At 41.7% G+C, this 55,335-nt stretch overlaps 1 protein-coding gene and 1 long non-coding RNA gene across 2 annotated transcripts; both read right to left on the bottom strand.

Moving 5' to 3' along the window:
• Positions 1 to 25,863: 25,863 nt before the first annotated feature.
• LOC106698371 (P antigen family member 3-like) lies at positions 25,864 to 31,815 on the bottom strand. The gene is made up of 4 exons (XM_014462087.2): positions 31,729 to 31,815; positions 31,142 to 31,250; positions 29,610 to 29,735; positions 25,864 to 25,958 (listed from the first exon to the last, which is right to left on the bottom strand). Exons 1-4 carry the CDS (start codon positions 31,810 to 31,812, stop codon positions 25,936 to 25,938), a joined length of 342 nt encoding a protein of 113 aa, XP_014317573.1. The 5' UTR covers positions 31,813 to 31,815; the 3' UTR covers positions 25,864 to 25,935.
• Positions 31,816 to 36,178: 4,363 nt separating this feature from the next.
• LOC106698370 lies at positions 36,179 to 43,874 on the bottom strand. The gene is made up of 5 exons (XR_001349694.2): positions 43,755 to 43,874; positions 42,652 to 42,743; positions 42,064 to 42,172; positions 39,972 to 40,097; positions 36,179 to 36,279 (listed from the first exon to the last, which is right to left on the bottom strand). It is a non-coding gene; the product is annotated as an uncharacterized LOC106698370 (long non-coding RNA).
• Between the last annotated feature and the right edge of the window lie 11,461 nt (positions 43,875 to 55,335).

Below are 55,335 nucleotides of genomic sequence, written 5' to 3'. Positions count from 1 at the left end.
CCGATCAGCTGACTGAGGATGGGGTGCCATTTCCCGGTTACTGCCTTCATCTTAGTAAACCTTTATTCCAGTCCACAACAAAACCAAGACAGCTCCAAGTAGATCAGAGCCTGTCCTTAAGAGTATACAACCTAGGGCTGCAGCTTTCAACCCATTTCCTCAAAAGGAGTATCAGCAACAGGGTTTAAGTTGTGAGCTACTCCCAGTGTTCCCCAAAGCATAACAGAAATAACATTCATGTTAGGAAGGCCACAGAGATTTTTAGTCTATAAACACCGTATATTTAATACCCAAAATATCACGAGGCATGTTATTAACAGGAGGAAACAATAAAACCATGCCTTGGGACATTGGGACCACAAGGCTGTTTGAAATAAGTAGCACATGACAAAGCAAGGTCAACTGATTTATGAGAGCCCTAGCAGTACAAACAGAGGAAGGAAACTAATGTAGTGGTAGGCTATGTGCATAAACTACCTCTGAACTAGAATCTTTACGCTATCAGTGAAGCTAGAGAGAGCGTAACTCTCTTGCCCAATATCATAGCACTGCTGGTGAATGCTTACATCTTCAGATTTCCAAGCCCTGGCTTCTGCCATCACACATATCACAACTGCTTCAATTGAACACACATTTGATGGTACAAAGAAGCTTAACATGCAAGGCAGTGCGTCTGCTCCCCCTGGGATAGGAGCAGAAGAGACAGATGTGAGAAAGAACAAGGCGGTGATGCTTACTCACCTTACCAGGTTTTTCATACTCAGTTCTGCCCCTTCTAAACTGTGTCATGTCCAGCATGTCACTTAACTTCTCTAAGCCTCAGTTTTGTCATCTGAAAAATGGGTCTATCGTAGTGGTGTTGTGAAGATCAAATGGAAGTGGCTCGTGCAAGATGGGGTAGGCTGAACAATTCTTCCCAGATCCCAAAGATGTTCACGTCCTATCCCCAGAATTTACAGATGTGATTAATTTAAGGATCTTTAGATGGAGAGAATATCCTGGATTATCTGGGCAGTCCCAACCTAAACACAAGAGTCCTTTTAGGAGGGGGCAATAGAGTTAGAGGTAGTTAAAGATCTAAGAATGGAAGCAGAGATCAAAGAGGAAAGAAGATGCATTACTCCTGGTCTTGTAGATGCAGGAAGAGGCTATGAGCCAAGGGATGTGGGGAGTCTTTAGAAGCTGGAAAAGACAAGACAATGGGTTCTCCCCTAGAGCCTCCAGGATGAATGCAGACCTACAGATGTTTTAGAGTTCTGACCTCCAGAAGTGTAAAATAATAAATGTATTTGCTTTAAGCTGCTAAATTTATGATAATTTGTTGCATCAGCAAAAAGAAACTAATGCACAAGGCATATTTGTGACTCACTAATAAGGAATGCCTAATTGATAAGAGCCATGGCCTGGCTGGTGTGGCTCAGTGGTTGAGTGACTACCCATGAACCAAGAGGTTCCCCCGTCTGATTTCCTGTCAGGGCACATGCCCGGGTTTCAGGCTCGATCCCCAGTAGGGGGCGTGCAGGAGGCGACTGATTGTTGTCTCTCTTTCATCAGTGGTTCTATCTCTCTATCCCTCTCCCTACCCCTCTCTCTAAAATCAATGAAAACTTATTTTTTAAAAGAGCTATGATTATTAAGGTGAATTTCTATTAATGCCATCTTTTCAGTGAAAGTAGTGGGAACAATTGAGGTGGAATATGAGACTGGGCTGGATATCTTGGCAGCAATTCTTGTGAGTGTTGACGCACTGTGTTCTTCCGCGAGGCTGTCTACTAACTCACCTATCCCAGGCACTGTCCTGTCTGTATGCCCACGTTTCCAGACATTGCTCTCACCATTGTCACAGCCACCACCTAGTGGTAAGTGTTGGGAACGGTATAGAGAGGGAAATGCAGGCATCAGTCAGCACTACCCCTGCTGCTGTGTCCTAACTAATCACTTTTCAGTTACTTAGTGGACCCTGTTCTAATTCCAGCAAGCACCTCCCAGGGTGTAGAGCACTCTTGGGCCAGTACCCTATTTGCAACAACCTGTGCACAGATTGTGGGCCACAGCTTACTCAAACAAGTGAGTCTGACCCCATCTGCTGTCAGGACTCCTTACTATTTCTAGTCTACGATGATTCTTCTGAATCATTTCACTGTGCATGTATGGACTTATTTTACAATTTTCAAGAATTAGGGTCTTGCCTGGAAGTCTTCAGCATGTGCACTTTACTGTCATTAAGCAAAAATCATGTGATTACTTTTGAGGTTTGTTTGCTGGTTTTTAGGGTGAAATATTTTTATTGTGAATCAATTTCAAACTTAGGGACAAGAATCAAGATTAATGCTATGAACACCTACATAACCAGTGCCTCTGTGTTACAAACTTAAAATTAAGCCTTACCTCAGTCTAGTTTTTACTTTATAGATATGGTTAAACCTTCTTTTTACCTCTGCCCAGACCCCATGCCACTCTCTCTTCCTCAGTGGGATTTGTTATCAAGAATTCAGTGATTATTATACCCAGGGTGTGTGTGTGTGTGTGTGTGTGTGTGTGTGTGTGTGTGTATTTGCTACCTGTTACTGTGCCCATACACATTATATAAGGTATACTATACACATATATGATCCAGCAACTCCACTTCCGGATACTTACCCAAAGAAATAAAATCAGTAATTCAAAAAGATATATGTTAGTTCTGTTTATAATTTTTTGAATAATCTCCATAGTGTTTTTTTGTTTTTTTTTTTCATAATGGGCTGCCAATATATATTCCCATCAACAGTGCAAAAGCTTCCATTTTCTCCATATCCTTGCCAGCATTTGTTATCTCTTATTTTTTTATGATAGTCTTTCTAACAGGTGTGAGGTGATATTTCATTGTGATTTTCATTTGCATTTCCCTAATAATTAGTGATGTTGAGCACATTTTCATGTACCTCTTGACCTTTTGAATATCTTCATTAGAAAAATGTCGATTCAGGTGCTTTGACCATTTTTAACAGGATTATTTGTTTTTTGCTTTTGAGTTGTATGAATCACATATGTATTTTAGATATTAACTCCTTATCAGATGAGTGGTTTGCGAATATTTTCTCCCATTCTGTACGTTACCTTTTTATTTTGTAGATTATTTCTTACTTTTCAGAAACATTTTAGTTTGATGTAGTCCCACTGACTTTTTTATTTTGTTGCTTGTGCTTTAAGTATCATATCCCCAAAATTATTGCTAAGCCCAGTGTCAAGAAACTTTCCCCTTATGTTTTCTTCTAGAAGTTTTATGGTTTCAGGTCATACATTACAATCTTTAATCCGTTTTGAGTTAATTTTTTGAGAGTGATGCAAAAAAAAGGTGTCTAGTTTCAATCTTTTGCATGTGAATATTCAATTTTCCCAGCACCACTTATAGTAGAGACTCTCTTTTCTCCATTGAGTGTAATTGGACCCTCATGAAATATTAGTTGAGCCGAAACCGGTTTGGCTCAGTGGATAGAGCGTCGGCCTGCGGACTGAAAGGTCCCAGGTTCGATTCCGGTCAAGGGCATGTACCTGGGTTGCGAGCACATCCCCAGTAGGAGATGTGCAGGAGGCAGCTGATCGATGTTTCCCTCTCATTGATGTTTCTAACTCTCTATCTCTCTCCCTTCCTCTCTGTAAAAAATCAATAAAATATATATTAAAAAAAAGAAATATTAGTTGAATATATATATATATATATATACACACACACACACACACACACACACACACACACACACACACAAATGGGTTTATTTCTGGACTCTCAATTCTGCATTAGTGGTCCATGTGTTTTTATGCCAATACCAGACTATTTTCACTTCTATAGCTTTATAATACAGTTTGAAATTAGGAAGTGTTATGCCTCCAGCTTTGTTCTTCTTTCTCAGGATAGCTTCGACTATTCAAGGTCTTTTGTGGTTCCATACAGATTTTAGGGTTGTTGTTTTTTTTCTTCTAAAACGGCATTGAGATCTTGATAAAGTTTACACTGAACTTATAGATGGCTTTGGGTCATATGGACATTTTAACAACATTAATTTTTTTCAATCCAAGAACACGGGATGTCTTTTCATTTATTTGTTTCTTCTTCAACTTCTTTCATCAATGTCTTAAAGTTTTCAGTGTAGAGATCATTCAAATTCTTGGTTAAATTAATTCCTCAATATTTTGTTGTGTTTGATGCTTTGTAAATGGGATTGTTTTCTTAATTACATTTATATGTAATTTTTGTTTGTGTATCGAAACACTACTGATTTTGTATGTTAATTTTGTATGCTACAACTTTACTGAATTCATTGATTTGATCTAACAGGTTTTTTGTGGAGTCATTAGTATTTTCTATGTACTAATAAAATCATGTCAGCTACAAACAGTGACAATTTTACTTCTCCTTTCTAAATCTGATGCTCTTTATTTTGTTTTCCTGCCTGATTGCTCTGGTTAGGAATTACAGTGTTATGTTGAATAGGACTGGCAAGAGTGGGCATCCTTGTCTTGTTCTTGATCTTAGAGAAAGAGTTCTCAAAATTTCACTATTGAAATTGGTGAAATAGCTGTTGACTTGTCATATATGGCTTTATTATGCGGGGGTACATTCTTCTATACCTAATTTGTTCAGAGTTTTCACCATGAATGGATATTAAATTGTGCCAATTACTATTTATGCATCTACTGTTATGATAATATGATTTTTATATTTCATTGTATTAATGTGATGTATCACATTTATTGATTTGTATATGTTGAAACATCCTTGAATCTCAGGGATGAATCCTACTTGATGGTGGCATATGATTCTTTTAATGTGCTGCTGAAATTGGTTTGTTAGTATTTTTAGACAATTTTTGCATGTGTATTTATCAGGGATATTGGTCTGTAGTTTTTTTCTATAGTGTCTTTATCTGGCTTGATATCAAGTTAATGATGGCATTGAAAATTAGTTTTGGAGTGTTTCTCTTTCTTCAGTTTTTCTTGGAAGAGTTTGAGGATTGGCATTAATTCTGTAATTGTCTGGTAAAATTTACCAGTGAAGCAATGTGGTTCTGTTAGTTTTTTTTTTTTTGTGGGGGGAGGGTGGTTTAAATTACTGATTTAATCTCCTTAATCATTATTGATCTATTCAGAGTTTTTACTTCTTCCTGATTCAGTTATGGTAAATTGTTGGTTTCTATAAGCTTATCCATTTCTTCTAGATTGTCCAGTTTGTTAACATATACTAGTAGTTCTTCATAGTAGCCTCTCATGTCCCTTTGTAGTGCTGTGGTAATGTCTCCTCTTTCATTCATAATTATATTAATTTGAGTCTTCTCTCTGGTTTTTTGTTTGTTCTTTTTCTGGTTAGTCTAGCTAAAGGTTTGTCAATTTTGCTAACCTTTTTAAAGAATAAACTCAATTTTGTTATTTTTTTCTATTGTTTTCCTTTATTCTATTTCATTTTATTCTGCTCTAATTTTTATTACTTTCTCCTTTCTGAGGAATTTGAGCTTAGTTTGTTGTTGTTCTTCTAGTTCCTTTAGGTGTGAAGTTAGGTTGTTTATTTAATGTTTCTAATTTCTTAATATATGCATTTACTGCAATAAACATTCCTCTCAGACCTGCTTTTGCTGAATCCCATAAGTTTTGGATGTGTTATATTTTCACATTTGATTGCCTCAAAAACTTTTTTATTTCCCTTTTAATTTCTTTTGTGATCCATTGGTTGTTCAGGAGTGTGTCAATTTCCATATATTTGTGATTTTCCCAGTTTTTCTGTTGTTTATATCATTATAGAAAAAAATACTTGGCCTTTTCTGTCTGACCTTTGTCACTTAGCATTTTTGATGTAGTATCTGATTTAATCCTCACACTATACCTATGATATGAATATAATTATCACACTTAACAGATAAGGGCTAGGAGACACAGAGAGATTAAATGACAGACTATAGGTCAAATTGCTAATAAATCAGTAAACCCAGGATATTAACCCAGGTGTACTTGACACCACAGATTTTACTAGTATTTTTACCACTAAACTGTAAAGCTCTCTGACATCTGGCATTCTGACTTTTTTTAAAAAAAGAAAATACAAGGAAAGAAAGTCAAAAGTGGGAAGATGAAATTATGTTTGGGGACTAGTATATTCCCTTGCTAAGAGGCTCAGCTACATTTTACTGAGGACAAAATGCGTAGACAGTACAAAGAGAAAGTAGCTGGATGATGAGTAGGATTGCTAAGCAACAGTTTATGAAATCCAGGGAAACCATGGCAACGGAACACTGTGGTCCCAGCCATGAACTTACTTAACATTCAAGAGTAAAGGCACAGCTAATGGGAACATCTGGTAAAATAAATTAGGAGTGCTTTGGAAATATAAAGCATCATCATTAATTTTGTTACTATCACCACTGCACATGAAGCAAATTACCCAAGCAATCAGTGCATATCAAAAAATAATTGCTCACAGACTTTTAGAATTAAAAATTGTCACATATACAAACTGTAGGATTTTCTCTACCGTCACATCCTCTGAGTATTTTTATATATGAAAGGCATTGACATCTGCAAGTTTATTTTATATGCTTCTTACCTAATGAGTTCCATAATTTTCTGAGTAAGTTTAATAACTAATTCTCTGGGGCAGAGTGCCTTAATCTTGGAACTATTGACATTTGAGTCAGGTAATTATTTTCTGTGGGGGTTGGGGAGCTGTCCTGTGAATTATTGGATGTTAGCAGCTTCCATTCACTAGCTTTTAGAAGTAACCTACACTCCCCAGCTGTGACAATGGAAAAATGTCTGCAGATATTGCTAAATATTCCCTGTTGGAAGGGAGGTCCCCTCCACCTCTCATTGAAGACCTTTCTGGAAATCACTGTGGACTCAGGCAACGCTTTGAGTGTCACCTTTGAATGATTCTCACTGAATTAGTTATATCATGTCCACTGCTAAGCAAGTGTTGACTTTACATCTGAGCCAGTGCCTACAACATATTCCCAGGAAAACGATCCTCATACCTAACTTACAGGGTGAGGCCCCATTCTTTGAGGTGGTAAGGTGGACATTTTCTGGCAGGCCAGGAACCATAGTAGATTTGGGGGGATTTGAAGAGAGAAAACCCTCTGAAATTTACAGGGGCTTCAAGTGAAATATGACAAAGTTAATTTCTTGGGCTTGGTTTTCTATTCTTAGGGTAGAAGAATAAATAATAGAAGACACTTTAAAAGATCTAATCCAAGATTCATTATGACAACTTCCTGGCAGATTTCATCATTAGGGATTAGGAATTGCTCAACATTTTATTACTGTAGATTTGAAAAGCAAACTTACTGATCTCTATATTATTAATAAATACTGTTATACTAGCTAAAAGTAATGTATATATTACTTATGCAAATAATTATTCCAGATCAAATGAGACCAGGCATTTTGTGAAATTATTTTTACCCACAATGGAGGAGATCTTGAAAATTTATCCAAAATTTGGGTGTTCTTTTAGTGCAGTGCTGAATATTATAGTATTGATTGACTTTCTTTTAAAAAATATATTTTATTTATTTTTTACAGAGAGGAAGGGAGAGGGATAGAGAGTTAGAAACGTCAATGAGAGAGAAACATTGATCAGCTGCCTCCTGCACACCTACCACTGGGGATGTGCCCGCAACCAAGGTACATGTCCTTGACTGGAATCGAACCCTGGACCCTTCAGTCCACAGGCCAATGCTCTATCCACTGAGCCAAACCGGTCAGGGCAATATTGATTGAGTTTCCATTGGCTGGGCTCTTTTATAATTCTGTAGATGTAGAGGTTACTTTGAAGAAAACTGGTGGAAATGAAAATAATTCTTGTCTGAGTGAAATACTAATTTTTTTTGTCAATGCAAGTAAAGTTTGTGTGGTATAGAGCACATAGAGGCAATTGATTTACATCAGGTAGAAAAGATAACCCAAAATCCTATAGTTTATGGCTTTTAAGGCTGCTAACCATGTTTGTATCTATTAACAAACTCATTTTAAGTATATATTTATATGAATATATAAATCCCTGTTCATCAATTCTCCTTCCAACCCATGTTAACACCTTATTGATTTCCACATTGGTTAATGAGTTCAATAAACAGTCAACATGTTCTAATCAGTTAAAATTTCAAGTCCTTTAGTTTTATCTGTTCACTAAGGTTCAAACTCTGCTTGATGAACTGGAAAATTATGTCCATATACATACCAGTTTATTAGTCCTATTATAATGGTGACACAGTTTTCTTTCCCCCAAACTGGGTGCCAGAAACTGCATTAGTACTTGGGTTTAAGAGGCAAGCAAAACATACATGGTATTGGAGAACATGGTTATGAAACAATCAATGACGGGGAGAGTGCTCATTAAAATAGAGTTTTCTATGGTCTCTGCTCTGTGCATAGCAGGACAAACCCACCTTAGTTTGAGGGGCCAGAGTAAGTCTCTCAAAGTAATATATGGCCTTAAAGATTTCTGGCTTGGTAAAAAATGATAGAGCGAAATTCACTATGTTAGGCTATACTAGAAGAGTGCACATTTTCAGAGCAGAGGGAAGATGGGTTCAGTGTGGATATGTTGAGTATTAGTTCCCTGTGGGACTAACAGTTGTCCAGAAAGCCTGTAGCTTAGGAGAAAGGCCTGAGCTGAAAATATGGATAGCGATTCATCAGCATATGGCTTTGTCAACAATGACTCCTGGTGTGACTTTGGAGATCATCATTTACCCACATGTGGTTAAGTTTCCTCAGCTGTAAGTAAGAATAATGAAAATTTGGAATAATTACTAATTTCTTCCTTTAGCATATGAGTATATTTACTATTTTCCGTAACCACAAAGGGCTGTTCTGTTATTGATGTCCTCTTGAATAAGAAGGGAATCTCTTCTCTTATACATGCTTCCATTTGGTGAGACATAAAGATGCGCTGGATATTTTTATCTTGTACATGTATTGCCTACGAAAAAAATCATAAGTATTTAAACAATTTCATATTAGCAGGTAATTTTTCTTACATATATGTAATATAATAAATACATATGACTGTAATCAAAATAAACTTATCAGACTGCCACATAGAGAAGCCCATCTCCTTTCAGTCTTTCTATTCCCACCCTCTGGGCCTGGGGCTGGGGAATCTAGGGACCCCTTTCTCTAATGGGACCCTTCTCTGTGAAGTCACCCCCATTGTCCAGAAACTCTTCTTTCCTCCTCAGGATTCACATGTTCCAGCCAATCCCACCTGCTGAAGGAGAGCTGCTCCATTTCTGTTGCCACTTTCACGTGCCCAGATGTTGTATTTCAGGGGCTTGACCCCTTTTCTTCTCAGAGTAGAACTTTATTTTGTTACCCAGAGACACTTATCTCCCCTTCCACACTCACCCTTTGCCCCTCCAGCCTCTTCCACCCCATGCCTGAGGGAGGAAAATTACAGTTCAGTTTTTCAAGCAAGGCCTTAACTAGTGACCTCAAGATCAGTGCCTCCCAACTCCTTTATCCTGCCTGTGTCATTTAAGGAAATCTAGGACTTCCAGAGGAGTGCTTCTCTCTGCTTCTCTCATGCATCTGAACTTCTGATCTCTGGGGTTTGTGGCTCTTAATTTAGCGGATGTGGACAGATCATTTGAAGTAGTCCTTAGAATGAGGATAGCATGGACCTGAGTGAGATAAAGTCAGAGATAGAGATGAATATGGAGAGAGAGAGAGAGAGAGAGAGAGAGAGAGAGAGAGAGAGAGAGAGAGAGAAGAGAGAGAATCTCCTAGAAGCAGGTCAGGCATATGAATTAATGTTTCCAAGATTCCATGATAGAATATATTTCCCTTTTACTAACCTTAAATCACACAATAATACAATTTTGATGCACAACTTGTGTGTTGAATGTTTCTCAAATTGGAAATATTTCTTTTTAGTGGACAAACAAGATCTTTAAATTTTCTATCAGCGATGTCAAGCATAGACACCTATCTGCTAGGAAGATTGTTACAAATTGTTCAAAAATGGTGTGGGGGTGGGTTTTTTTGGCATCATACCACCCAATTTACTCCTAATTCCATGAGAAAAAAAATAAGGTAATGAAGTGTTTCTATGAAAACCATCGATTCACTTATTAAAATTATCAAAAAATCCCTCTTTCTGGAATATGCAGGGTGTGTAGGGCCAATCAGCAGGTAATATGTAATTAGTAAACATTGAAAGTCTTTCAGTTTTTCCTTTATTACTATTCTATAGTCAACTTTTTCAATATTTCCAAGTAATGAGTAGAATTTCCATTTAATTTGCTATAGTGTATCAGAACTATGGTTAAGAATTTGTATTCCTGGGACAATTTCTCTAGGTCAAATACTCCTATTATGAAGTAGAGTTTGGTTGTTGTTGCAAAATCAATTCTTAATGGCCTTGCTTGGATGAACTAGTCATGTACCAGCATTAGAGAGAAAAAATAAGATTTTCACATGGTAATCAGCAGAATATGTATGAATTCTCTTCACACATGGTGCACATAAATGAGAGAAATCAAAAGATTTTCCCCAGCATATTAATAAAATTCCACGTAGTACCATAATTTGAAAGCTTTTTGGAAAAAGTGGTGGTTTTCCAGGTATCATTTGCACACTGATTAGGTTTCAGGTTGTATTCGAATTTGGGTGAGATTGTTTAATACTCAAAATTGTAAAAATATATTTTTCATTAGCCAGGATAAGGGGGCAATATCAATTAAAGATGAACATTGACAAGTTTCCTTTATTGAACAAAAAGGCTTGTTACAAGCCCAACTGAGTGCTAAACTTATATTTAGTAGAATTAAGGAACTAATGGGGAATTCCAGCTTCTGCTTGGGATTTTAAAATCTGGGGGGAAATCATACTCCCATGCTAATGGAAAGAAAATGACACATAATGTACAAAATCACAATTCTTCTTAAACCCACCATAGAACTTAACTTTCAAGGTGGCTCACTAGCCTGAAATCTAAGGGGTGAAAGGCATCTCAAGGGGACTCAAGACAAGAACGCTGACTCACCTAGGCCAGAGATAGGAAGAGTACAGGGACATCATACAAGTGGATGAGTAGACTTCAGTTAACATTTTAACAAGTTGATAAGAGCTCAGTGAGGGCTAGCATGTGAGTATGGAACTCTTGAGAGTCACAGATACCAGGGGTCAGTGCAACTTCCTGCAAGTTCTTCGAATGTACTTTCACTGATTACTCATGAGAAAGATGGGGGAACTTGGAATTAATAACATTATTTGGCAAGGTTTCAGGATAGAGCATCAATATCTAAAAAAATGTACTTTTATATATCAGACCAACGGAATATAAAATTTCAGGAAAAGACACAATTGATGATAACATCGACTATCTAGGAGTAAATTTAACAGTACATGAGCAAGAATTCCTTTGAGACAACTGTCAAACTTTATTGAGAGAACTTAAATAGTCCAATTTCCAAAATTGGAAGGACAGCATGTATGGTGCATGGCTTCTGCTTGTCTTCATTTACAGGTAAGGTTGCCCTTCACCTATAATGTAAACATAACAGTTGGGAACATCACTTAGCAGAGTTTTATTTACATTATAGATATACAAAGGACACTGCAGTTTGGGTTTTATAAGTGGACTAAAACTAGAATTCTAAGGGTGATCCTTTGGCTTACATATACTTAAACCTCTGTAGAGACTTTGGAGGTAGACTTTAAGATATATTGATGATTGCTGAAACCGGTTTGGCTCAGTGGATAGAGCGTCGGCCTGCGGACTGAAAGGTCCCAGGTTCGATTCCAGTCAAGGGCATGTACCTGGGTTGCGGGCACATCCCCAGTAGGTGATGTGCAGGAGGCAGCTGATCGATGTTTCTCTCTCATCGATGTTTCTAACTCTCTATCTCTCTCCCTTCCTCTCTGTAAAAAATAAATAAAAATATATTTAAAAAAGATATATTGATGATATTTTAAAACATACCACTCTTTCTAGTGGTGTAGGACACAAAGACTTCAGAACAAATTAAATCAAAGGAAGCTATTTAAAGTGAGATTTAAGTAGAAAGCAAAAATCCTGTAACTTTAGTAAAAATGCAAGTAAAGTGAACACCTAGCAAACAAAATAAAAATTTTAAAGTATAATTTTAGATGTTTTGACTTGAAATAACACTCTGAGAAAAAAGGATAGGCAAAATAATAATGCCATACTTGGAACTGCTTAGGTAAAGTAAATAGCAAAGCCAGTTCATTTGCTTTCTCTGTATTGTGGGAAAGTGCCAAAATGTTTCTTTGGGCTATTTCAGGCTTTATGTGTTTGTTTTAATTAGTATAATAATTTGTCCTCTTTTCCGCTCATACCCCTGGTTTAATTATAATTAATGCAGCTTTATGCAGTTAAAGGTGTTTTGGTTTACAAAACAAATTATATGGCCACATTAGTTTTAAGCCATATCATTATGGGGACAACAAAATATGAAGGAAAATACTACCATTTTTTTGAGATCTGGCAAGAAGAGGGCTTGAGGGAGAGGGAGAGAGACAACACACATAAGGAAGGGAATGATCTCACATGCAGATCATTATTTGCTTCTAAAAGATATGTGCTTTTGAGGGGTAACTTGGACAAATTTTAAAACTCCACCCATAGTATGTTTGATGTTTAGATATGCAGTCACTCCTGTGGTATGTTCAATAATTCTTGTTTTCCTAGCAAATTTCATCCATATTTTAAAATTTTTGTTTAGAGTTCAAGAATGTATTCATTTTTAATATATAATATACCTAACATGTGAGCATCTTGTACACATGAATGTATTTTAGCTATATTCAATTGTTCTGTGAACATATTCTGAAAACAATATTTTAATGTAAATATTCTGATGAAACGAATCAGAAATGTAGAGTGAACACAAATAGGATATAATGCAGGATAATTTTTCCCCTAAACTCAAGTGCCTCCTTTAAATTCAGTAGCTGTGTAATTAAAAGTAAGCACTTTGGAAAACACAAGTGTAAGAAATACGTACGTTGATTATTCAGAAAATACATCACCTATATAAACTTTGAACTTCAAATCTTATCAGTTGGGGTTTCAAGGACAAAAACTGGAGATATATGACCTCTGACATGATTAGAGGTGATCATATTTTTTTATTGAAACAATAGCTCATTAAGACTGATGGTAGAGACAGGGAGTGTGATTAGCGTATTATATTACTCATCCCCACCTTGAATATCACTATGTGTATTGGTCCCTACTCGATCAAATGCAGAAACTAGAAACTAGACTGTCTCTGCCATTTTATTATCCAGTCAGTTGAGGCTTCATTTGGGAGAGAATTTAAAATAAAATTATAATTTAGAATCAGAAGAATGAAAAAAAATTGACAGAATCTAAGACAGGATCTAGGTCTCCATATGCAAAAACAAACATCAAGTAGAGCATTCACTTTCTTAGAAACCATGAAACTTCATCTCAGATGTTATAATTTGACTCTGGCTAGTGTTTGATGATTTATGATAAAAACTCATGAGAAGCCGAAACCGGTTTGGCTCAGTGGATGGAGCGTCGGCCTGCGGACTGAAGGGTCCCGGGTTCGATTCCGGTCAAGAGCATGTGCCTGGGTTGCGGGCGCATCTCCGGTGGGAGATGTGCAGGAGGCAGCTGGTCGATGTTTCTCTCTCATCGATGTTTCTGGCTCTCTATCTCTCTCCCTTCCTCTCTGTAGAAAATCAATGGAATGTATAAAAAAAACAAAAAAAAAAAACTCATGAGAAGCAGATTATCATTGTATCCTATGCATTGTATTCAACAGAACCAGAGAATACAAAAATACAAATTGAAATTTATTCTTAAATACCTGATTTCAACTTTATTTTTTATAATAGCAAACTAGGGGTTAGAAAGAGATTGTACAGAGTCAAACAAATTATGTTAGAGCTGGTATTTGAACCTACTTCCATGCTTCATCATGTTTCACACAAATTGATCTGTGTTACAAAGGTACTATATACTTGTAAAAAGAAGACCTTTATAACAGTATCTGGAAATTAGTTGTTCATTAAAGGACTTAATATTAAACAACAAATAAAATGTCTTCACTTTTTATAATTCAACTAGAGGCCCAGTGCACGGGATTCTTGCACTGGTGGGGGGCATGGCCTGCGGGGATCAGCCCACTGTGGGAGTACCGTTCATCCCAGTCAGCCAAACGGCACTCCCACTGTGGGAGTGCACTGACCACCAGGGGGCAGCTCCTGTGTTGAGCAATTGCCCTCTAGTGGTCAGTGCACATCACAGAGATTGGTTGGCCGGTCGTTCTGGTCATTCTGCCGTTTGGTCACTGGGCTTTTATTATATAGGACAAAAATTTGTGGGGGGGGGGGGGGGGTCCCTCAGCCCAGCCTATGCCCTCTTGCAGTCTGGGACCCCTCGGAGGATGTCCACCTGCTGGCTTAGGCCCGCTCCCTGGGGGATCGGCCCCAAGCTGGCAGTCAGACATCCCTCTGGCAGCCCAGCAGCCCTCGGGGGATGTCCACTTGCCAGCAGGGAGCAGGCCTAAGCTGCAGTCGGACATTCTTAGCATTGCTGAGGAGGAGGGAGAGGCTCCCACTACCACCACTGTACTGGCAGCCGTCAGCCTGGCTGTGGCTGAGCAGAGCTCCCCCTGTAGGAGTACACTGACCACCAGGGGGCAGCTCCTGTATTGAGCATCTGCCCCTGGTGGTCAGTGTGTGTCATAGTGACCAGTCATTCCCAGTCGTTCTGCTGTTGGGGTCAGTTTGCATATTACCCTTTTATTATATAGGACTAGAGGCCCGGTGCACGAAATTCGTGCACTGGGGATGGGTGGGGGGTCCCTTAGCCCAGCATGTGCCCTCTTGCAGTCCGGGACCCCTCCCTTGTTACTGCCCACCTGCTTGTTGCTTCCTACCGCTTGGCTTGCTGCTCCTTAGTGCTGCCACGAAGGCCTTGGGTCTGCTGGGTGCCGAGCCTGCGGGTTTGTGTCTCTGATACCCCCAGCAGCCCCAGCACCAAGGTGGCGGGCCTTGGGGCTGCTGGGTACAGGCCCCCCGTTGCATGTTTGTGTCTTCTATCAGGCCCCCAGCAGCCCCAGCAGCCCCAGCACCACCTAAATAACTCAAGGGAAACTTTATTTAGTCTTCTTTTAAAAGCAATCTAGTTTAAAAATGAGTTGCAGTTAAGACAGAACAAAGAGCATGGTACCTAAGAGTGAGACAGACTGACAGAGGAGAGGCTGGGCACTGGTCAGGGGCTTACATGCCAACTGTTCTACACCTGGGAAATGATGTAAAATTGGTTTCTTTAGTTTTCTGCTTAATGGTCTTCTCCAGCACTGAGGTCAGAGGAGCCGCCTTCCAGCCCCCAGGCTGCTTTAGCCATAGGCCTCTGCCTAGGACAGGACCTCTGCACCCCCAGGGTGCATAAACACACAGGGCTTCCATCAGGCTCCGCTGATCCCAGGCCAGGAGGCCTCTCGGCTCTGCTGATCCAGGCGGCCGGGAGGCCTCTCAGCTCCCCTGATCCCAGGGCTGGAAGGCCTCCCGACTCTGCTGATCCCCGGGCAGTGAGGCCTCTCTGCTCTGCAGCTTCAGGGCTGTTTGGCTTCGCCGCTTGGAGCCTGAGTATGCAGATTAACCACCATCTTTTAGCTTCTATAATTGAAACATTATATCTTTTGGAGCTGTTGCTTCAGGAGCTCAGAGCCCCGCAGCTGCAGGCAGGAACCTTGGTTTCCTCTATCGCTGCGGCAACCAAGCATCCTGTTCTCAGCTGCCTGGCTGCCTGCCACCATCTTGGCTGACAGTTAATTTGCATATACTCACTGATTAGCCAATGAAAAGGGTAGCGGTCGTACGCTAATTACCATGTTTCTCTTTCATTAGTGTAGATAGAGGCCTGGTGCACGGGTGGGGGCCGGCTGGTTTGCCCCGAAGGGTGTCCCAGATCAGGGTGGGAGGTCCTGCTGGGGTGTCTGGCCAGCCTGGGTGAGGAGCTGATGGGTGTTTGCAGGCTGGTCACACCCCCTTCAGGGTGGGAGTCCCCACCGGGGTGCCTGGCCAGCCTGGGTGAGGGGCTGATGGTTGTTTGCAGCTGGTTGCACCCCCTTCAGGGTGGGGGTCCCGACTGGGGTGCCTGACCAGCCTGGGTGAGGGGATGATGGCTGTTTGCAGGCTGGTCAAGCCCCCCCCCCCCAGTGGGGACCTTCACCCCATGGAGGTTTGGCCAGCCTGGGTGAGGGGCTGATGGCTGTTTTCAGGCTGGCCACACTCTCTTTAGGGTGGGGGGGTCCCCATTGGGGTGCCTGGCCAGTCTGGGTGAGGGGCTGAGGGCCGTTTTCAGGCTGGCCAAGCCCCCCGCTGATGGAAGCTCCCAGCCTCTCCTTTTTTTCTTTTTATTCTGGGATTTATTTACCTTCTATAATTAAAACTTTGTATCCTTGAGAGGAGCTCAGAGCCAGCCAGGGCGGGCGGGAGGGAAGCCTCCTGCACACTCCAGCTCCGTGGCCATGGCTGGCTGAAAGCAGGTATCTGGGGTTTATTTACCTTCTATAATTGAAACTTTGTTGCTTTGAGTGGAGCTCAGAGCCACCGCGGCAAGCGGGAAGCTTGGCTTCCTCCATCATTGGGGCAACCAAGCCTCCTGCTTGCTCCAGCTCCATGGCTGCAGGCCGCCATCTTGGTTGGGTTAATTTGCATATAGTCACTCTGATTGGCTGATGGGAGTGGCTTAAGGTGTAGCAAAGGTGTAGTCAATTTGCATGTTTGCTTTTTATTAGTGTAGATAGGATATGGATTTGACCCAATTTGTTTCTATCTCTCATAGTTTATAAGTCATATATGTGGAATCTAAACTACCTTTCAAAGAATATTTATATGTAAACTAGACTATCAGTAATGATACCTCTATAATAATAAAGGTACAATATTGTGGAAAACAGAAGCCTCATAACTTTCATTCTGAATGAATCACATACCTGCTTCTGGCACTATAATAGGCTCCAAATTTGATAGAATATGCTCCATGACTTCAGGACCATCTCCACACTGATCCCTAGTGTCTTCCATAGTCAGTTCCTGTTGATCAGCCTCCAGGACAGGCCCTTACAAATAAAACAGTTATCAATTTAAGCAATATATATATTTCATTCTGTCAGTATTACAAAAGGAAAGCCTGTAGGCTAGTGTGGTAATAAATATGATACATCAGAACCCCAAAAGGGGTTATTTCAGGACTCTGATGCCAGAAAAAAAGAAAGCAAGGTTTTTCAAAAGTCATTACCCTTTTTCTTTCCCAACACTGTCCTCAGACAATTTAGTTGCTCTTTCTGTACTTTTATGATTGTATTTGTCATTATATTTTTCACATTAAATCAGTGATTTAAGTCTCTCTTATTAGATTGTGAGCTCAAGGCAGAATTCGTGTCTCTCGCTAGCATTTAATTTTAGGAACAAAATCTTTTGACTTTCTTAACCATAAAATGATTTAGCCATCATTTAAAAGCCACTTAAATAATAACACTAAACCAGATACATGTGTGCCAATACCTTGAACTATCCAGCTTTTACCAAGCTACCACATAAAAATATCAAAGTAAACAATGGCTACCATTCATTGAACTCTTTTCTAGACTATCCTTATCTAGACTTTATTCACTTGAACTGAGTCTATTCCTGTGCCAGTACTGAGCTATCTTACAGCACAAAGATTTGAATATTAAGCATCTGAAACAAAATCACATTTTCTTATAGCAACATGAATAGTACAAAGCACACAAACTTTGGGGTGAAACATGAGTTCTGTCTCCACCATTCAAATGCTCTTTGGTAAGACACAATACCAAGCTTCAGTTTTCTCATTTATGAAGTGGGTTAACTGCACTTGGCTGCAGACCTGCTTTAATTTTCCAGCCAAATTGTAGGAAATGTTTAATAACCTCTCTAATGCTGTATTTCCTCCTATTACTGTTGTGTCATAATGCATGATGCACGTGTACAACCCTTCCCCCCACAGGCAGTGTTCTTCCCTTTCTTTTCACCTTGAACCTCAGGTACTCTTGCCTCTTCTGGCTCTTGACTAGGTATAATATCCTGATTCTCAATTTGTGGCTCCTCTTGTTGAAGTTGTTCATCACTGGGCTGCGTGGCCTAGGGGAATGTGCGTCAATAATATATACATAACACATAGATAATGTAACCATAAGTAAGTCTAGTGACATTTTCCAGTACTATCTATAATAATAAAAGCGTAATATGAAAATTAGACCAGACAGCTGGATGACCTTCCAGACGAAGCCGGGGCTGCAAGGGCTGAGGCAACGTGCTGTGGCTGCAAGGTCCGAGCCCCTTGTATGAATTTCATGTATCAGGTCTCTAGTTCTATATAATTATTCTTAACAAAGTTATTCTTCCCATGAGAGGCTACTCCAGGAAAAGTTATCAACTAGGACTTTAGAAGCTATTTTAATCTACACTGGGGTGGATGTGAACAATCTGTTGTTAATAAGCATGAGAAAGGAGTTGTTGTGCAATTTCCAGGAATCATAACAACATCCACACAGGCAACATGAGAATGTAATCCTCCTGTATCAATGTTTCCTTCATGAGATTCAATTTTTACTTATCAGCATGGAAGACTTTCATCAGTGTATCTATACTAGTTCAAAAATATTTTCCCCAAAATAGATATCTGCTAATAGAAAACATGAAATATCGAAGTACTTACAGCTATAGGTCCAACCAAGTGTGAAAACTCTTGATCATTTCCTCCTTCTTCAGGTCTGGATGCTGATTTTGCTTGCTCACTCATATTTCACACTGAAATATTGAGATTTAGAAAATTCACTTAGGATGATAGCTATATCTGTAATTTTATTTTTAATTTCAGAAATACTTTCAAGGATAGTCCCAGGCAAATACTTTCTAATAACACCAAATAGGCCCCTGTTTATGTGAGCACCAAAAAGACATGAAAATAGCCTTAGGCATGTGGTGAAACACTGAGAACTTTTCTGATGAACTCTGGTTTCACAACTGAACTCATGAATGAAGGAATTTGAGTAACTACTGATTTTGTCATACTATTTACTGGGCACCTTATGCCCCATCAATAAAGTTTTGTGGGAAAGAACAGAAAGGCTCATTTCTTGACTTAATGTCCCTGTTTTCTCAAAAGGCTTTGCGATACAGGGGGCTGTGCTCGCTTCTCCCGTGGCCTCTGCTTGGTGCCTACACATCTCGGGGCGCAGTGCCAGGGCCTCGCAGGGCGGTCCCTCAGCACCCCGTTCCCAGGCCCTTCCTTGACTGCCCGCCCCCCCCGCCCCGCCCAGGGCCCCGAGGAGGGCTGTGGGTTCTGTTCTGTGGGCCGTTCCAGGTGAATTCCAGGACCCAGACACCTGGAACAATGTCCCCCAAACCCTTGACCTGGCCCCCGCCCTCGCAGGCCCAGCACCCTCCTAGTCCGGGTCACGCCGGGGCTTCGAGGCCCACAGCGGCCAAGATGGCGGAGAGGAGAAAGGCGCTGACCTCGAGGCCCTTCCTCCTGGGAGGCCACAGAACCCGCAGCCCCTGCTTGGTGCCTACACATCTCGGGGCGCAGTCCCAGGGCCTCGCAGGGAAGTCCCTCAGCACCCTGTTCCCAGGCCCTTCCTTGACTGCCCCCACCCCCGCCCCGCCGAGGGCCCCGAGGAGGGCTGTGGGTTCTGTTCTGTGGGCCGTTCCAGGTGAATTCCAGGACCCGGACACCTGGAATAATGTCCCCCAAACCCTTTACCTGGCCCCCGCCCTCGCAGGCCCGGCACCCTCCTAGTCCGGGTCACGCCGGGGCTTCGAGGCCCACGGCGGCCATGATGGCGGAGAGGACAAAGGCGCCGACCTCGAGGCCCTTCCTCCTGGGAGGCCCCGGATACCGCAGACCCGCCCCCACCGAAGCCCGAGGGCCTTCCCCGCACACTCTCCCACAGTTAAAGTCCCGGAGGGCTGCTCTGTGCACCTACCAGGTGATGTCAACCAGCGAGAAGGAATCAAAATGGCAGGAACACGGCTGCCTGCCGCCCAGATCTCCTCAGCGCACTGGGACAGCACAGCGCATGCGCAGCAACCGACTGTGGTAAAAGGCACATGCGCAGCAGTGGCCGTGCCTAGCAACGAACAGTCTGAACTGTGCAGCTATGGGCATGCTCCGAAATGCGCATGCATGAGCATAGCGGCTGATTTGGGCTCCTGAGACAGGAATTGAGGTTGTACCGCTAAGGCCACACAGCGTTGAAATCTCTAGGTCAGCCCTGGTCAAGAAAACGGGCTCCAAGTGTGACTTTTCCCTACCCCCAATCATTCTTTTGCTTTTAGAAACTTTGTGGACAGGCTAAGTGTAACCTTAATGGAGAATGTGTCTCAAAAACGTGGCCGTGACAGAAGCATACTTTAATACCATGTTTGCACGTATACTTGGACCAATCACTTCCTTCTGTGACTGGTATTGTGTCATGCATACAAGGAATTTGCTCACTTCCATAAATTAAATACATTCACCCCTGTTTTCTTAAGTTCTTTGCTTGTGTTACTGCGGATACATTTCCAGACTGTAAACGTTTCTCTGAATATACCTGTGGTCATTCGGTCAGTGTATGGTTTAGCAATACCCTTAGATAACCGTGCTAGGATTTAGGCTCAGTCCTCTGTCACTTGCTGTGCAGCAGTACTGCATCCTGTACTCTACTTTCCAATCATCAGACCAACAACTTGCTAGGCAAAGATCATGTTACAGCCTATCACTACAGTCATCATGTACAACATCCGTTTTCCTGAATACAACACTTCTAGAAGTTTCTACATTGAGAAACAAGGATTACTAACTTAGAACTTGAATCCCCAAATCTGCTTTGAATGGGATTCAATGACAAATTTTGTGTTCACTCTGTTCCACCTTAATTGTGAGGATTAAATTAGGTGATACATGTATGGAACCCAGCTCAGAGAAGTGGTGATGGGTAGTATACACTCTATAAATGTGACTTATTATTCCTGTTATGAAAGATCTCAATATATGAAGTTATTGTTGTAAATATATAGCTGAGGATGTGGTGAGGTCATTCATTACCATGTAGGAGATTGAAATGATCCAGGCAAGGTAATAGAGCCATGACTTTTACCTGACTGGGTGTACAAAAATAAACAAGGCATGCGGCCCACCAGTGGTGGGTTTGACCTGCTTGGCAAGATCGCTATCAGCATACAACCAGGAGTAGGAAGCTTTCAAGTGATAGCATCATTAGAGCTATCTTACAGGGAAGATGAGCATCTCACAAAGTCTGAAGTAATGGGCACCTGAAGCATCCCCTCTGTCCCCGACCTGTAAGTAGGCTCAGATACTAAAAAATGAGATGCCACCCAGATAGAGCTGATCATGGGAAAGCCTATTGCTACACTGTTCCCAGCCTTGAGGAGACTTGCATTCCAGAGAACAGAAGAAGAGTTTTTACATACCAGTTCATTTAAAGAAGCTAGTGTACCTTTGTACCAAAGTCCAAGAAAGAGAGTACATGAAATAAAATGGCCTAATGTTGTTCATGAGGTCCTTCGTAAACATCCTAAACCAAGTATTCGGACATAGTTTATTCAGAAGAATACTATATCATCACTAACCCCTCACCCTCCAAGCAATACAAGATTTTTTAAAACTTATAATGTTTCCCAAACCGGTTTGACTCAGTGGATAGACCGTCGGCCTGCAGACTGAAAGGTCCCAGGTTTGATTCCGGTCAAGGGCATGTACCTTGGTTGCGGGCACATCCCCAGTAGGAGGTGTGCAGGAGGCAGCTGATCAATGTTTCTAACTCTCTATCCCTCTCCCTTCCTCTCTGTATAAAAACAATAAATTATAAAAATAAAACTTATAATGTTATCTATATAACTCACCATATTAACAGATTAATGGAAGGAAAAATCCTATGACCAGTTCAACAAATACACAAGTGTCTGATGGAGGTTAACATACACTCAAGATTAAAATTCTTACCAGATTAGGATTGGAATGGAACTTCCTTTACTTCACAGTGAACATGGTGAAATGTTAAAATTTTTCCATTTCCTATAACGAATAAAACAGCTCTGACAAACTAATCCCAATTCTATTAGCATTGTACTGGGTGGGTCAGTTGTAAAATGAGAAAAGGAAACAAAGCCATATTTTTAAAAATCCTCACTGGAGGATATATTCCTTCTATTGTTTTTTAGACAGTGTAGAAGGGTGGGAAATGGGGGTAGAGAGAGAGACATCAATTGAGAGAGACACAGTGATTGATTGTTTGCCTCATGCGACCCGACTGGGACAGGGGATAGAATCTACAATCTGGTAAGTACCCTGGATGGGTAATTGATTCCAAGACCCATAAATCCACATACCGACACTCTGACCACTGAGCTAAACCAGCCAAGATAGTATACATTTTTTAAAAATCCTCACTCGAGGATATTTTTCAGTTCATTTTTAGATAGAGTGGAAGAGAGAGGGAAAGACAGAGAGAAATATCGGTGTGAGAGAAACACATCGATTGGTTGCCTCCTGCACAAGCCCTGACCAGGGCCCGGCTGGGGAGAAGCCTGCAACCAAGGTGCGTGCCCTTGACCGAAATTAAACCCGGTACCCTTCGGTCCGCAGGCCGATCCACTATCCACTGGCTAGGGCCAAAGTAGCATAATTTTTAAAACAGCAAAGAAAAAATCTGACAGCATTAAAAAATGATTGGATTGTGCATGATGAAACTTAGAAGCTATCTAGAAATAACCTTTTAGAAATAATAAGCATATATAAGCTGTTGCGGCCAAAAGGTAAACTGAGTGGGTGGGGGGCGGTGAAAGGATTAAGGAAAGACAGATAAGAGAATGAAAGCTGGGTCTTGGTGGGACAGTGCTCCCTGATGAGGAGACAGCACCAGCACCCACAAGCCGTGTCTTTATTTTATAGCAGATGCCACGAGGCAAAGTGGGGGCGTGATCATGTTGTTGACAGCATTCTCATGAGTTCCAGCCCTACTCAACTACATGCACCTGAACTCTAGCACAAGGAACGTGGGGTTACGTGTTTGGACCATAGGTTCAAGCTTACAACCACAGCCGTTGGCTATAATTGTGCTGGGAGGGCCCTGTCCTCCAGCTGGGACTTGCACGTGGCAATGAGAGGACCCTGTCCTTTCATTAGTCCGAGGTTTGAACCTGGCCAAAACACTGTAGCCGCGCCCCATATCTCCCCCTTTACTTTTGTTTTTAAACACGCCTATTTACATTATCCAAAAAACTCCAAATTATTCAAAACATCACAGCAAACTTCTGCCTATTAACAAAACCATAAACAGCAATGTTACCAAGAGAACAAAACTTTGGTTAATAACAAAGCAATACCAACGCAAAACCAAGCTACAAACATGTCAACATTTTCAGGATATCTTACTCAAAGTCCTTAGATTTTAGCTCCGCAAGATCCCACAGAAAACTGACAGTTCACCAACGCTACCATAGCTTCCACTTGCTTTTCTAACATCTGCTTGGCCTCAGTCGCCATCTTCTTCAGCTGACTCCATGCTGATACCTCGCCGATGCAAAGATGTCGTAGATGCAAAACTAGCCCTCTGGATCACGCTGTTTGGACGGTTGACCTCGGCACTGAGTCGGCATCAGTCCCAGTCAAATCAGCCTCGTCCACGCAGCTTCTTTCTTTAGCTGTTGCTGCATGGAAACGAGCAACCCTCGGTCCTGCAGAGCTGGAGACCTCCCACTCTGAGTCTGGGGTCTCACACAGACCCAAAGTCCCAGGGAGCTATCAGGTCACGCAAGCAAAGACAACCAAAGCCTAGAAACAATGCAACTGCCGCAAGAGCTTACAATCTAGGTCTAAAATAAAATTACTTCCTTAAACATCAACCACCACAGCCATCTTCTGCTTTACAGTGGCTTAAACAAAACCTGGATTTCTACCTTATTTTGTACCTCCTAATTACTTGTTTTCTACCGCCTATTTTCTACGCTTGCTTCCTACCGCTTATTTTCTATTTCTACCGCTTATTTCTACTTATTTCTCTATTCCTACAGCTTATTTCTACCACTTATTTCTACTTATTTCTCTATTTCTACAGCTTATTTCTACTTAATAAAAATTACTTAAACATCAACCACCACAGCCATCTTCTGCTTTACAGTGGCTTAAACAAAACCTAGGAGATTTCTACCTTATTTTGTACCTTCTAATTACTTATTTTTTTCTTACTTCCTACCGCTTGCTTTCTACCGCTTATTTCTACTTACTTCTCTATTTCTACTGCCTATTTCTATAACTTATTTCTCTAGTCCTACTGCCTACAGCTTATTTAAGAGATCTCTTATTTTCTACCACGTATTTCTTACTTCTACAGCTTATTTCTACTACCACTTACTTTCTATTTCTACCGCTTATTTCTACTTATTTCTTACTTCTACAGCTTATTTCTATTGCTTATTTTCTCCTACCGCATAGGTTTTTATTTCTACCACTTATTTCTACCCATTTCTCTATTTGTGCAGCTTATTTCTACCTTACCTATCTTTAGCTTAACAAAATCTAAGAGAATTCTTATTTTCTACCCCTTATTTCTACTGCTTGTTTTTTTTTTGATCCTCTTTTTATGATTTTCTACCCTATGTCTTGTCTATTTTTTACTTATTCTCTCCTTAAGAAAATTTAAAAAATGCTTCAATTAAGCACTGCCCCATGTTTTACACCGAGTTATTACCAAACCTCGGCTCCCTACCTTTCTGCTTTTTAGCTTAACTTTCTGCTTTTAGCTTAACTTTCTGCTTTTTAGCTTAACTTTCTGCTTTTAGCATAACTTCTGCTTTTAGCTTAACTTTCAGTTTTTAGCTTAACTTTCTGCTTTTAGCTTAACTTTCTGCTTTTTAGCTTAACTTTCTGCTTTTTGCTTTACTTTCTGCTTTTTGCTTTACTTTCTGCTTTTAGCTTAACTTTCAGCTTTTAGCTTAACTTTCAGCTTTTAGCTTAACTTTATGCTTTTAGCTTACTTTCAGCTTTTAGCTTAACTTTCTGCTTTTAGCTTAACTTTCTGCTTTTTGCATAACTTTTCTTATTTTTGTCTCTTTAAGCTTACTCTCTGCTCGCGCCTTGGAGCCTCCTTTCACCTGACCACTTTTAAATTTCCCCTGAACTCAGTCCCTGATCTGACGCCACTTTTTACAGCTTACAGCCAAAACTCAGGCCCTGGTGATCCTGAATAGGGGGGATGAAAGGATTGAGAAAAGACACACTTTGGCTCCCTACCTTATTTCTGTTTTTAGGCCTTCTTATCATACTTTTGCTTTTTAAACTTACTCTCTATTTCTACCGCTTATTTCTTACAGCTTATTTCCTGAATTTCCCAAGTTTTACACCAAGCTAATATTACCACACTTTGGCTCTGTACCTTACTTTGTTTTTTGGCCTTCTTACTTTTGCTTTTTAAGCTTACTCTCTATTTTCTTACTTTCGTTTTTTAAGCTTACTCATTGCGCGCGCCTTGGAGCCTCATTTCACCTGACCACCTTTTTTTTTTTTTATCTCCCCCGAACTCAGTCCCTGGTCGAGCGCCATATGTTGCAGCCAAAGGGCCTGCTCTGGTGCTACTTGTTACAGCCAAGCTCAGTCCCTGGTTGCAGAACTCAGTCCCTGGTCGGACGCCATATAGCAAGGTTGCTGGAAAGAATACCAATGTACAAATGTGTCTGCATATGAAAGCTCAATTGGAGTATAAAACGTCAGAAAATGATATAATTTTCAATAGTATCAACTACTTGGGAATACGCTTCACAAGAGATTTGCAAGATTCCTTGGATAATGTTGTAAAACTTTATTGAGAGAACTTTAACAGTGAAGTATCCAACATAAGAATAATCTGTGTGTCTTCAGATCATCTTCCTTTAAATGGCTGGTTTTCCTTCCCCTGCAAGAGAAACATAACTGTTGGGAACATTCCTTAGTCTCATTAGATTTAGATGACATTAAAGGTACACAAAGGGCAAAGTTTAGGTTTTATAAGATAGACTTCCAAGCATCTATTTTACCAATATTGATTAAACACACCACTCTTTCTAATGGTACTCAGAAAGTAAAAGACTGTTCCAGCTCAGAGTACAGGAAATGAAATGAACCTATTAAAAGGTGGTTTTAAATAGTAAGGCAAAAATGTGTAAACTTTTTTGAAAAATCTGAACACCATCCAACAGAAAACCCTTAAGAAAAGAAATTTACAAGAAATGCTTCAATTTGAAATACTATTCTGACTATAAGATAGCTAAAACAGAATTGTCACATTTGTTCCTGCCTATGTGAAGTAAATAGAAAGGCCCATAGTGCCTTTGTTTCTTCCTTACGGTGCAGAAAAGCAATAATGGTTCTTGGGTTCCTTTAGCCCTTGTGTGATTGTTTAAATAGGGTAACCATGTGTCCCCAATTCCATGTGTATTCCTAGTGTAATTTTAAATAATGCCTTTCTCATATTGTATGAGTTTCAATGTGTATAATCGCTTCTATAATCACACTAATTTTAAGTCAGTATCATCATTTTTTTACACCAAAATGTGAAGCTCATTTATAGAATGACCTACAGCAAGGCAGAAATAAGAACAACAAAGAAAAAACACACAAACATATAAAGGAAGAATGGGAGAATGAGAAAGATACCAAGACAAATAAAAAAAATGTTTCTAAAAGTCATTGCTTTCTAAAAACTTTACAGGCCCTGGTCAGGGCACATGCAGGAGGCAACCAATCGAGGTGTTTCTCTCACATCGATGTTTCTCTCTTCCATTCTCTCTGCAAATTATTAAAAAATATCAATTTGAGCAGTAAATATGCCACATTGGATATGATTAAAAGAGATTATGTCCTAGTGCTCCTATTTTTATAAGGGACATTAACTCATTAAATCTGACAGAGGTGACAGTGAGCATGCTTAGCATAGGTGTCTTACTCACACCTGCCATGGGCATCGATGATAGCCTGCACCCTCTCTACCTGATCAGAGAAACTAAAAACTAGACTATTTCTCGAACTCTATAATTCAATCACCTGATGCTTCATTGGGAAAGGGAATAAAATTGCAATTGTTTCTAAGAGCCAGAAGAATTCAAAATTTGACAGAATCTAAGAATAGGTATCCATATCTCCATATAGAAAAAGAAACATCAGTGGAGTATTTACTCATCGTTTTAGTAGCTATGAGATTTCAGTTCAGATGTTAAAATTTGAATAAAGAAGATAATTCATGACAAGTTATAAACCAGAATATCACTGTATTCTTTCAAAAACAACTAGAGAATTAAAGAATCAGCATTGAAAATTAATTTTTATATTTGATGGAATTCACTATTTATGTAAGAGTAAATATTGGTTCTGTAATTAAGGACTCTCTATACTACCTAAAGCAATTTACAGATTAAATGCAATCCCTACTAAAATACCGACAGCATATTTCATAGATCTGGGACTAATACTCCAAAAATTTATATGAAAAAACACCCCCCCCAAAAAAAAAACTCCAAAGAGCCACTGCAATCCTGAGAAAGAAGAAAGTTGGAGGAATCACAATACCAGACATCAAGATAGACTACAAAGCCACCATAATCAAAGCAGCCTGGTACTGGCACAAGAACAGGTGGATAGCTCAATGGAACAGAACAGAATCTCCAGAAATGAACCCAAGTCATTACACCCATTAATATTGGACAAAGAAGGCAAGAACCTACAATGGAGTCAACACAGTCTCTTCAATAAATGCTGCTGGGAAAATTGGGCCGATATATGAAAAAAATGAGACTAGACCACCAACTTATACCACACACAAAAATAAACTCAAAATGGATAAAAGACTTAAATGTAAGTTGTGAAACCATAAAAATCCTAGAAGAAACCGTAGGCATCAAAATCTCAGACATCTCTTGCAGCAATATGTTTACAATATTTTTACATCTCCTAGGGCAGTGGTCGGCAAACTGCGGCTTGCGAGCCACATGCGGCTCTTTGACCCCTTGAGTGTGGCTCTTCCACAAAATATCACGTGCGGGCGCACACATACAGTGCGATGGAAACTTCGTGGCCCATGCGCAGAAGTTGGTATTTTGTGGAAGAGCCACACTCAAGGGGCCAAAGAGCCGCATGTGGCTCATGAGCCGCAGTTTGTCGACCACTGTCCTAAGGCAAAGGAAACTAAGGTGAAAATAAACAAATGGGACTATATCAAAATAAAAAGCTTCTGCACAGCACAAGAAACCATCAACAAAATGAAAAGGGAGACCAATGCATGGGAGAACATATTTGGCAATGATACATCTGATAAAGGATTAATATCCAAAATGTATAAAGACCTTATACAACTGAACAAAAGAAAGACAAACAATCTAATGAAAAAATGGGCAAAGGACCTAAATAGACACTTCTCCAAAGTGGACCTACAGATGCCTAAGAGACATTTGAAAAAATGCTCAAAGTCACTGATCATCAGAGAGATGCAAATTAAAATGACAATGAGATATCACCTCACTCCTGTCAGAATGGCTATCATCAACAAATCAACAAATGATAAGTACTGATGAGGATGTGGAGAAAAGAGAATGACAAGTGGGAATGCAGACTGGTACAGCCATTATGGAAAACAGTATGTTATTTCCTCAGAAAATTAAATATTGGACTGCCATTTGACCCAGTGACCCCACTTCTAGGAATATATCATAAGAAACCCGAAACACCAATCAAAAAGAATATATGCACCCCTATGTTCATAGCAGCACAATTTACAATAGCTAAGATCTAGAAACAGCCCAAGTGCGCATCAGAAGATGAGTGTATAAAAAAGCTGTATTATGGTAAGCGAAATAAGCCAGTCAGAGAAAGACAAGTGTCATATGATCTCACTCATATGTGGAGCCTAATGAACAAAATAAACTGATGAACAAAATGGACCCAGAGACATAGAAGCATAGAACAGACTGGGGAATCTCAGAGTGAAGGTGGGGGATGATGGGTGTGCAGGAAGTGATCGACCAAAGAACTTGTATGTATATATGCATAATCCATGGACACAGACAATAGGGTGGTGAAGGCCTGGGGTGGGGGTGGGCCAGAAGGGGTCAATAGGGGAAGAAAGGGTACAAATGTAATAGTTTTCAACTATAAAGATTTAATAAAAATAAGAACTCTCCCATTTTACAAATTATATTAGAGATGGTACTACAATCTACTTCAGTGTCTCAACATACTTCATACAGCCAATATTGATTACAAATGTATTACGTATTTGTAACTGCAGAAATCATAAGAGAATTCAAAATTTATTACCTGTTGTTTAAAGTACTTATATTCAAAAGAAAATGTTTTCAAATATTAGAATTCAATTTGGCTTTTGAACCAGTGTGTTTCTATATCTGATTATCTATAAGTCAGGCAATCATTCATTTGGAGTCTGCTCTACTGTTCAAAGTATCATTACCTGTGAAGTCTATTCATGTAACAATATGTTATCTCTGGTTATTAAAGGTGTGGTATTATGAAAATCTGAAAACGCGTACATAAATTGCATTCTTAATGAGTAATATACCTGTTTCTGGCATTTCAATGGGCTCTGGATTTGCACAAGCATACCCGATGACTTCAGGATCATCTCCACCCTCAACCCCAGTCAGTGGTTTCGCCAGTTCTTCAAGATCCGCTTCAGGGTCAATTCCTTAGAAAGAAAGTTATCAATTTCAGCAGTAAACATGACATATAAATTAGGAAATGTTAATATTTATGGCATGTAATATTATCATATTTAAAATAGTTTCTCTTGAAATATTGTTTGTTGCTTGTAACATTATACTTAAAATAGTTTTTCCTGAAATGCTAATGTTTGTTGCATGCAACATTATTATATTTAAAATAGTTTTTCTTGAAATATTACTTTTTATTGCATGTAAATGGCTAATTATTTTGTATCTACCATCTGGTAATACATTTATTTTGTATATTATAAAAAAAATATAAAATAACTAGCTAGATTTAGGTGTTATATTGTAACTTTCCATAAATGAGTCTCATTCAGTAGAACGTAGCAAAAGTAATATCAAATTATTAATGATAAACAGCAAAATTTTGGTCTTATAGTGAAAATAAAGGAAGTAGGATGGTAATAAATTGATGGACTTTGTAGTCAGGCTTGTTGTGCAAACCTCTTAATGATGAATAGCTAAAATAATCCATAGCCTGTATTCTGTAAATAATTCACTGCCAGTGTTTGATGAAAATAACATATAGTTAAAAGAAATAATTTGTTTCATAATTATCTGAAGGTATGTCTCATTTTCCTAATATTAAAAGATTAGGAACCACTTTCAAAGGTCACTTAAAAACCACACACATATAATGACCTGTATGCCAGTACTCAGAATAATTCAGTTTTTACCAAATACGCCATAGGAAGACATCACTTAAAGGAGAGAGTGGCCATCTCCCACTGAGCTCCTTTCTGAGGCTCTAACCTGCCCCACTGAACTGCATCTATTCCTGGGCCAGTACTGAGCTACCTTACAGTGCAGACACACTTGAGTATTTAGCATTTTATACAATACCATCCACTATTTCAGACACCAACATAGGTGGTAGGAAGAACACAAACCTTGGAATGAAGTGTGAACTTCTTCTCAGTGAGTCAAGTGCTCAGGCTCAGTTTTCTCACTTATAAAATGGGGCTACCATCCCTGAACAAACAGGCTTGGTTTCAGGTGTTCTATGATGGGCTGACTTGGCCCTCTGCCCATGCTGATAAACACTGCTGACACTTACGATGCAATAACTGAGAAGGCCACTCAAAACGTTCTAAGAACCAATTAAAATAGAAAACTTATGTAAATGTTTGTATTTAAAATTATACAGTTTCCTCTGGTTTAGCAAGGACTGTATTTTCAAGAACACTATACAAATAGTGAAGGAAAAGGGAAAATTCATAGTGAAGGAGTGCACATACATGCAAACTATAAAATCTTCACATTCTCTCCCAATTTCCAGGATATGTTTGCATAGAGCTATGGTATGCACAATACATGATAGAGAGACAGACTCCCAGCTCCCCAGTCTTCTTCCCTTTCCCTTCACCTTGAACCTCAGGAGCTCCTGCATCTGCTTTCTCTTCATCAGGTGTAATATCCTGACTCTCAGTGGGTGGCTCCTCTTGTTGAGGTTGTTCATCCCTGGGCTGCTGGTCCTGTGGGGGGGGGGGTGCATGTGTGTGTGTGTGAGAAAATGAAAAGTTTTGTTGTTAATACATGACAATCATAAAAATATACACAATACACACACATATATACATAATCGTGAATAAGAATAAAGGCACTTTATAGACATGATACATATATATTCTTAATATTGTTCCTCTTCCCTCTGCCTGGTTCCTTGGAGAGGAGCTGCCCACAAGGACTTCTGAAGCTCTTTTAAACTCTCCTGGGATGGATGTGGGCAGTCCGTGTTAATAAGCACGAGAAAGGAGTCATAGGGGATATTTCCACCGGCAATACCAGAGTGGAAACCTCCCGGATCAAGGTTTCCTTCCTAAGGACTCCTCCTGGGCCCATGTTATACCTTATCAGCACGGAAACTTTTAACACTGTGCCTACAGGCATTCAACAAAACTCACAGAAAAATACATTTCAGGTCATAGACAGTTCAAATATCAAAGCACTCACAACCACGGCCCCAACTGGCTGGTCAGACTCTTCATCCTCTAGTATTGAACTCCAGGCGAGCCTTGGTATTATATGCCGACTCATATTTCACACTGAAAGCAGAACATTTTGATTAGGAAAATGTACTTAAGGAAATAACTATATCACTTCCATGGCAAAATGATGATTTTCTTTTTAACTTTAAAAATGAGTGCACAGGCTTTGCGGTTATACCAAACACCGGGGCTCGCCCAGCCACTATGTCATGGCCGGGCTGGCAGCGTTACCACCTCGGGCAGGTGAGAAAGACGACACCCGGCTTCCCGTGTACGGAGACATGTGGGGAAATGCTGCCTGAAAGCCCGCTGGAGTGACGACTGCTTCTGCCACACGCCAGCGAGGAGGCCGCTTTCCCCGTGAGTTCGGCTGCATCGGCCGGGAAGGCTCGGGCTGGGCGTGCGGCCTGTGCTGCCTTCGCATGACCAGGAGGCAGCGGTGACCACATGCGATACCGGGGCTGTGCCCGCTTCTCCCGCGGCCCCTGCTTGGTGCCTACACATCTCGGGGCGCAGTGCCAGGGCCTCATACGGCGGCCCCTCAGCACCCCGTTCCCAGGCCCTTCCTTGACCGCCCGCCCCCCCCAACCCCCAACCCCCACCCGGCATGACCAGGAGGCAGCGGTGACTGCATGCGATACCGGGGCTGTGCCCGCTTCTCCCGCGGCCCCTGCTTGGTGCCTACACATCTCGGGGCGCAGTGCCAGGGCCCCGCAGGCCGCCCACTCAGCACCCCGTTCCCAGGCCCTTCCTTGACCGCCCGTCCCCCCCCCCCGCCCCGCCCAGGGCCCCGAGGAGGGCTGTGGGTTCTGTTCTGTGGGCCGTTCCAGGTGAATTCCAGGACCCAGACACCTGGAATAATGTCCCCCAAACCCTTGCCCTGGCCCCCGCCCTCGCAGGGCCAGCACCCTCCTAGTCCGGGTCACGCCGGGGCTTCGAGGCCCACGGCGGCCAAGATGGCGGAGAGGACAAAGGCGCTGACCTCGAGGCCCTTCCTCCTAGGAGGTCACAGAACCCGCAGCCCCTGTTTGGTGCCTACACATCTCGGGGCGCAGCCCAGGGCCTCGCAGGACAGTCCCTCAGCACCCCGTTCCCAGGCCCTTTCTTGACCGCCCGCCCCCCCCAGCCCCGCCCAGGCCCCGAGGAGGGCTGTGGGTTCTGTTCTGTGGGCCGTTCCAGGTGAATTCCAGGACCCGGACACCTGGAATAATGTCCCCCAAACCCTTTACCTGGCCCCCGCCCTCGCAGGCCCGGCACCCTCCTAGTCCGGGTCACGCCGGGGCTTCGAGGCCCACGGCGGCCATGATGGCGGAGAGGACAAAGGCGCCGACCTCGAGGCCCTTCCTCCTGGGAGGCCCCGGATACCGCAGACCCGCCCCCACCGAAGCCCGAGGGCCTTCCCCGCACACTCTCCCACAGTTAAAGTCCCGGAGGGCTGCTCTGTGCACCTACCAGGTGATGTCAACCAGCGAGAAGGAATCAAAATGGCAGGAACACGGCTGCCTGCCGCCCAGATCTCCTCAGCGCACTGGGACAGCACAGCGCATGCGCAGCAACCGACTGTGGTAAAAGGCACATGCGCAGCAGTGGCCGTGCCTAGCAACGAACAGTCTGAACTGTGCAGCTATGGGCATGCTCCGAAATGCGCATGCATGAGCATAGCGGCTGATGGGCTCCTGAGACAGGAATTGAGGTTGTACCGCTAAGGCCACACAGCGTTGAAATCTCTAGGTCAGCCCTGGCCAAGAAAACGGGCTCGAAGTGTGACTTTTCCCTACCCCCAATCATTCTTTTGCTTTTAGAAACTTTGTGGACAGGCTAAGTGTAACCTTAATGGAGAATGTGTCTCAAAAACGTGGCCGTGACAGAAGCATACTTTAATACCATGTTTGCACGTATACTTGGACCAATCACTTCCTTCTGTGACTCTGGTTTTGTGTCATGCATACAAGGAATTTGCTCACTTCCATAAATTAAATACATTCACCCCTGTTTTCTTAAGTTCTTTGCTTGTGTTACTGCGGATACATTTCCAGACTGTAAACGTTTCTCTGAATATACCTGTGGTCATTCGGTCAGTGTATGGTTTAGCAATACCCTTAGATAACCGTGCTAGGATTTAGGCTCAGTCCTCTGTCACTTGCTGCGCAGCAGTACTGCATCCTGTACTCTACTTTCCCATCATCAGACCAACAACTTGCTAGGCAAAGATCATGTTACAGCCTATCACTACAGTCATCATGTACAACATCCGTTTTCCTGAATACAACACTTTTAGAAGTTTCTACATTGAGAAACAAGGATTACTAACTTAGAACTTGAATCCCCAAATCTGCTTTGAATGGGATTCAATGACAAATGTTGTGTTCACTCTGTTCCACCTTAATTGTGAGGATTAAATTAGGTGATACATGTATGGAACCCAGCTCAGAGAAGTGGTGATGGGTAGTATACACTCTATAAATGTGACTTATTATTCCTGTTATGAAAGATCTCAATATATGAAGTTATTGTTGTAAATATATAGCTGAGGATGTGGTGAGGTCATTCATTACCATGTAGGAGATTGAAATGATCCAGGCAAGGTAATAGAGCCATGACTTTTACCTGACTGGGTGTACAAAAATAAACAAGGCATGCGGCCCACCAGTGGTGAGTTTGACGTGCTTGGCAAGACCGCTATCAGCATACAACCAGGAGTAGGAAGCTTTCAAGTGATAGCATCATTAGAGCTATCTTACAGGGAAGATGAGCATCTCACAAAGTCTGAAGTAATGGGCACCTGAAGCATCTCCTCTGTCCCTGACCTGTAAGTAGGCTCAGATACTAAAAAATGAGATGCCACCCAGATAGAGCTGATCATGGGAAAGCCTATTGCTACTCTGTTCCCTGCCTTGAGGAGACTTGCTTTCCAGAGAACAGAAGAGTTTTTACATACCAGTTCATTTAAAGAAGCTAGTGTACCTTTGTACCAAAGTCCAAGAAAGAGAGTACATGAAATAAAATGGCCTAATGTTGTTCATGAGGTCCTTCGTAAACATCCTAAACCAAGTATTCGGACATAGTTTATTCAGAAGAAAAATATATCATCACTAACCCCTCACCCTCCAAGCAATACAAGATTTTTTAAATCTTATGCTTCCCAAACTGGTTTGGCTCAGTGGATAGAGCGTTGGCCTGCAGACTGAAAGTTCCCAGGTTTAATTCCGGTCAAGGGCATGTACCTTGGTTGCGGGCACATCGCCAGTAGGAGCTGTGCGGGAGGCAGCTGATCGATGTTTCTAACTCTCTATCCCTCTCCCTTCCTCTCTGTATAAAAACAATAAATTATAAAAAAATAAAACTTATAATGTTATCTACATAACTCACCATATTAACAGATTAATGGAAGGAAAAATCCTATGACCAGTTCAACAAATACACAAGTGTCTGATGGAGGTTAACATACACTCAAGATTAAAATTCTTACCAGATTAGGATTGGAATGGAACTTCCTTTACTTCACAGTGAACATGGTGAAATGTTAAAATTTTTCCATTTCCTATAACGAATAAAACAGCTCTGACAAACTAATCCCGATTCTATTAGCATTGTACTGGGTGGGTCAGTTGTAAAATGAGAAAAGGAAACAAAGCCATATTTTTAAAAATCCTCACTGGAGGATATTCCTTCTATTGTTTTTTAGACAGTATAGAGGGTGGGAAACAGGGGTAGAGAAAGAGACATCTATTGAGAGAGACACAGTGATTGATTGTCTGCCTCATGCGACCCGACTGGGACAGGGGATAGAATCTACAATCTGGTAAGTACCCTGGATGGGTAATTGATTCCAAGACCCATAAATCCACATACCAACACTCTTTCCACTGAGCTAAACCAGCCAAGATAGAATACATGTTTTTAAAATCCTCACCCAAGGATATTTTTCAGTTCATTTTTAGATAGAGTGGAAGAGAGAGGGAAAGACAGAGAGAAATATCAATGTGAGAGAAACACATCGATTGGTTGCCTCCTGCACAAGCCCTGACCAGGGCCCGGCTGGGGAGAAGCCTGCAACCAAGGTGGGTGCCCTTGACCGAAATCAAACCCGGGACCCTTCGGTCCGCAGGCCGATGCACTATCCACTGGCTAGGGCCAAAGTAGCATAATTTTTAATACAGCAAAGAAAAAATCTGTCAGCATTAAAAAATGATTGGATTGTGCATAATGAAACTTAGAAGCTATCTAGAAATATCCTTTTAGAAATAATAAGCATACATAGCAAGGTTGCTGGAAAGAATACCAATGTACAAATGTGTCTGCATATGAAAGCTCAATTGGAGTATAAAACGTCAGAAAATGATATAATTTTCAATAGTATCAACTACTTGGGAATATGCTTCACAAGAGATTTGCAAGATTCCTTGGATAATGTTGTAAAACTTTATTGAGAGAACTTTAACAGTGAAGTATCCAACATAAGAATAATCTGTGTGTCTTCAGATCATCTTCCTTTAAATGGCTGGTTTTCCTTCCCCTGTAAGAGAAACATAACTGTTGGGAACATTCCTTAGTCTCATTAGATTTAGATGACATTAAAGGTACACAAAGGGCAAAGTTTAGGTTTTATAAGATAGACTTCCAAGCATCTATTTTACCAATATTGATTAAACACACCACTCTTTCTAATGGTACTCAGAAACTAAAAGACTGTTCCAGCTCAGAGCACAAGATATGAAATGAACCTATTAAAAGGTGGTTTTAAATAGTAAGCCAAAAATGTGTAAACTTTTTTGAAAAATATGAACACCATCCAACAGAAAACCCTTAAGAAACAAAAGAAATTTACAAGAAATGCTTCCATTTGAAATACTATTCTGACTATAAGATAGCTAAAACAGAATTGTCACATTTGTTCCTGCCTATGTGAAGTAAATAGAAAGGCCCATAGTGCCTTTGTTTCTTCCTTACAGTGCAGAAAAGCAATAATGGTTCTTGGGTTCCTTTAGCCCTTGTGTGATTGTTTAAATATGGTAACCATGTGTCCCCAATTCCATGTGTATTCCTAGTGTAATTTTAAGTAATGCCTTTCTCACATTGTATGAGTTTCAATGTGTATAATCGCTTCTATAATCACACTAATTTTAAGTCAGTATCATCATTTTTTACATCAAAATGTGAAGCTCATTTATAGAATGACCTACAGCAAGGCAGAAATAAGAACAACAAAGAAACACACACACGTAAAGAAGAAGTAATAGGTAATGGAGAGATGGAAAGTTATGGAGAGGGGAACGAAGAATGGGAGAATGAAAGATACCTAGACAAATTTTAAAAAATGTTGTTTCTAAAAGTCATTGCTTTCTAAAAACTTTAGGGGCCCTGGTCAGGGCACGTGCAGGAGGCAACCAATCGAGGTGTTTCTCTCACATCGATGTTTCTCTCTTCCATTCTCTCTGCAAATTATTAAAAAATATCAATTTGAGCAGTAAATATGCCACATTGGATATGATTACAAAAGATTATATCCTAGAGCTCCTATTTTTATAAGGGACATTAACTCATTAAATCTGACAGTGGTGACAGTGAGCATGCTTAGCATAGGTGTCTCTGAGCATCGATGATAGCCTGCACCCTCTCTACCTGATCAGAGAAACTAAAAACTAGACTATTTCTCCACACTCTATAATTCAATCACCTGACGCTTCATTGGGAAAGGGAATAAAAATGCAATTGTTTCTAAGAGCCAGAAGAATTCAAAATTTGACAGAATCTAAGAATAGGTATCCACATCTCCATATAAAAAAAGAAACATCAGTGGAGTATTTACTCATTATTTTAGTAGCTGTGAGATTTCAGTTCAGATGTTAAAATTTGAATAAAGAAGATAATTCATGACAAGTTATAAACCAGAATATCACTGTATTCTTTCAAACACAACTAGAGAATTAAAGAATCAGCATTGAAAATTAATTTTTATATTCGATTGAATTCACTATTTATGTAAGAGTAAATATTGGTTCTGCAATTAAGGACTCTCTATACTACCTAAAGCAATTTACAGATTAAATGCAATCCCTATTAAAATACCGACAGCATATTTCATAGATCTGGGACTAATACTCCAAAAATTTATATGAAACAACCCCCCCCCCCAAAAAAAAAAACTCCGAAGAGCCACTGCAATCCTGAGAAAGAAGAAAGTTGGAGGAATCACAATACCAGACATCAAGAAAGACTACAAAGCCACCGTAATCAAAGCAGCCTGGTACTGGCACAAGAACAGGTGGATAGCTCAATGGAACAGAACAGAATCTCCAGAAATGAACCCAAGTCATTACACCCATTAATATTGGACAAAGAAGGCAAGAACCTACAATGGAGTCAACACAGTCTCTTCAATAAATGCTGCTGGGAAAATTGGGCCGATATATGAAAAAAATGAGACTAGACCACCAACTTATACCACACACAAAAATAAACTCAAAATGGATAAAAGACTTAAATGTAAGTTGTGAAACCATAAAAATCCTAGAAGAAACCGTAGGCATCAAAATCTCAGACATCTCTTGCAGCAATATGTTTACAATATTTTTACATCTCCTAGGGCAGTGGTCGGCAAACTGCGGCTTGCAAGCCACATGCGGCTCTTTGGCCCCTTGAGTGTGGCTCTTCCACAAAATATCACGTGCGGGCGCACACATACAGTGCGATGGAAACTTCGTGGCCCATTCGCAGAAGTTGGTATTTTGTGGAAGAGCCACACTCAAGGGGCCAAAGAGCCGCATGTGGCTCATGAGCCGCAGTTTGTCGACCACTGTCCTAAGGCAAAGGAAACTAAGGTGAAAATAAACAAATGGGACTATATCAAAATAAAAAGCTTCTGCACAGCACAAGAAACCATCAACAAAATGAAAAGGGAGACCAATGCATGGGAGGACATATTTGGCAATGATACATCTGATAAAGGATTAATATCCAAAATGTATAAAGACCTTATACAACTGAACAAAAGAAAGACAAACAATCTAATGAAAAAATGGGCAAAGGACCTAAATAGACACTTCTCCAAAGTGGACCTACAGATGCCTAAGAGACATTTGAAAAAATGCTCAAAGTCACTGATCATCAGAGAGATGCAAATTAAAATGACAATGAGTTACCACCTCACATCTGTCAGAATGGCTATCATCAACAAATCAACAAATGATAAGTACTGATGAGGATGTGGAGAAAAGAGAATGACAAGTGGGAATGCAGACTGGTACAGCCATTATGGAAAACAGTATGTTATTTCCTCAGAAAATTAAATATTGGACTGCCATTTGACCCAGTGACCCCACTTCTAGGAATATATCATAAGAAACCCGAAACACCAATCAAAAAGAATATATGCACCCCTATGTTCATAGCAGCACAATTTACAATAGCTAAGATCTAGAAACAGCCCAAGTGCGCATCAGAAGATGAGTGGATAAAAAAGCTGTATTATGGTAAGCGAAATAAGCCAGTCAGAGAAAGACAAGTGTCATATGATCTCACTCATATGTGGAACCTAATGAACAAAATAAACTGATGAACAAAATGGACCCAGAGACATAAAAGCATAGAACAGACTGGGGAATCTCAGAAGGAAGGTGGGGGATGATGGGTGGGCAGGAAGTGATCGACCAAAGAACTTGTATGTATATATGTATAATCCATAGACACAGATAATAGGGTGGTGAAGGCCTGGGGTGGGGGTGGGCTAGAAGGGGTCAATGGGGGAAGAAAGGGTACAAATGTAATAGTTTTCAACTATAAAGATTTAATTTAATAAAAATAAGAACTCTCCCATTTTACAAATTATATTAGAGATGGTACTACAATCTACTTCAGTGTCTCAACATACTTCATACAGCCAATATTGATTACAAGTGTATTACGTATTTCTAACTGCAGAAATCATAAGAGAATTCAAAATTTATTACCTGTTGTTTAAAGTACTTATATTCAAAAGAAAATGTTTTCAAATATTAGAATTCAATTTGGCTTTTGAACCAGTGTGTTTCTATATCTGATTATCTATAAGTCAGGCAATCATTCATTTGGAGTCTGCGCTACTGTTCAAAGTATCATTACCTGTGAAGTCTATTCATGTAACAATATGTTATCTCTGGTTATTAAAGGTGTGATATTATGAAAATCTGAAAACGCGTACATAAATTGCATTCTTAATGAGTAATATACCTGTTTCTGGCATTTCAATGGGCTCTGGATTTGCACAAGCATACCCAATGACTTCAGGATCATCTCCACCCTCAACCCCAGTCAGTGGTTTCGCCAGTTCTTCAAGATCCGCTTCAGGGACAATTCCTTAGAAAGTTATCAATTTCAGCAGTAAACATGACATATAAATTAGGAAATGTTAATATTAATTTATTCTGTTTTTTATATGAAAAAAGCCTGTAATCTGGTGTGATAATATGTGTGATAGAAAGTTGGACTTCACATCCTTGTTTTTCTGTACTATGAAACTTGTTGTAAATGACAATGTAAAAATCAACCACAAGACATGTACATTTCCTATATATGACCATAATGTACTAATATGTGTAGAGAGCACCAGCCATCAATGAAATCTGAAGTGTACATTATGGATAGGATTTTTATTACAATTAAAATATAATTATATAATCTCAAGTAAACAACTTAACATCACATCCAAAGGAAGTAGAAAAAGAACAACAAAGCCCGAAGTCAGAAAGAAGGAAATCAGAAAGACCAGAATGAAAATAAACAAAATAGAATTTAAAAAGTAAATACAAAAGATAAAGGGATTAAAGAACATATATGCATACCCAATGGACATGATCAATAGGTTGGTGAAGGCCAAGGGAAGGAGATCTGGGAGTGGGAAGGTTTGAGGGGGGGAGTTATACTATGTTAGTTTTGGTAATATTATATTTAAAATCTTTTTTTGGAAATATTAATATTTATTGCATGTAATATTATCATATTTAAAATAGTTTCTCTTGAAATATTGTTTGTTGCTTTAACATTATACTTAAAATAGTTTTTCCTGAAATGCTAATGTTTGTTGCATGCAACATTATTATATTTAAAATAGTTTTTCTTGAAATATTACTTTTTATTGCATGTAAATGGCTAATTATTTTGTATCTACCATCTGGTAATACATTTATTTTGTATATTATAAAAAAAAATATAAAATAACTAGCTAGATTTAGGTGTTATATTGTAACTTTCCATAAATGAGTCTCATTCAGTAGAACGTAGCAAAAGTAATATCAAATTATTAGTGATAAACAGCAAAATTTTGGTCTTATAGTGAAAATAAAGGAAGTAGGATGGTAATAAATTGATGGACTTTGTAGTCAGGCTTGTTGTGCAAACCTCTTAATGATGAATAGCTAAAATAATCCATAGCCTGTATTCTGTAAATAATTCACTGCCAGTGTTTGATGAAAATAACATATAGTTAAAAGAAATAATTTGTTTCATAATTATTTGAAGGTATGTCTCATTTTCCTAATATTAAAAGATTAGGAACCACTTTCAAAGGTCACTTAAAAACCACACACATATAATGACCTGTATGCCAGTACTCAGAATAATTCAGTTTTTACCAAATACGCCATAGGAAGACATCACTTAAAGGAGAGAGTGGCCATCTCCCACTGAGCTCCTTTCTGAGGCTCTAACCTGCCCCACTGAACAGCATCTATTCCTGGGCCAGTACTGAGCTACCTTACAGTGCAGACACACTTGAGTATTTAGCATTTTATACAATACCATCCACTATTTCAGACACCAACATAGGTGGTAGGAAGAACACAAACCTTGGAATGAAGTGTGAACTTCTTCTCAGTGAGTCAAGTGCTCAGGCTCAGTTTTCTCACTTATAAAATGGGGCTACCATCCCTGAACAAACAGGCTTGGTTTCAGGTGTTCTATGATGGGCTGACTTGGCCCTCTGCCCATGCTGATAAACACTGCTGACACTTACGATGCAATAACTGAGAAGGCCACTCAAAACGTTCTAAGAAGAACCAATTAAAATAGAAAACTTATGTAAATGTTTGTATTTAAAATTATACAGTTTCGTCTGGTTTAGCAAGGACTGTATTTTCAAGAACACTATACAAATAGTGAAGGAAAAGGGAAAATTCATAGTGAAGGAGTGCACATACATGCAAACTATAAAATCTTCACATTCTCTCCCAATTTCCAGGATATGTTTGCATAGAGCTATGGTATGCACAATACATGATAGAGAGACAGACTCCCAGCTCCCCAGTCTTCTTCCCTTTCCCTTCACCTTGAACCTCAGGAGCTCCTGCATCTGCTTTCTCTTCATCAGGTGTAATATCCTGACTCTCAGTGGGTGGCTCCTCTTGTTGAGGTTGTTCATCCCTGGGCTGCTGGTCCTGTGGGGGGGGGGGGTGCATGTGTGTGTGTGTGAGAAAATGAAAAGTTTTGTTGTTAATACATGACAATCATAAAAATATACATAATACACACACATATATACATAATCGTGAATAAGAATAAAGGCACTTTATAGACATGATACATATATATTCTTAATATTGTTTCTCTTCCCTCTGCCTGGTTCCTTGGAGAGGAGCTGCCCACAAGGACTTCTGAAGCTCTTTTAAACTCTCCTGGGATGGATGTGGGCAGTCCCTGTTAATAAGCACGAGAAAGGAGTCATAGGGGATATTTCCACCGGCAATACCAGAGTGGAAACCTCCTGGATCAAGGTTTCCTTCCTAAGGACTCCTCCTGGGCCCATGTTATACCTTATCAGCACGGAAACTTTTAACACTGTGCCTACAGGCATTCAACAAAACTCACAGAAAAATACATTTCAGGTCATAGACAGTTCAAATATCAAAGCACTCACAACCACGGCCCCAACTGGCTGGTCAGACTCTTCATCCTCTAGTATTGAACTCCAGGCGAGCCTTGGTATTATATGCCGACTCATATTTCACACTGAAAGCAGAACATTTTGATTAGGAAAATGTACTTAAGGAAATAACTATATCACTTCCATGGCAAAATGATGATTTTCTTTTTAACTTTAAAAATGAGTGCACAGGCTTTGCGGTTATACCAAACACCGGGGCTCGCCCAGCCACTATGTCATGGCCGTGGTGGCAGCGTTACCACCTCAGGCAGGTGAGAAAGACGACACCCGGCTTCCCGTGTACGGAGACATGTGGGGAAATGCTGCCTGAAAGCCCGCTGGAGTGACGACTGCTTCTGCCACACGCCAGCGAGGAGGCCGCTTTCCCCGTGAGTTCGGCTGCATCGGCCGGGAAGGCTCGGGCTGTGCGTGCGGCCTGTGCTGCCTTCGCATGACCAGGAGGCAGCGGTGACCACATGCGATACCGGGGCTGTGCCCGCTTCTCCCGCGGCCCCTGCTTGGTGCCTACACATCTCGGGGCGCAGTGCCAGGGCCTCGCAGGGCGGTCCCTCAGCACCCCGTTCCCAGGCCCTTCCTTGACCGCCCCCCCCCCAACCCCCACCCGGCATGACCAGGAGGCAGCGGTGACTGCATGCGATACAGGGAGCTGTGCCCGCTTCTCCCCACGGCCCCTGCTTGGTGCCGGTCCCTCAGCACCCCGTTCCCAGACCCTTCCTTGACTGCTCGCCCCCGGGCCCCGTCCACCCCCCCGCCCCACCCAGGGCCCCGAGGAGGGCTGTGGGTTCTGTTCTGTGGGCCGTTCCAGGTGAATTCCAGGACCCAGACACCTGGAACAATGTCCCCCAAACCCTTGACCTGGCCCCCGCCCTCGCAGGCCCGGCATCCTCCTAGTCCGGGTCACGCCGGGGCTTCGAGGCCCATGGCGGCCAAGATGGCGGAGAGGACAAAGGCGCTGACCTCGAGGCCCTTCATCCTGGGAGGCCCCGGATACCGCAGACCCGCCCCCACCGAAGCCCGAGGGCCTTCCCGCACACTCTCCCACAGTTAAAGTCCCGAGGGCTGCTCTGTGCACCTACCAGGTGATGTCAACCAGCGAGAAAGAATCAAAATGGCAGGAACACGGTCGCCTCTCGCGCAGCTCTCCTCTCAGAAGCCGGACACCAAGGCGCAGGCGCAACAATGGGCTTAGGCTTGCGCAGCAAGGGGCATGGTCTGAAGAGCGCATGCGCAGCTATGGGCTCCTGCGCCAATGGGCATGGTCTGAAATGCGCATGCGCGGGTATGAGCATGCACAGCTAGGGGCATGCGCTCTGACCTGCGGTCCTGAGATGGGGGTTGACGTTTTCCTCGTAAGGCCGCAGAGCGTCCAAACCACCAGATCAGCAGTAGACAGGAAAACGGGCTCCAAGTGTGACTTTTCCCGACACCCAATCATTCTTTTGCTTTCAGAACCTTTGTGGACAGGCTAAGTGTAACCTTAATGGAGAATGTGTCTCAAAAACGTGGCCGTGACAGAAACATACTTTAATACCATGTTTGCACCTATACTTGGACCAATCACTTCCTTCTGTGACTCTGGTTTTGTGTCATGCATACAAGGAATTTGCTCACTTCCATAAATTAAATACATTCACCCCTGTGTTCTTAAGTTCTTTGCTTGTGTTACTGCGCATACATGTCCAGACTGTAAACGTTTCTCTGAATATACCTGTGGTCATTCGGTCAGTGTATGGTTTAGCAATACCCTTAGGTAACCGTGCTAGGATTTAGGCGCAGTCCTCTGTCACATGGTGAGACAAGGCAACAAAAGCACCATTCACAAAAGAAAAGAAATGATATAGTCCCTGTTGAGAGGATGAAAAGACAAGCTCCAGGCTGTGAAAAAGCATTTGCAAAGCACATATCTGACTACGGACCCATATCTAGAATATATAAAGGACTCTCCAAATAGTGAAAATACGACCGTATGTGTTAGAAAATGGGAAAAAGACACAAAGACATTTCACAGAAGAGGACATATGGGTGGCTAACAAACACATGAAAATATATTCAATATCTAGGGAAATGCATATTAACATAGTGCTGCTTTATCGGTATGCAAGTATTATAACAGCCAAATTTTTAAAAATTAATAAAAATAACAAATGCATGGTAGGATTCGGAGAAACTGAATGTCTCATACATTGATGGTAGGTACATGAAAAGGAAGTCACTCTGGAAATTAGTTGGGCAGTTTCTTTAAAACAACAACAACAACAACAACAACAACTAAGCCCTGGCTGGTTTGGCTCAATGAATAGAGCATCCGCCTGCAGACCAAAGGGTTCCAGGTTCGATTCTGGTCAAGGGCACATGCCTGGGTTGCAGGCTCGGTCCAATGTGCAGAAGGCAGCCAATCAGTGATTCCCTCTCATCATTGATGTTTCTATCTCTCCCTCTCCCTTCCTCTCTGAAATCAATAAAAAAATAATTTTTAAAAAAACTAAACCTACTCTGGACATATGACCCAACAATTACACTCCTGAGTCTTTATCGCAGATAAATGAAAACTGATATCCACACAAAAACTTGTATACCACTGTTCATAGCAGCTTTATTTGTAATAGCTAAAATCTGGAAATTGAAATGTTCACCAACATATGTATGGCTAAAGAAACTGTGGTACATCCATATCATGAAATACTACTCAGCAATAAAACAAAATGAACTTTTGATACATACAACAATTTAAATGGACCTCAAGAGCTATGCTGAGTGAAAAAAAATCTAATCCCAAAAGGTCACATACTGCATGATTCCGTTTTTTATTAAAAACTTTTAATGCTGACATTATTGCAGGCTTCCTCCCATTCCCCACCTTTTACCCACCTCCGCCTCCTGCTTCCCCCTCTTTTGCATTCCTTTTTATGTAACAATCTGAAAATAAAACAGTTATAAAGATGGAGAGCAGTTTAGTGGTTGCCCAAGCTTAGGGATGGTACTAGGGAAGGCTGTAGGTGTGACTACAAAGAAGTGGCACAAGGAAGATCTTTGTGGTGATAGTAGAGTTTTGCCTCTTTTTTTTTTAAATACATTTTTATTGATTTCAGAGAGGAAGGGAGAGGGAGAGACAGATAAAAACATCAATGGTGAGAATCATCAATAGGCTGCCTCCTGCACGCCCCTTACTGGGGATCAAGCCTGCAACCCAGGCATGTGCCCTTGACCAGAATTGAACCCGGGACCCTTCAGTCTGCAGGCCGACGCTCTATCCACTGAACCAAACCAGCTAGGACAGAGTTTTGCCTCTTGATTGTAGTGGTGGTTACACAAAGCTACACATATGACAAAATCGCATAGAATCATACACATGCTTTGTGCAGATGCCAATTTCCTGATTTTGATATGGTATGCCAGTTAGGCAAGATATAATTACCTTGGGGGATATATGAACAGTAAATATCTTGAGGGAGATGGGGTGAAGGGTACATAAGACCTATCTGCACTATCTTTGCAACTTCCCCGTGCACCTATAATGATTTTTTAAATTAAAAAAAGCAGAACACACACACACACACACACACACACACACACACACACACACACATACACACACACACACACCATCAGACCTAGTGCTTCTTCTGGGATTCAATCAACAAAATGTAATGAAAAGTATTTTCTAAAAAACGAGCCAGAAATACTACACATATGCTTTATAATTCATCGGCGACAAGATAAGGGTAGAAAAGCCGAAACCCAAAGAGGAAAAATGACGTCTTGCACCAAGGGAAGAGTATTGTGGAGAGTATGGAACCATTACTATCTAGTTGCTCTTGCCATAGAGGAACTGCTCCTAGCATGCCCCAATGTGGTCTTAAAATTCCTAAAGGAAAGATTGCTATGTTTCTGGAGCTGGATTGACTTGCCAGCTGATAAGAGTCTTTGGCATGGGCTGGATGCTGTTATTCATTCTCTGTTCCCAAAAGTTTCCCCCCTGAGGGGTTGGCAATGTTGGCACTCAAGACCCCATCTCTTTTGATCTTCCTTTGCCTGAGGGTTAAAGTCTTAGATTTAATCTGCCTATTCGTGTAGGAACCTCTGAAACATCCTTTTGCGTTTTTCTCTGTTTTTGTCTCTTCTCATCCCTTTTTTGTCAGAGAGGGGGGGATTGCGTGTTCTCAGAGTTGAGCTTTAAGTTGTTGAGTTCCTGTATTAGCTTATCACAACAGGAAGAATGAGAGGTTGTTGCTTTGCTCCCAGTGGAGATGCCAGAGGTGGTGCCCACATACCTCAGGCAGTAGTAGCATTCACATTTGAATCTGTTCTGATCTGTATCACGTGAAGAAGAGGTTTTTGCTTTTCTGTCAGTCTGATAAGGTGCCACGGACTTGACATGTCTCCATCTGGGGCGTTCCACTAACTTCTTTCCCTTTTTCTTCTGAGGTACCCTTGAACTTTTCCATTGCTGCTCTTCTTCCATCCTCTAAAAAAGTACATATATCAGAAACTCAAAGAGTATATTTAAAACATGCCTTTTCATATATCACTCAGAGAACACCTACTAACAAACACATAGACACACATTTCAGAAAGAGTCCCTGATAAATTAAGCAACTGAAATCTTTATTTCAAATTTATTTGTTGGGACATTTCTTTTTTAATTTTTTTAAAATTGATTTCAGAGAGGAAGGGAAAGGGAGAGAGAGACTGAAACATCAATGACGAGAGAGAATCATTGATCGACTGGATCAAACCGGCAACCTGAGCATGTGCCCTTGACCGGAATTGAACTCAGGACCCTTCAGTCCACAGGCCGACGCTCTATCCACTGAGCCAAACTGGCTAGGGCATTATTTGGTCATTTCTTTTGATGCCTACAGCATAAGAAAACAATCTAGTCTAGAATTTTGGAATAATGGCTTTAAGCCAATTTCCTCCCTACTGGATTACACATGGCACAAGAAACTGCAGGATCACATTTCTTCAAGTGGAGAGTAGAGATCACAGTTTCTCTTTCTCTCCCTTCACCCCCAGTTGAAATGATCATTTGGTTCTTCTCCTTTATTCTGTTAGTTTAGTGAATTGCACTGATTATTTTTGTGTGTAATAAGAATACTTAATATAAGACCTACCCTCTTAGCAAATTTTAAAAGTATACAGTATTGTTATGTATAAACATAGTTTTAAATGTACAAATACTGATATATGTTAAAGCACCACCTCAAAAAAAAACCTGTTCTCTTTTTTAAAATATTTTTTATTGATTTTTAGAGAGGGGGGAAGGAAGAGGGAGAAAGAGAGAAACATTGATGTGAGAGTGGAACATCGATTGGCTGCCTCCTACACGTCCCTACTGGGGATTGAGCTTGCAACCAGGGTATGTGCCCTGACAAGTGAATAGAACCTGTAACCTCTTGGTGGCGTGGCATGATGCTCAACCAACTGAGCAACACCAGCCAGGGCAAGCCTGCTGTTGAACTTTAAAAAAAGAAACCTCATTCTGTCCATCAACTTTGCGTAATGTAATATGAGGCAGCCCTCTCCCAACAGAGACCTTGAGATTCTCAGGGCCTATAAAGAAATGTATCCCTGATCCTAGGAGGTAAGATGTTAAGCACAATGACATATTTACACTGCCACTTGTTTGAAGAAGAAGAACAGAAACAATGAAAGTGAGTGTTCTTAACTCCACATGACCCCTATTTTCCTCAGCTACAGTCCCTCTCCCCAGATGGGAAAAAACTCCCGAGATTCCTAGAAATAAATATGTGCTTAATTTGCCCACTATCTTGGGTTTCCTGCACCAACTCATGCCCCTCTTTATAAGACAAGTTAAAAACTTTAAAGGAGAGAAAGGAACCTAAAGAGTAAGTTATTGGTCACAGATCCAGTTTTGTATGTGATTTCTCACGTTTTATCCTTCCAACCTTTGACAACATTTCTCTCTAATCCAATCCAAAATATATTTACTGACCTCCCCAGTGCCAGGTGATACAGAGATATGTGACAGACAACAGTCACCATTTATTTATTTAAGGATACTTTTGGATTAGGTATGGTGAGTTAGATGCTTTACATCCATCCCTCATTAATTCTATCCCCAAACCTTCAAAGTAGGTAAGGCTGTCATTTTGCAGATGAGGAAACTGAGGCTTAATAACAGAATGACTTAAGGGTCAGGGCCAGCACTGGAATTCATATGTGTTCTATATTACACCAAAGCCAATGTCAATGCAAATTGTGAATGTGGGAGTGAAATTGGGGTTGAGAATGGAGGGGGAGTGATGAGGTAGGGGGACATTGAATTTCATGGTAAGAGCAGCAACGAAGGCACAGATCATCTTACATAGCCTGAAACATTCTCCATCAAGTAAGTAGTTGCATTTGCAATCTCTCTTGGGACAGAACTGAGCATGAATTCTCAACTGATCCCTACAATATAAGGGGTTATATATTTATAACTAGAGGCCCGGTGCATGAATTCATGCTCAGGTGGGGTCCTTCTGGGTAGCCTGCAGGGATGAGCCAAAACCCGCAGTCCAACACCGCCTTCTGCTCCTGCCTGCTGCTCGCACTCATCCAGGCCCCACTGTGCCTGCCCCAGGCTTGCGCCCAGTCTCTCCTGATCAGGAGAGGCTTGCACTGCACGCACCATCGCCAGCTGTGAGACCTGCATCTGGTGGCGCCCATCCCAAGGGGGATGGGGGAGGGGCCGGGACTTAATAGGCCCTCAGGACTGGCTGTTGGGATGCCCTTGCTGGCCCAGGATCCACGGATCCACATCTGCCCGCTGACATTCATGCCAGTTGTCAGGAGCCACCTGGCAGTCACTTTTATATAATTTCTTCCTTGTGGAGCATCTAGAGAGGAAGCGGCTGCGGTGCCCAAGGCCGACTTCCAGGAGGCTGGCGGCGCTGTTGGGATTGTGCCAGAGGTGCCAGTCCGGCCATGCCAGACCAGTTCTCCAGAGATTGGACCTGTAGGACTACTGAGGGAGTGAGTGGCTAGTGAGTCACCAAGTGGGTTGGTCAGCTGAGGGGTACTCTTGCTGAGGGAGAGCACCGACTACCAGGGGGCAGCTCCTGCATTGAGCATCTGTCCCTGGTGGTCACTGTGTGTCATAGTGACTGGTCAACCAGTCGTTCAGCCTAATGGTCACTTAGGCTTTTATATATATACTAGTAGCCCTGCTCACTAATCCATGCGTGAGTAACTCGCTGCCACTTGCCTCAGCTGGCCACCCACCCACTGCCACTGGTAGTTCTCCGCTGCTCATAGCTCACTGCCATGCCCTTCTGTAGCTCTCCACCTGCTGTCCCACCCTCTTGTAGTTCTCCCCCACTGCCCCACCCTCCTGTAGCTCTCTGCCTACTGCCCCACCCTCCTGTAGCTCTCCACCTCTTGTAGATTGGTCCTGATGTTATGGCATAACAGATAATTAGCATATTCCTCTCTTATTATATAGGACTAGACACCTGGTGCACGAAATTCGTGCATGGTGGGGGGTACTTCAGCCCGGCCTACAACCTCTCGCAATTCGGGACCCCTCAGGGGATGTCTGATTGCCAGTTTAGGCCTGGTCCCACAGGCATCCCTGCAAGATCGGGACTAAACCTGCAGTCAGACATTCCTCTTGCAATCATGACCACTGGCTCCTAACCACTCGCCTGCCTGCCTGCCTGCCTGATCGCCCCTGACCACTCTGCCTGCCTGCCTAATCACACCTAACCCCTCTGCCTGCCTGCCTGATTGCCCCTAACCACTCGCCTGCCTGCTTGATTGCACCTAACCACTTGCCTGCCTGCCTGCTCACCCCAATCACTCGACTGCCTAATGATCACCCCTAACCACTCACCTGCCTGCCTGATCACACCTAACCGCTCTGCCTGCCTTCCTGATCACCCAAACCACTTGCCTGCCTGTCTGATCGGCCCTAACCCCTCTGCCTGCCTGCCTGATCACCCCTAACTGCTTGCCTACCTGCCTGATCGGCTCTAACCACTTGCCTGCCTGTGTGATCACCCCTAACCCCTCTGCCTGCCTGCCTGCCTGCTTGCCCCTATCTATTCTGCCTGCCTGCCTGATCACCCTAAACCACTCCACTGCCTGCCTGATCACCCCTATCCACTCACCTGCCTACCTGATCACACCTAACCACTCTACCTGTCTGCCTGATCACCCAAACCACTTGCCTGCCTTCCTGATTATCCAAACTACTTGCCTGCCTTCCTGATTAACCAAACTACTTGCCTGCCTGCCTGATCACCCCTAACCACTTGCCTGCCTGCCTGCTTGCCCCTATCTATTCTGCCTGCCTGCCTGATCACCCTAAACCACTCGACTGCCTGCCTGATCACCCCTAACCACTCACCTGCCTACCTGATCACATCTAACCACTCTACGTTCCTTCCTGATTGCCCAAACCACTTACCTGCCTGCCTGTTGATGGACACTTAGGTTACTTGTACCTTTTTAAAAAAAGCTATGCTTTAGATTTTATACAAATAATATCTCCTTAATATCACACATCCAGTCAATATTCAAATTTCCGTAATTCTTGCACATTTTAACAGTTTCTTTCCAGAATAAATGTCATTTGATTTTTATGCCCACCCCACCATTATAGAGGTTTTAAATATATTAACAGTTTTCCTTCTAAATATGTTAAAGAAATAACTGAAGAAGCATAAAGTGATTTATGATCAAAGATATTTACCCAAGCTTTTTTTTTAAACAGTGGAAAATGGGAAACAAAGACCATGAGTAAGGGTTTGGTTGGATAAATGAACCTTCATATTTGCAATGATATGCTATGGCTTTACCCCTCTGAGGGGGTTAGATCAAATTTTCCAGAAAAACCTAGGAAGTAACATCTGACCCCTGTAGAAAGGGATTTAAAATACCTGTCTGTGTTATCTTGGACTCCCAGGACATCACATATGCTGTTCCATCCTTCTGGAAACTTCCCTATTACCACCACCCTCCCATATACACATCTGACAAAACCCTACTCATGCTTCAGATCTCAACTCACATGGTACTTCCTATGGCCAGCTTTCCGTGATCCTGTTAATTGTCATTCCCTATATCAGAGATAGTATTTACCATTTGGTTGTGATTGCTTGCATAGTTAACTATCTCCCCCCCCTAAGTTACTATCCCCTATGCTTAGCACAGGATTGTTTGCATGTTCTTGCACAGACTCCAGGCACACGCCCACCTCACATGTTTGTGCCGCCTGTTCCCACTAGTCCTTCAGATACCTTGTGCTTTGATCCCGCACCATCTTTAAGATCTGCGCAAATGTCACCTTCTCAGTGAGGCATTTAAAACTGTATACAAATCGCTCAGCACTGCCAATCCCACTTTCCTGCTCTATTCTTCCAATAGCATATATTGCTCCTACTGCATTGTAGTATTTTATTTATGTATATTCATTGCTCTCTCTATAGCTATAATATAAACACAACAAGGGTGGACACTTGAGTCTGCTTAGTTCACTGGTGCACCCCCAGCTCCTAGAACACTGCTGAGCACGCAGGTGATCTCGATAAATATCTGTGGCTGGAATGAAATACATGCCTAAGTAGATGCTGCTCTCTCCCCTAAAGGAGGTATCATCCTTATTAGTCAGACCATCCACCCCTTTCTACAGAAGCCAGATGTTACTTCCTAGGTTTGTCCAGCATGTAAAGGAACACTAAAACAGGAAGCAGGAGCTGGATTCCTTTATAGCTTCCTCTACGACATCTCATCAAATCTCATGTTTACTTTATAAATGCTTCAAATCCCAGTCACCTCTTCTTGTAAATATTAACGAGACTTATTACCCCATGAAATAGGAATGTTTTGTTGCAATCTGATCCTTCCCTTCTGTTAAAGAACAATCAAGAAGAATTACAAGGTGGATGCTGTGTCCGTAGCCTGAGAAAGTGGTCCAAAGAATAATAAGGCCCTCTTATCTGTCCAGTTACAGGAGCTTAGGGTCACAGCTGCTCCCATACTCTCTGGAGAGGGCAGGCCTGTTAGGATAAGTTCTTATTTTATGGGCTCGAGCAGAAACAGAAAAGGAACAATTGGCATTGTTAAAAGCAGAAGTCCTGACGTCATTGAATCTAATAACATCTAATTTTTTTCTTAACACCTAGTGCCATCTACAGAATTTTGGCAAACAGCAACCTGCCTGATCTAATCCTTTCATTTCAAAGACCAGGAAACAGAAAACAAAGGGGGCGATACAGCTTGCCCTAAGTCACACAAATAATGTATCTGAATGTGCATGTAGTCATTCATATCACACAGTGGCCCTAGTAGGTTTGGCTCAGTGGATAGAGTGTCCCAGAGGACTGAAGGGTCCCAGGTTTGATTCTGGTTTAAGGGCATGTACCTTGATTGCAGGCTCGATCTCTAGCCCTGGTCCGGGTGTGTGCGGGAGGCAACTAATCGATGTGTCTCTCACATCGATGTTTCTCCCTGTGTGTCTCTCTCCCTCCCTTCCACTCTGTCTAAAAATCAATAGAGCCGAAACCGGTTTGGCTTAGTGGATAGAGCGTCGGCCTGCGGACTGAAAGGTCCCAGGTTCGATTCCGGTCAAGGGCATGTACCTGGGTTGCGGGCACATCCCCGGTGGGAGATGTGCAGGAGGCGGCTGGTCGATGTTTCTCTCCCATCGATGTTTCTAACTCTCTATCTCTCTCCCTTCCTCTCTGTAAAAAATCAATAAAATATATTAAAAAAAATAAAATAAAAAAATAAAAATCAATAGAAAAATATCCTCAGGTAAGGATTAATAAAAAATTATATATAATACAGTGACCCAAGAGAAGTTTTGAGAACAAATAAATCTAAATGTTAAAAATGGCAAATTCTCCCTGAATAAAGAAAAAAGCCTCTATCAAACAGCTTCACTAAATTACAAAGTGCACTCCAATGGGTCTGCTTTCCTTCCACATCAGGCCAACAAACAAGGAATTTGTACCATGCTGTGCACTGCACTGAAATGTCAGATAACTGTTGACTCCGGTAATTCATCATTGAATTGAAGGCATTACATATGGGAAGATCAAAAATCTAAGTCCGGTTTCTTTCAACAAGAATTGATCTAAGAGTTCATTACAGAAAGTAATTTTTATTAGCACAATGACAACAACAAAAAAGAGTAATGACAAGGATTTTATTTCTAATCACTATGTCTTAAAAATGTCAACATTATAATAATAACTATTAACCCCTTTGTACAGAGAATAAAAACAAAGCTCAACAAAAAGTGACAGGACTAAGGTTACAGAGCTAGTAAGTGACAGAACATTGATTTAAATCATGGTAAGCCTGGCTCTGAAGCCTGTGAACTTCCCATCACATTTCAAGTAATAATATCGACATTACTGAGAAAACTATACCACAGAGGAAGGACAACTACTGGGGTGGAATGCTTGGCCGGTTTCCTGATCATCAAGCTGTTTGAAAAAATCACAGCAATAACACATCAATTTTACCAGAGGGAACATGAAGGAGGCTGATGTTAAATTTCCTGAATGGACTAAGGCCTAATTTTGGCTCAGAAAAAAGATACTTATAAGTAGTTTCTGCTTATTACACTTGATATCTTTGTTTTGCTAGAATGCATGTTTTGTAAAATGTTTTATTTTTGATGAGTGATTTTAGGGTTGTTATGAAAGTAAACTATTTGGAGCATCACAAAATGTCTAAAAGATTGTATGTGCTTATGAAATAGAATATTTAAAGAGTCATTAAACTATGAAAAGGGAAAAATAAACGACACCTAAGTAAACATATTTCTTTCAATACTTTTTCTGTCTTTATGTGTGGCTGTGGGTATATGTATAATTTACACCACTGAGGTGATGTCTCTATATATAGTTTTACATTCAGCACATTTATACAATTATTTATAGTTCTTTTTCTAACCATAAATGCAATTATTTAGAACATAAGATAAACACCCCCCAAAAAAACAGACAAAAAAAAGGATTGTTTGGAAGACAGTATAAGTACTGGAGTGAAACCTGAGCAAATATAAAACCACTAGAGGCTCAGTGCATGAATTTGTGCACGGGTGGGGTCCGGCCGGCCTGTCCCCAGTCAACGGATCAGGGCCAGGCCTGTCAGGAGGAAAAGATGGCAGGAGGTTGGCCAGCCAGCCAGCCCTGATCAGGGCTGGGCCAGGTGGGGGGAGGGGCCACGGGCAATTGGCTGGCAGGCCCCGCCCCTGATTGGGGTGGGGTGGTGATTGGGGGTGGGTCCAGCTGTGGGGAGGGGCTGTGGGTGATGGGCTGACTGGCTCTACCCCCGAATGGGGCGGGGGGCCAATTGGGGGCCAGTGGCCTGGGGGAGGGGCCATGGGTGGTTGGCCAGCTGGCCCTGCCCCTGATCGGAGTTGGGGGGCCCATCTGGGGTGAGGCCAGGTGGGGGGAGGGGCTGCAGGAGGTTGGCCAGCCGGCCCTGCCCCCTATTGGGGTAGGGGGGGCAATCAGGGATGGGGCTGGCTAGGGGGAGGGGCTGCAGGATGTTGGCTGGCCCTGCTCCCTATTGGGGTGGAGGGGCAATCAGGGGCAGGGCTGGCTGATGGGGGTGGGCTGGCTGGGGCAGGGCGTGGGGGTGCAGCCACCCTGCCTCATGGGTGGAGAGCTGATCAGGGGCGGCAGCTGGGGGAGG

This window comes from Myotis lucifugus, unplaced genomic scaffold (assembly GCF_000147115.1).
Source record: "Myotis lucifugus unplaced genomic scaffold, Myoluc2.0 scaffold_169, whole genome shotgun sequence".
Classification (NCBI taxonomy): domain Eukaryota; kingdom Metazoa; phylum Chordata; class Mammalia; order Chiroptera; family Vespertilionidae; genus Myotis; species Myotis lucifugus.
Note: the sequence above shows the minus strand (reverse complement) of the source record. Positions and strands in the feature narration are given on the sequence as shown.

Coding starts and splice junctions, on each gene's coding strand:
- LOC106698371 (XM_014462087.2), bottom strand. CDS start 31,812: ATGAGTCGGCATATAATACCAAGGCTCGCCTGGAGTTCAATACTAGAG. Junction 31,251..31,728: donor AGCCAGTTGGGGCCGTGGTT/GTGAGTGCTTTG, acceptor CCCCCCCCACAG/GACCAGCAGCCCAGGGATGA. Junction 29,736..31,141: donor AGGAGCTCCTGAGGTTCAAG/GTGAAGGGAAAG, acceptor TTTCTTTCTAAG/GAATTGACCCTGAAGCGGAT.